The sequence below is a fragment of the Vicia villosa genome, linkage group LG1, assembly GCF_029867415.1.
Source record: "Vicia villosa cultivar HV-30 ecotype Madison, WI linkage group LG1, Vvil1.0, whole genome shotgun sequence".
Lineage (NCBI taxonomy): Eukaryota > Viridiplantae > Streptophyta > Magnoliopsida > Fabales > Fabaceae > Vicia > Vicia villosa.
The window spans coordinates 5,155,479-5,227,567 of record NC_081180.1 but is presented as its reverse complement, the minus strand read 5'-3'; the positions used below and the strand labels follow the sequence as shown (position 1 = coordinate 5,227,567).

Here is a 72,089-nt window from a genome sequence, read left to right as displayed (position 1 = left end):
ATATATATATATATATCATTTAATTTCTTTTTCTTTTCTCTATAATAATATAACAATTAAAACTATTTTATAAAACTTTTTTTTTATATAATTTATTTATTTATTTATTTTATATATTTATTTCATGTTTTGTTATATATTATTTATATTAATTTTATTTTCTTAATTACATAATTATATATTTATTTTAATTACATATTTTATTTTATTTGTATTTATCTATTTATTTATTTCAATAATTCACATTTATTTCATGTTTACTATAAAAATTTCATAAAAATTATCTCTACTTTCGATTTAATTATCTTATCCCGATTTAATTAATTAGGTCGCGAGACCAATAATTAATTAAATCGTATACGTTTTCTTATTTAAATTATACCCTAATCAGGGTTTGTGATGAACATTCTAATACACTAAATATTTCTTTGTGCCTTTCATGCCTTTTCAGGGTTACCGACAGGGTTCCTCCCGACTACGCGCCATGTCAAAAACGAAGCTAAGTACCCTATTTACGTTAAAAAGTCTATTTTGTTTCCTCTTATTAGGGTTTGTCTTTTAAATTGCCTACATTCACTTTTTGCCTTTTGCCTCGCCATTTTTCAGGGTTAACCCCGAGGCTTCCCGCCAACCATATCAGATCAAATGCGAAGCTAAGTATCTATTTTTCCTTATTTATTCATTTAGCCTCACAATATTTATCCTTTTATTTTAGGGTTAGTTCTTTTGCCTTCGAACTAATAATGCACTCACTCCCTCTGTTTATTCTGTCTTTTTCAATTTTCAGGGTTCGTCGACTGCCAAAGCTACGAGTACTGGTAACCCTAAACCCTGATATTTCTTGTCTATTATTACTTATGCCAAACCCTATTAAGGGATCCGCTGGTTACAATTCCCCTCTCCTCCGCTGGTTTCATTTTCCCCTTCCCATAAATCGTTTATATACTGCGTGGTTAGTAATTTAGGGAGTGCAAATTTAAACTGGATTAGAGTCACCAATTTATAAGATAATATAACTGAATTAACCACGTGATTGTTGCACACACGCACTCTTTTGGGGTAACCTCTTTGTTGCCTTGTTGTCTGTTGCCTTGTTGCTTGCTGCCTGTTGCCTTGCTGCCTGTTGCCTTGTGTTTTTTTGCAGAATAAGCCATGTCCCTCGAATACGAGGATACCTCAGCCATGTTGCCTCGATTAAAAGGTCATGGTCCCTAATGATGCTGCCTTCGATGCACTAACATGACCTCGACCCTCGGAAGTTGCCTACGAAAAAGGCTGAGGTATCCTCTGGTTGCCTACGAAAAAAGGCTATTCTGATCCTTCCCCTTAGACTACCTGCCCCTTTATGGCATGGGTCAGTCTTTGGGCGAACGATATCTCGATGACCCTTCAACCTCCAAACGAAAGGCTTCCCGCCCTCTTATGGCAAGGATAGACCCTTTCATTCTGAAAGGCTAAAAAGAGACCTATCATCTGAGTTTAAGGTAATTGCCCCTAATTGCCTTGCAATGCTCAATTTTTTATATTCTTTCTCAAAATTCTTCAAAAAAAAACTGGCTACGCTTATTTACGAGCTAAAGTCCATTTTTCCTCTTTCATCTACATTTTCTGAAAACGAGCAAGCAAAGCAATTAAGAGCCCATGGCAAACCATGGATGCAAAGGGTGCTTTACACCTTCCCTTTGCATAAATTACCCCCCGAACTTAGATTTCTTTAAAAGGTTTTTTTTCTGTTTCTTTTTGCCTTTCTGATTTAGTTTGGATAAAATAAAAGTCGGTGGCGACTCATGCTTAACCGCGACATTTCGATCGATAAAAAGTCAGTTCACCGTATTACAGAACTGGCGACTCTGCTGGGGATTTTTCGATAAAAGAGGGGTTACCTTAAAAGTTTAGGAATCACTTAATTATTTTCTATTGTTTGCTTTGCTTGTTTTATTTTTCAGGGCTGTTTTGGGAAAATTGAAGGACGAATCCTATTCCCGGATTCAAGAACACTTAAGATTAGGAGTGACATAGTCATGGCGACCTCTTTCACATATGTGGGAGATGAGTCAATATGAAGTTCACGCTTGAGTTAGGACTCCATAGCATATGCACACCTTTCTCAAATGAGGGGGGTCTATGTATGTGTCTGTGGGTGCGCCGGAGCTCAAGGACCTTTAGTTACCCTTAACCCATCCTTGCCTTTAGGAACGTAGTGGGGGGACTACTCTTGACAAATGTTAAGAACTAGTCGCTACCCGATGCTACAATTCAGATAGGCTCTTTCTCAAAGTATCATTGCATGGTGCGAATGCATCATGTCCGAGGGTGCTTTAGAAGGGCTGACAATTCTGGATAACTTGTAGAACCCGCTGCTGAAATCTCCTTATCCATAGAATTACCCTTGGGAAGGACACCTGATCAGACTCCATGCATGCCTTAAGCCAAAAATTGTGTGACTTGTGTGACTTACCTGCGTGTGCTACTAACCTTCGTTTTCTTGCAGGTTTTGTTGAAATGACTTGTTTGTCCTTACTATCTCACACTACGCCTAATGCCCTGCATTCACATGACATCATGACATCATAAGCATAACATGATTTAACTAACCCTTTCAAGGATCTTAGGAATTTAGGGCGCACAATTTCAGGTGCCCTTATCAAAGGTTGATTTCCTAATCAAGGGGCAAGAGGATTTATTTTTCTCTGGCTACATACCTTCCAATTCAAAGACACAGTACCTAATCAAGGGGCAAGAGGATTTATTTTCCTCTAGCCATGTGCTTTCAAATTCAGAAGTATCCCGAATCAGAGGCGATGACCCACTCGATATGGTGAGCTTGATTCTCAAAGAAGAACGTCCAAAGACGAAAGCCAAAATTCTCTAGACATAGCTGTGTTTGATTCACTTTCTAATGTTGCTAACTAAAAGCCTAAAGATCCTTGAAAATATTGCATCTGCATTCATAACATTGCATAACAGGTTTCTTACAATAGGTCTCTCATCCTCCCTCGCTGTTTATTTCAGCATCATGGACCCTGAACAATCTGTCAAAAATCTCCAAGCTCAGAACAACCAATTCCAAGGGATGATCTTTAACTTGGCCAAGGGGCAAGAAGAATTAAAGGCACTTCTGATCAAAAAGGAGAAGGATCAACATAAGCATCAAGGTGGCCAAGATAATCAGAGATCCAAGCCTAAGCGGTCATTTTCCCTGTTACCCATGCCGTTGTCTCAAGTTCTGCAACAACTGCTCAATCAGAACTTGATAACTCTATTGCCTCCATATTCACTTCCTACTAACCCCGCTCCTGGGTATAAGTATCATGCGAGATGTGCTTATCATTCAAATAGTCCGGGTCATGATACAGAGGATTGTGGACCGTTGAAACACAAGATCCAAGATTTAATCGACGGCAAGATCATTGATTTCCACTCACCTAAGGAACCTCATATGGCTAATGTTGTGTACAACAGGAAGGGTCGCAATGAACACAACCAATCTGTGGGGACAATTCTGATCTCTACACCAGTTCCACAACAAAGACGCAAGGTAGCCGCACCCAAGCGTCAGTTCACAAAGATCAACATGACATTGGCTGAAGCATTACAACAGATGTTGAAGAAAGGGCTGATTACTTTGAGGGATCCTCCTGTAAAGCCCAACACTTCCGCTCCTAGCTATAAGCCCAATGCGAGGTGCGCGTATCACTCCAATAGCCCTGGTCATGATACGAATGATTGTTGGCCATTAAAGAACAAGATTCAAGACATGATCGATGCTGGTGAAATTGAATTCCCTCATCCCAAGACTCCTGTAGTGATCACTACTCCCATGCACAATCACGACAAGACTGATTAGTGTCAGAGGGGATGAACTTTAGATCATTAGATTTACTTTTATTTGCAATTTCTATTCTGTTTGTTTAAACATTCGACTTATGATAGACATTATCTGCTTTAATAATTATCATCAGTGCATTGCATATGTTTGTCTTGAATACATTATTTCGTTATCACTCAATCTAAATTGCGTATTTACTTTGCACATGTTTTATCAACTCCTGCTAAAAGCTGTACACCTTTTAAGGGAGGATGACGAAAACGATACCGCAACCTCATACAGTACGCTTTTGAGCGGACTATGCTGACGATGTACAGGCATTGTTTCAATTCCTAAACAGTGGAGATATAAGGATGTTAATCCCTCGTCAACCCCTTTGAGCCTAAGGAGTAGAAGTTTCTTTCTCACACAAATTAAACCCTTAATCTTAACATGGGGCAGGGTAGTTCTCGGTTAATTTGGCTGTGTATTCTATTTTAAGAGAATCATTCAGTACACCTTTTCATCACAAACGTTCATCCGCACACATCAAAGAAGTGTTGGAGATGTCAATCAAAAGCCAATGACGGTTCATCAATCATTAAGCAAGGCAATCAATACCTTTCAAAAAGAAAAAATGATGATACAAAGAAAAGCCTGCTAAGTCAAAAAATCAAAAGATGACTTAGGCAAAAAATCAAAGCATCCCGCTGACTGTAAACTCAAAATAAACAGTTCAGGCAAAAGTTAGGGATATCTAAAAGATGAAAAAAGAAGTCAATAAATTTTTGACCAACTCAAGTTGCGACTACCAAAAGGAAGAAGTGACTGCCATCTCAAAAGTCTTCTCTGCTTATGAACCATCAAAGGTGCAAATCCAAGAGTCTCTTGGAATCTGAATGCATAAGTTGAATTAACTGAGCTTAGGACTGAAGATCATCACGAAGAGGGGTGGGTACAATCAAAATTTGAGCCTTTATCTTTTGTTTCTTAAACCGTGAACCAAGCCACGTTACAACCCTTGAAAGTCCTAATTGAAGCATGGTTAGTTCGAAAGCATACTGGCACAACAAAGGTATCCCGACCCCTTAAGGTTTACCACTAATGCTGAGTTGATACCAAGTTTTTTTTATATCACGTTTTTACAAACATCACGCTTTTACATCTCCTGTTTTAATGTTTTTCAACAAAAATCAAGACAAACGTATGCATTGCATCTCATGAATTCATTATTAAACGTATTCTGCTACATAATTTCAAATGTTAGCATCATAAAGAACTTACACAGGGTACAACTAATGACTGAAAGTTATCCCGACAGACAAAATTACTCCGAGGAGCAATGTCTCTACGTATACAAGGGGCATGGCACGCTTTGCCCAATCAATATGGGACAATCAAGTCAAGATCCCAAGAATCTCTCAAATGCCGAACAATCAAAGACATATATCCCGAATTGGGTTCACACTATTTCCCGACCAATCTGGGGCAATCAGGTCAAGATCCCGAGGATCTCTCAAATATGCCGAAGCAATCAGGGGCATGCATCCAAGTAGATATGAAGCTACTTCCCAATCAACATGGGGCATTGCCCTGGGCCCATGACTACTAGGGGCATGTTGCCCATAGCGCACATCTCATAAAGTCCTCGCGAGGCGAATCTTTTCAAAGTCCCTACTAGCAGGGGCAAATCTATGCAAGTCTAGTTTGACATCTTGATCAACACTCAATGATGTGTCCTAATCAAATCCAAGAATGGTAGTTACTACAATACTGGGGGCAACTTCCAAGACACCCATGTCTCCCCACAGAGCCGGGTTCACAAGATCATATCCCCACAGAGCAATCCTCAAGAAGATATCTTCAAACATACTTGTCCAACAAAGACATGTCTCCCCAACATAGTTTACATCTTCAACATTGCCGGTTCCCCGACACCTTGCTTTTCTCCGACATCTCTCATCCCCAGTCAGGGTACATCAAGATCAATCATGCAAATGACTCTCATCCCCAAGCAGAAATCATAAACCCCCCAGCTGAGCATCTTCAAAACAAGGTCAGACAACAAGACCACAAGGATATATAGATTTATTTTCTCAATCAAGACAACATAAATCATAGTCATACGTCATAAGTCATAAACATATTCATACATCGCATACCTTACCTCATAATGAACTCATGCATAACATACAAAGTTTCTCATTTATTTTGAGGGACTCATTACATAACACATGCATCACGACATTATATAAATTGCTACACATATTGCAGAATACAGGTACAAACAAATGAACGAAATCTCCAACTTTCCAAGATCTAATTCATTTACCACGAACGGTAATGACACGATCATTTTCAAAGATCTAATTCAGTTACTACGAACGGTGCTGACACGGTCAACTCTCAGAGGTCTAATTCTATCATCACGAACGGTGTAGACACGATCACTGACCTTCCTAGTCTAATTCAGTTACTACGAACGGTGCTGACACGATAAGAGAATCTAATTCTATCATCACGAACGGTATAGACACGATTATCTCTCCAAGATCTAATTCGGTTACTACGAACGGTGCTGACATGATCGACTCTCAGAGATCTAATTCCATCATCACGAACGGTGTGGACACGATCAACTGTTTCTAAAGTCTAATTCAGCTACTACGAACGGTACTGACACGACAAAAGATCTAATTCATATACCACGAACGGTAATGACACGATCATCTAATTCTATCATCACGAACGGTGTAGACACGATCACTGACCTTTCCAGTCTAATTCAGCTACTACGAACGGTACTGACATGACAAAAAGATCTAATTCTATCATCACGAACGGTGTAGACACGATCATCTTCCAAAGTCTAATTCAGTTACTACGAACGGTGCTGACACGGCCAACTCTCCAAAAATCTAACTCATCTACTATACGATCAACATTCAAACAACTACTTCTCAAACACTTCAGTCTCGACATCTGGATGGCATCTTTAGGCCCATCTCCATCACACATCTTCTCGAAACACCTGGATGGCATCTTCAAGCCCATCTCCGACAAAGGTCCCTACTTCAGCAAGGGCAAATTTTTCGGTATTCTAGTGTTCAATCCTCTTCTACCTTCAGATTCCGACTGGCGCACAAACCACTCTACATCTTCAGATATAAGAAAATTGAACAGGGGCAGCTGTCACACCCCAAAATTTGCCCATACTAGTTCTCTTATACAAAGTCAAATCAGTACATAAAGCTCCAGGACACACTCTCCTATGCAAGGCTCTGAAACTAGGGTTTGGCTTATTAAAAGAAAAAACAGTGAATCAATGGCTCCAAGGCATCTCATATGGCTCAATATATCCTATATTACCTCCATGACAAGTATCAAGGCCTATCTCAAAGTTCTGGCCACTCAAAAGTTCAGAAAGTCAATAGTCGACTGGTTGACCTAAAAGGTCAGCTGTGGTCAAAGCAAAGTCAAAACTCCTGATTTTTTGTCAAGACCCTCATATTGAAGTATCATTCACCATTTGATCAAGAATTGATCATGGTTCATCAAGGAAAGATCAAAAATCAACAAATCAAAAAGCTTCTAAATTAGGGTTTTGTATAGGAAAAGTCAACTAAACTTTGACCAGCCATAACTTTCATATGGAACATCCAAAATTTTCCATCCAAAGCTCATCTTGAAGGAAATTTGACTCTCTACAATTTTGTCTCTCACATGCCAAGTCTAAAAGTGCTCCATTTGAGAGATATGGACCAAAACATTATAGGTCCTTTTCAAAAGTCAACAAAAAGTCACTTTTTTCAAAAGTACACACAAGGAGCATGGAAAATAATTTTGACATGAGACCAAAGAAATTGGTTAGAGGACTCTCTAAGGTTTCTAAAAAGTCTTAGAACACTTCCATACCTCAAAAATTGAGAGAGATAGGCCTTATTAAAGTTGGGTCATCTTGGAGGGAAAAATGTGAAGAAACTTGGAACTTTTTGCAAATGGGCCCAAATTATTTTGCTTCAATCTTGGTCCCCAAGTATTCAAGAGCCCAAAATTTCTTTGCCACGAAAATATATGATTAACTTGATTTATTTTGATTTTTTATTCTAATTAAAAAGAATTAAAATCATATAAATTAGAAGAAAATCAAATATTTTATAAAAGATATGATTTGGACCTATTTTCATTATCAAATATATCATATAATCATTACAAATTCGTGCAAATAATATTTGGAGAGATTAGATTGAAATTGAGCAAATTAAGAAAGTTTTCATGAGAGATTTTCAATCAAATTTCCAAAACTTTCAATTCAAGATTCAAAAGGATTTCCTTCAGTTTTATCAACCCTAATCAATCTCATATATATACTGATCAAAGCCAGATGCTAGGGAACACGAATTGCTGCTCTGAAGAACCCTAGTTTCATCCTTCAAAGTTCAAGAAAAAACCAAATTCGGTTTCTGGTTTGCAAGCCAATTCAAAGTGCTTTGTTGTTTCCAACACGTTCCTGAAGGCATTCTGAATCGATCCAGATCGTTGCACGCATTCAACAACCCCAGAAACACCTCCGATTTAGCAAGGTAAGTCAAAACTTTCTTTGACTCGATTACATGGATTCATACATCATTCTTGAAAATTAATGGCATATTATTGATCCTGATCATGTTATGGTGCTATCTGGAAATTTATTTGCATTTATATGGTATTATGAGTGTACGGCCATTATTAGGTTTAGGACCTTCAAAAGGGGTTTTGTGTTCTAAGTACAATTAGGGTTAATAATGAGGGCCATTATGCTCGTGAGGATGAGACGATCACTATGGTGTGGTCGCGAAGGATTTTCTGTGGTGTTTGCGTGTATTCGTTGATATGCAGGTCTACGGCAACGGCTGTTAAAACCATAGGTAAAACACAAAGGACCTAAGGCGACGGTCCAAGGTTGGGGATGATGGCGTGGCAGCCCATCATTGGTCCAATTCAAAGGGATTCTGGCGCGCAGAATTTCCAAAGGGGCTATTAAATCCAGCGCGCTCTTGTCCACACGCATGCCATGGATCCTCTCATATCTAACCGTCAGATCTTAGCCTTCTTCAATCCAACGCAAAGCAGACTGCAGGTCCATCACACTTCTCCCACGCGTGCCACACCTGATAAAAGCTAAGTTTTTTTCCAATTTTTAACATATTTAATTATATATATATATATATATATATATATATATATATATATATATATATATATATATCATTTAATTTCTTTTTCTTTTCTCTATAATAATATAACAATTAAAACTATTTTATAAAACTTTTTTTTTATATAATTTATTTATTTATTTTATATATTTATTTCATGTTTTGTTATATATTATTTATATTAATTTTATTTTCTTAATTACATAATTATATATTTATTTTAATTACATATTTTATTTTATTTGTATTTATCTATTTATTTATTTCAATAATTCACATTTATTTCATGTTTACTATAAAAATTTCATAAAAATTATCTCTACTTTCGATTTAATTATCTTATCCCGATTTAATTAATTAGGTCGCGAGACCAATAATTAATTAAATCGTATACGTTTTCTTATTTAAATTATACCCTAATCAGGGTTTGTGATGAACATTCTAATACACTAAATATTTCTTTGTGCCTTTCATGCCTTTTCAGGGTTACCGACAGGGTTCCTCCCGACTACGCGCCATGTCAAAAACGAAGCTAAGTACCCTATTTACGTTAAAAAGTCTATTTTGTTTCCTCTTATTAGGGTTTGTCTTTTAAATTGCCTACATTCACTTTTTGCCTTTTGCCTCGCCATTTTTCAGGGTTAACCCCGAGGCTTCCCGCCAACCATATCAGATCAAATGCGAAGCTAAGTATCTATTTTTCCTTATTTATTCATTTAGCCTCACAATATTTATCCTTTTATTTTAGGGTTAGTTCTTTTGCCTTCGAACTAATAATGCACTCACTCCCTCTGTTTATTCTGTCTTTTTCAATTTTCAGGGTTCGTCGACTGCCAAAGCTACGAGTACTGGTAACCCTAAACCCTGATATTTCTTGTCTATTATTACTTATGCCAAACCCTATTAAGGGATCCGCTGGTTACAATTCCCCTCTCCTCCGCTGGTTTCATTTTCCCCTTCCCATAAATCGTTTATATACTGCGTGGTTAGTAATTTAGGGAGTGCAAATTTAAACTGGATTAGAGTCACCAATTTATAAGATAATATAACTGAATTAACCACGTGATTGTTGCACACACGCACTCTTTTGGGGTAACCTCTTTGTTGCCTTGTTGTCTGTTGCCTTGTTGCTTGCTGCCTGTTGCCTTGCTGCCTGTTGCCTTGTGTTTTTTTGCAGAATAAGCCATGTCCCTCGAATACGAGGATACCTCAGCCATGTTGCCTCGATTAAAAGGTCATGGTCCCTAATGATGCTGCCTTCGATGCACTAACATGACCTCGACCCTCGGAAGTTGCCTACGAAAAAGGCTGAGGTATCCTCTGGTTGCCTACGAAAAAAGGCTATTCTGATCCTTCCCCTTAGACTACCTGCCCCTTTATGGCATGGGTCAGTCTTTGGGCGAACGATATCTCGATGACCCTTCAACCTCCAAACGAAAGGCTTCCCGCCCTCTTATGGCAAGGATAGACCCTTTCATTCTGAAAGGCTAAAAAGAGACCTATCATCTGAGTTTAAGGTAATTGCCCCTAATTGCCTTGCAATGCTCAATTTTTTATATTCTTTCTCAAAATTCTTCAAAAAAAAACTGGCTACGCTTATTTACGAGCTAAAGTCCATTTTTCCTCTTTCATCTACATTTTCTGAAAACGAGCAAGCAAAGCAATTAAGAGCCCATGGCAAACCATGGATGCAAAGGGTGCTTTACACCTTCCCTTTGCATAAATTACCCCCCGAACTTAGATTTCTTTAAAAGGTTTTTTTTCTGTTTCTTTTTGCCTTTCTGATTTAGTTTGGATAAAATAAAAGTCGGTGGCGACTCATGCTTAACCGCGACATTTCGATCGATAAAAAGTCAGTTCATCGTATTACATCGACGCATAGAACTTTGAGGTTATCTCGGGTATGCGCACACTGACCCTTCAGGTCGACGCATCAGCTTTTGAACCTCAAATTGCGTCGACGCATGGATGGAGCAGGTCGACGCACAAGACTTTGGGGAACTCACGGGAATGCGCACGCCGACCCTTCAGGTCGACGCAAGTGTCACACATCCCTCTTTTTCAGGTGCAACAAACTCAATAGGTCGACCTATGCAGAGAGCAGGTCGACCTGTCGCTTATTAATCTGGTTTTTCTGCTGTGTTCAAATTGGTTTATGCATCAAGTGTGGTATAAATACTCAAGTGATCATTCAATAGCAAAACAACAAGAAACATGAAATATAGACTCAGCTTCTTCTCATCTTCAACCTTTCGCTTATTGATTGAGAATCACACATAATCATCTTTCTCGATCGAAGTAAGGAACGTGTGTTGATAAGGTTCGACGGTAGAGTTTGTCTTGTTCGAGATTCGACGGTAGACATTCATCTTGTTCGAGTGAAGATTTTTTAGGGTGTTGCTTGTATAAAACCTTAGGGTTTTTCCTTCTGTTAGAACAAGATTTGTTCTGATCAATATTCTTAGTTTTGATGATAACAAGGATATGAATTTTGTGTGAGATAATGTGGTACTCTAATACACTGCAATTTCCCTTTCAGGAAATATATATAAAGAGTATGCACAAATCAGCGCTCAGAAGCTTTGACTCAGAAGGTTCAGCATGCAACATCAGAACATGGTCTGGCAAGACACCAGAAGATGGTCAAGCAGAATCAGAACATGGGTCTATGGAAGCATCAGAAGAACTTGAGATCAAAAGCAGAAGCACTGAAGTTCTCATGGTATCACGCTCAGAAGCACTTCAAGGTCAGAAGACAAGAAGATGCTTTGCACCAAGCTGTTTGACTTTGATGAAATTCAAACGTCGTATACACAAACATCAAATCAGAAGCAAGTACAAGATGGCAGGCTACGCTGACTGACAAAAGGAACGTTAGAAGCTATTAAAGGCAACGTCAGTAGATACAGCGTAAACAAGGTTCGAGGTAGTTGACAAAAGAGTGAAACATTAAATGCAATGCTGTACGGAATACGCAAAGCATTAAATGCTCCCAACGGTCATCTTCTCAAGTGCCTATAAATATGAAGTTCTGATGAGAAGCAAGGTTACCGAATCTATTGATAATTAACTTGGTGAAACGCTGTTCAAATCAAAGCTCTCAAACTTCATCTTCATCAAAGCTCACTACATTGTTGTTGTAATATATTAGTGAGATTAAGCTTAAACTTTAAGAGAAATATCACTGTTGTGATTATAGCTTTTCAGAAGCATTGTAATACTCTTAGAATTTGATTACATTAATTTGTAAGTAACTAGAGTGATCAAGTGTGATCAGAATACTCTAGGAAGTCTTAGCTTGTGTCTAAGCAGTTGTAACTAGAGTGATCACGTGGTGGTCAGGATACTCTAGAAAGTCTTAGCTTGTGTCTAAGCAATTGTTCCTGGAGTGATCAGGTTGTGATCAGGATACTCTAGAAGACTTAGTCGCGGACTAAGTGGAAAACCATTGTAATCTGTTGAGATTAGTGGATTAAATCCTCAGGTGAGGTAAATCACTCCAAGGGGGTGGACTGGAGTAGTTTAGTTAACAATGAACCAGGATAAAAATAACTGTGCAATTTGTTTTTATCGTTCAAGTTTTTAAACTACACTTATTCAAACCCCCCCTTTCTAAGTGTTTTTCTATCCTTCAATTGGTATCAAAGCGCCGGTTCTAAGGTGCAAGCACTTAACCGTGTTTAGAAAAGATTCAGGAAGAGAAAAACGCTTCCGTAAAAGATGGCTGGTGAAATTCCAACAGATCCACCTGCATCTACATCTGGCTCTGCTGAGCAATACAATGGTAACAATGGTTATACTAGACCATCAGTATTTGATGGTGAAAACTTTGAATACTGGAAAGATAAATTGGAAAGTTACTTTCTTGGTCTAGATGGTGAACTATGGGATCTTCTGATGGATGGTTACAAACATCCAGTGAAAGCTAGTGGCGTAAGGCTTACAAGGCAAGAAATGAATGATGATCAGAAGAAGCTTTTCAAGAATCATCATAAATGTAGAACTGTTTTGCTGAATGCTATCTCTCATGCTGAGTATGAGAAGATATCTAACAGGGAAACGGCCTATGATATATATGAGTCATTGAAAATGACCCATGAGGGAAATGCTCAAGTCAAGGAGACTAAAGCTCTTGCTCTAATCCAGAGATATGAAGCCTTCAAGATGGAGGATGATGAAAACATTGAGAAGATGTTCTCAAGATTTCAAACGCTAACTGCTGGATTAAGAGTTCTGGATAAAGGCTACACCAAGGCTGATCATGTAAAGAAGATTATCAGAAGCTTACCCAGAATATGGGGTCCAATGGTAACAGCATTCAAGATTGCAAAGAATCTGAATGAAGTTTCTTTGGAAGAGCTTATCAGTGCCTTGAGAAGCCATGAAATAGAGCTGGACGCAAACGAGCCTCAAAAGAAAGGTAAGTCTATTGCATTAAAATCTAATGTTAAAAAATGCACTAATGCTTTTCAGGCTAAAGAAGAAGATTCTGAAGAATCAGAATCAGAAGAAGAAGATGAACTGTCCATGATCTCCAGAAGGGTAAACCAACTCTGGAAGAGCAAGCAAAGGAAGTTCAGAGGCTTCAGAAGTTCAAAGAGATTTGAACGAGGAGAATCATCTGGTGACAGAAGATCTGACAAGAAGAAGGTTGTCTGCTATGAGTGCAATGAGCCTGGACACTTCAAGAATGAATGTCCAAAACTTCAGAAGGAGAATCCCAAGAATAAGTTTCATAAGAAGAAAGGTCTTATGGCAACATGGGATGATTCTGAATCAGAATCAGAATCAGACTCTGAAGGAGAGCAAGCCAACTTCGCGCTGATGGCTACAGAAGATGATGGATCAGAATCTACATCAGAATCAGATTCTGAAGAGGTATTTTTTGAACTATCTAGAGAAGAGTTAGTTTCCAGTTTAACAGAACTTCTGGAACTCAAGGCTCATCTTAGTATCAAATACAAAAAGCTGAAGAAGCAGTTTGAATTTGAGACTAAGAAGCTGGAAGTGGAAAATTCTGAACTGAAGGAAAAAGTTTTAAATTTATCCAAAGATAGTGGATCTCCTTCTGAAACAGAAAAATCCATTCCGAGTCTCAATCATATTCTGAAAGAATATGACTCGAGCTTCAGAAAGTTCTTATCTAGAAGTATTGGCAGAAGTCATCTTGCTTCTATGATATATGGAGTTTCTGGAAACAAAAGGTTTGGTTTTGGCTATGAGGGTGATACGTCACATAAATTTGAACCTATTGATGATCTGAAGATCACATATAAGCCATTGTATGATCAGTTCAAATATGGCCATGCACATGATATTAGGCTCACTTCACATGCACAGAGTTTTAACACTGTTCACACCAAGAAGCATGTGACACATCCTAAGAAATATCATGATGACAAACCTAAAGAATATCATGTTGTTCCTCCTGTTAAATATTATGCTAAACCCAAGTTCAATCAGAACTTGAGGAAAAATAACAAGAAAGGACCCAAGAAATTGTGGGTACCTAAGGAAAAGATTATTCCTATTGCAGATATCCTTGGCTGCAAAGAAGACAAAGCACAACATCTCATGGTACCTGGACTCTGGATGCTCGCGACACATGACAGGAAGAACGTCTACATTCCAAGACCTGGTGCTTAAACCAGGTGGAGAAGTCAAGTTTGGAGGAGATCAGAAGGGCAAAATCATTGGCTCTGGAACCATAAGTCTTGGTAACTCTCCTTCCATAACTAATGTACTTCTTGTAGAAGGATTAACGCATAGCTTATTGTCCATAAGTCAATTAAGTGACAATGGTTATGATATATTCTTCAATCAAAAGTCCTGCAAGGCTGTAAGTCAGAAGGATGGCTCAATCCTATTTACAGGCAAGAGAAAGAACAACATTTATAAGATTGATCTTTCAGATCTTGAGAAGCAGAAGGTGACATGCCTTATGTCTGTTTCTGAGGAGCAATGGGTCTGGCACAGAAGATTAGGAGATGCTAGTTTGAGAAAGATTTCTCAGATTAACAAACTAAATCTGGTCAGAGGACTCCCAAATCTGAAATACAAATCAGATGCTCTTTGTGAAGCATGTCAGAAGGGCAAGTTCTCCAAACCTGGTCAAGTCTAAGAATGTTGTGTCTACCTCAAGGCCGTTAGAACTCTTGCACATTGATCTGTTTGGCCCAGTCAAAACAGCATCTGTCAGAGGAAAGAAATATGGATTAGTCATTGTTGATGATTATAGTCGCTGGACATGGGTAAAGTTCTTAAAACACAAGGATGAGTCTCATTCAGTGTTCTTTGAATTCTGCACTCAGATCCAATCTGAGAAGGAGTGCAAAATCATAAAGGTTAGAAGTGATCATGGTGGTGAATTTGAGAACAAATTCTTTGAGGAGTTCTTCAAAGAAAATGGCATTGCCCATGATTTCTCTTGTCCTAGAACTCCACAGCAAAATGGAGTTGTAGAGCGAAAGAATAGGACTCTACGAGAAATGGCCAGAACCATGATCAATGAAACCAATATGGCTAAGCATTTCTGGGCAGAAGCAATAAACACTGCGTGTTATATTCAGAATAGAATCTCTATAAGACCTATTCTAAATAAGACTCCTTATGAATTGTGGAAGAACAGAAAGCCCAACATTTCATATTTCCATCCTTTTGGATGTGTATGTTTTATTCTGAATACTAAAGATCATCTTGGTAAGTTTGATTCTAAAGCACAAAAATGTTTCCTTCTTGGATATTCTGAACGCTCTAAAGGCTACATAGTATACAATACAGAAACATTGATTGTAGAAGAATCAATCAATATCAGGTTTGATGATAAGCTTGGTCTTGAAAAACCAAAGCAGTTTGAGAATTTTGCAGATTTTGATATTGATATATCAGAAGCAGTAGAACCAAGAAGCAAAGCTGCAGAAGCTGATAGTCTCAGAAGCAATGGATCAGAAGATCAAGTTGCTGCATCTTTAGAGAATCTCAGGATTTCTGAAGAGCAAACAGTCAGAAGATCACCCAGACTTGCATCAGCTCATTCAGAAGATGTGATCCTTGGGAAGAAAGACGATCCCATCAGAACAAGGGCATTCCTTAAGAACAATGCAGACTGTCAATTAGGTCTTGTTTCTTTGATCGAGCCAACTTCTGTTGATCAAGCTCTAGAAGATCCAGATTGGATAATTGCCATGCAAGAAGAACTCAATCAGTTTACAAGGAATGATGTATGGGACTTGGTTCCTAGACCAAAAGGATTTAACATCATCGGCACTAAGTGGTAAAAAACAAAGCCAGACTGGTTGCTCAGGGCTATAGTCAGCAAGAAGGGATTGACTACACAGAAACCTTTGCACCAGTGGCCAGGTTAGAATCTATTCGTCTATTAATTTCTTTTGCCACTCAACACAACATCACTCTTTATCATATGGATGTCAAGAGTGTCTTCTTAAATGGTTATGTAAATGAAGAAGTTTATGTCCATCAACCTCCTAGTTTTGAAGACTCCATGTCTCCAAATCATGTTTTTAAATTAAAGAAATCATTATACGGATTGAAGCAAGCTCCGAGAGCTTGGTATGAACGTTTAAGTTCTTTCCTTCTGGAAAATGGTTTCACTAGAGGAAAAGTGGACACTACTCTCTTTTGTAAAACCTTTAAAAAGGATATTTTAATATGTCAAATATATGTTGATGATATCATCTTTGGAACATCTAATGCTACACTTGGAAAAGAGTTTGCTGAGTCTATGCAGGCTGAATTTAAAATGAGCATGATGGGAGAACTCAAGTATTTCCTTGGGATTCAAATCAACCAAACTTCTGATGGAACCTATGTTCATCAAACGAAGTATGTGAAAGAACTTCTGAAGAAGTTTAATCTTTCTGAAAGTAAAGAAGCCAAAACTCCTATGCATCCAACATGTGTCCTAGGTAAGGATGAGGTAAGTAAGAAGGTAGATCAGAAGTTGTACAGAGGTATGATTGGTTGTCTTCTATACCTAACTGCTTCTAGACCTGACATTCTCTTCAGTGTTTGCTTGTGTGCTAGATTCCAATCAGATCCGAGAGAATCTCATTTAACTGCTGTTAAGAGAATTCTGAGGTATCTAAAAGGTACTACTAATGTTGGTTTAGTCTACAGAAGATCCAAAGAATACAACTTAGTAGGATTTTGTGATGCTGACTATGCTGGAGATAGAATTGAAAGAAAGAGCACTTCTGGAAGTTGTCAATTTCTTGGAAGTCATCTGATCTCATGGTACAGCAAGAAGCAAGCTACTATTGCCCTCTCAACAACAGAAGCAGAATATGTTGCTGCTGCTGGTTGTAGCACACAAATGCTCTGGATGAGAAGTCAGCTAGAAGATTATCAGATATATGAGAGTAACATTCCTATCTTCTGTGATAATACTTCTGCTATATGTTTATCAAAGAATCCTATCTTACATTCAAAAGCTAAACATATTGAGATTAAACATCATTTCATAAGGGACTATGTTCAGAAGGGCGTTATATCTTTAAACTTTGTGGATACAGACCATCAATGGGCTGATATCTTTACAAAACCCCTTGCTGAAGATAGGTTTAAGTTCATTCTGAAGAATATCAGTATGGACTTGTGCCCAGAATGAGAAGATGAGAAGATCTTTGTATGAGTACCTTCTGAAATGTGGTAAGACTAGGCAGCCATAAGAAGTTCTGAGTTTAATCAATTAGAAGTAATGATCCTGTTATTACTAACGTTTCATTGTCTAAGTTGATTCAGAAGCTCTTTTAAAGCAAAACAGCTGTCACCAGTCTCTCCAGAAAATGAACACGTATTCACTATCTCTGGAAAAGCATGCGTGCAGTTGAGGGCACGCCTACTTAGGTAACTGTGATAATCACTTCATTTGTCATAAGTCTCTCTCCTCATGTCACGTAACATTAAATGCCATTTATCATTTCAGTTTATTTTTTTTTCTTTTTATACTCTTCAAACGTTTCATTTCCCTCTTATATTTCTCTCTCTTGCATTCTGTTTCTTTTTCTCTCTCATTATCTGCATTTCGCATAAACCCTAGTTTATTCATCTTCAACCTAGCAGTCACCATGAATCCTTCGTCAAGCTCATCAAATCAAGAAACTGACCGTAAACAAAAGAGAAAGGCAACCGAAGAATCTGAAAACAAACCAAAAAGGATAAGGATCACCTACGATCCTGTCAAGGTGAATCCTTTTGAAGCTATGATGTCTGGAAACTACTCTAGACGTGTGTTTAAACCCCTTGAAGATATACCTCAATCACCTTCCTCTTCACAGACTTCCACCACCTCTTCCTCTTCATTCACCTCTCTGCAACCACCATCATCACCGTCTGATATCCCTTCCCCCTCAACCCATCTCACAGATATCTCCTCACCTCTTTCACACCCTTTTCTCACCAGAACACCTAACCCCTACAGCTGTGTGTATCCTGATTCCAGATTCACAGTCAACCCTCCAACACCCACCACTCATACCTATCTAGAGCTTTTACACTCAGATGTAAATAGCTGGTTGGAGATTCTGGGTGCTGCACACCTTAACCATCTGGATGAGTCTGCTACCTGCAACCTCTGGGAAGCCTTTCGCCAGGATTTTCTGGTTAGGGCTAGGGATGTCCAGAGAAGGATCATGACTGAAGCACCTGGTGCTCGTGGTCTTCTTTTGGAAGTTGGTGAAAGCAGCTATCACCATCTCATCAGGAACAGAAGAGTTCTTGAAGAGAGGATACCTGCAGATGAGATGGAAGAAGGAAATCCCTGCAGAGACATCGTGGTATGGATACCATGGTATCCAGTGCTGACTGGAGACTTTCAATGGTTGTTTAATTGGTTCAGAATGAACCCTTCTGAAAGCGCTCCTCACATGGTCTTTCCAGAAGTGGTTTATCCTGCAGAAGTTGCTGGTCCAACTCCTCCAACAAACCTTGCAGCTATTCTTCAGGCGTTGGAAGTTGGAGCCTCTGAGTTGCCTGAACCAGAATATGCTGAGGCTGCCTCTGAGTCTGACTCAGATGTTGAGATGGAAGGTGCAGAAGCTGAAGACCTTCCAGAAGATCGCCCTGCTGAGATTGCTGTCCCTGTTGGCAGAAGTTCTGGCGCTTCTTCTTCTGGTGAACCCTCAGCTCTGATGAACACTTTGGAAGCTCTACATCAGAATCAAGCCATGCTAGCTTCTCGTTTGAACATGCAAGAAGCAACCAATGCTGAGTTTCGCTCATTCATGGCAAGGCAAACTGCAAGCTCTGACGAGATTCATGACATACTGGCGCAGATTTTGTCTAGGCTATGGTCTTAGTCTTTGGTCATTGTAGTTTTCTTTCTTTGTTGCATCTGCTTGTTCTGCAATTTTTTTTTGTACTTTCTCTTTCAAATCAATGAAAAGTTTTTCTGTTTGTCGTTTTCTACATCTGAATCTTTTATGTTTTTGATGTTATGACAAAAAGGGGGAGAAAATGTGATAAATGATCTGATTAATATTATCAGTTACCGGGTAAAAAGGCCCCACATTTCTAACAGAACTTGCAAAGTTCTATGCTTTAAGTTTTGTTATTGCAGGAATTGAAGATCTCTTCAAGGAGAATCAATTCTAAAGAATCAAGCTCCTCAGCTATGAAGCTTCAGAATCAGAAGCAAGAAGCAAGAAGGAAGAATGTTCAGATATTCTGATGATAGAATATGCTCTGAAACATTATGTCCATTTGTTCTGATACATGTTATGTGGCTCTGATACATATTATATGTTCTAACTCATTCATGCTGACTTTTGTTGTTTAGCGTTGTTCTGTAACATTTCAGGATGTAAAGATGCTCTGATGATGCTCTGGTACATTCAATAATGTTCTGATACAATCTAGCATGAAGTGATGTAAGAAGAAATTCAAGTTCTGAAGCTGTCCGATGGAAGCAAGAATCAGAAGCTGTGAATGTTCTAAAGATCAAAGAAATTCACGTTCTGAAGCTGTCCGATGGAAGCAAGAATCAGAAGCTGTGAATGTTCTGAAGATCAAAGAAATTCAAGTTCTGAAGCTGTCCAATGGAAGCAAGAATCAGAAGCTGTGAATGTTCTGAAGATCAAAGAAACTCAAGTTCTGAAGCTGTCCTATGGAAGCAAGAATCAGAAGTCATGAATGTTCTGAAGATCAAGCACTGTGAACGTCTCTACTGAAATACTCAGGGAAGTCTTTTTAAAATTCTTCTAGTATTAATTTCAGGGGGAGATTATTCATCTCAGGGGGAGATTGTAAATATCAGGGGGAGACATATTCACATGCTTATGCTTTAGCTGTGTAATTGTCTTTAGCCGTCTGCTCTTTCTGATCGCAAATTCATATCATTTATATATGTTTTTGTCATCATCAAAAAGGGGGAGATTGTTAGAACAAGATTTGTTCTGATCAATATTCTTAGTTTTGATGATAACAAGGATATGATTTTTGTGTGAGATAATGTGGTACTCTAATACACTGCAATTTCCCTTTCAGGAAATATATATAAAGAGTATGCACAAATCAGCGCTCAGAAGCTTTGACTCAGAAGGTTCAGCATGCAACATCAAAACATGGTCTGGCAAGACACCAGAAGATGGTCAAGCAGAATCAGAACATGGGTCTATGGAAGCATCAGAAGAACTTGAGATCAGAAGCAGAAGCACTGAAGTTCTCATGGTATCACGCTCAGAAGCACTTCAAGGTCAGAAGACAAGAAGATGTTTTGCACCAAGCTGTTTGACTTTGATGATATTCAAACGTCGTATACACAAACATCAGATCAGAAGCAAGTACAAGATGGCAGGCTACGCTGACTGACAAAAGGAACGTTAGAAGCTATTAAAGGCAACGTCAGTAGATACAGCGTAAACAAGGCTCGAGGTAGTTGACAAAAGAGTGAAACATTAAATGCAATGCTGTACGGAATACGCAAAGCATTAAATGCTCCCAACGGTCATCTTCTCAAGTGCCTATAAATATGAAGTTCTGATGAGAAGCAAGGTTACCGAATCTGCTGATAATTAACTTGCTGAAACGCTGTTCAAATCAAAGCTCTCAAACTTCATCTTCATCAAAGCTCACTACATTGCTGTTGTAATATATTAGTGAGATTAAGCTTAAACTTTAAGAGAAATATCACTGTTGTGATTATAGCTTTTCAGAAGCATTGTAATACTCTTAGAATTTGATTACATTAATTTGTAAGTAACTAGAGTGATCAAGTGTGATCAGAATACTCTAGGAAGTCTTAGCTTGTGTCTAAGCAGTTGTAACTAGAGTGATCACATGGTGGTCAGGATACTCTAGAAAGTCTTAGCTTGTGTCTAAGCAATTGTTCCTGGAGTGATCAGGTTGTGATCAGGATACTCTAGAAGACTTAGTCGCGGACTAAGTGGAAAACCATTGTAATCTGTTGAGATTAGTGGATTAAATCCTCAGGTGAGGTAAATCACTCCAAGGGGGTGGACTGGAGTAGTTTAGTTAACAACGAACCAGGATAAAAATAACTGTGCAATTTGTTTTTATCGTTCAAGTTTTTAAACTACACTTATTCAACCCCCCCCCCTTTCTAAGTGTTTTTCTATACTTCACCTTCCTCATCAAAGATTTTGTTCCAAGGTTTTTGACGATCGATTCGCTTTGGTAATCAATTCAGCCGTGCATAAGGGTTTGAGAGATTGAAGATCTACTCAACAAACTTGCTACAACCGGAGGATTGAGAAAGGAACGATCGGGGTCTTGATCGTGAAGATCTTAGACATTGACTTGATTCGACTTGAATCAAGGGGAGGATCGAAGTGTATTTCAATTTTACTGCATTATTGTAGTTGGTGATTGGTAGTTTCTATCCTTGTTAAACATTTTGCAATCAAATAAAAACTTTCCTAATTTCATTTGAAATTAGGGGAAGACGTACTCCTGCGAGGACGATAGAGGAACTGCCTAAACAAATATCGTGTTCCTTATCGCTTTTACTTTATCGCATTTTCACTTGTTTTCGTTTATTTCCATTATTGAACAAAAACTAAGGTTAGGTAAAATATCGATCACCAAGTGTTCGATAAAATTACTCAATCAAATTTTTGTTCATATTTTAGTGAAAACGTTCATTGTGAGTAATATACCATATAGTGTGTAATTGAGACAATCGAGATATTCGTTAAAACGTAATTCATCACTTGTCATTCTCATCCGTTCGGTTTATTGCACATATCCGGTCCCCGATAACATAATCATCTTAGACGATTAAGTGATTCAGGGAAGTCACGTTTCAAATAGCTAAAATTTTCTTAGGTCGAAAAAGGTGGTTTATTCACCCCCCTCTAGACCAGTCCTATCGTCTATCAAGTGGTATCACGAGCTCCGGTTCATTCCAGTGCTTGATATAACTTTTTAGAAAATGGAGAACGGTCAAAAAGGGGCGTATACTAAAGCGTCTGTTTTCACTGGAGAAAACTATAGTTATTGGAAAGACTGTATGTGCATTCATATCAACTCCGTTGATAGAAAAATTTGGGATGTCATCGTCAATGGTCCTATGGCTATCACCATAACCAACGATGCTGGCATCACAAGACCTAAACCTCAAGCACAATGGGATGAAAAAGATGAAAAGAATTACGGGTATGATTGGAAAGCTAGAAACATGATTATAGCTTCCTTAGGGGTCGATGAGTACTTTCGTGTGTCGCATTGCCAATCGGCTAAGGCAATGTGGGATGCATTACAAGTCGCCCATGAAGGAACTAATGATGCTAAGCTAGCTAGAATCAATACCTTAACGCAAAATTTGATCTCTTTCATATGAAGCATGGTGAAACCATTGCGGATATACAAAAGAGATTTTCTCACATTATAAATCGATTACACACATTGGGACATATTACTCCCAATGCCGTAGCTACTAACAAAGTTTTGAGATGTCTTAGTAGGGAATGGCAACCGAAGGTCACGGCAATCAAAGAAGCCAATGATCTCACTACATTGGATCTCACAGCCTTATTCGGAAAGCTTGAAGAACATGAGCAAGACCTCATGAACCTAAACAAGCACGAAAAGAAAGAAAAGAAAGAAAAGTCAAAGGACACGGAAAAGAAGTCTATCGCTTTAAAGGCTTCAAGTTCTAAGTCATCCACCAAAGATACATGTGATAGTGAGTCTAGTGATGAAGATGAAAGTCCGGATGAAGATATGGGATTATTTGTAAGAAGGTACAACAAATATCTTCGAAAGAATGAAATTAAGCACTTGGACAACAATCTAGTTTATTATAGACGTCAATCAAAGTCTAACAAGCAAGATGAGTACAAGAAGACTAAACCTAGAGGATCTTGTTACAACTGTGGAAAACCCGGTCACTACAAACCGGATTGCCCTTCACTAAAGAAAGATAAGACCAAAAGTAAACCTCAAAAGAAGCAACCAAAAGGAAGAAGAGCCTACATCGCTTGGGAAAGTGATAGTGACTCATCTAGCAAAGAAAGCTCAAGCGATAAAGAGGAAACCGTCAACCTATGTCTCATGGCACATCAAAAAAAGAAAAAGATTGTAAGTCATGATAAATATAATAATGTTGATGCTATGTCTTATTTTGAATTAAAGCATGCCTTTGATACTTTGCATCATGAAGCTAAGGAAGCATTTCAACGCTTAGCTTCAAATAAAAGAATTTTTAAATACCTTGAGAAGAAAGTTTCCGATTCCGAAAAGGAATTAGAAACTCTCAAGGAATCTATGATCAAAAGTATCAAAGACACAAGCGTTGTTGACAAAGGTCCTTGGTTTAAGTGGGGAGGATGTGAAACTTGTCACATTTGGCAAAAAGAAGTTAGAACTATTAAAGCCAAATTAGACAAGGCCTCACAACCAAAAATCACATATGCTATTGATCGATCACACTTCAAAAACAGTATGATAAATCCGTATCAACGATACACTTATGTGATAAAAGATCAATCTAGTAAATGTGATGACTACTCAAACTCACGATGTCTATATTGTTGCAAAAGGGGACATACCATTAAAAAATGTCGCTTTAGGAGATTCTTGGTTCCCAAAGGCATTTTCAAATGGACTCCCAAGAGCAACCTTTGTTTCACTCACACACAAGGACCCAATGAAAATTGGGTACCTATTTCCCTTGTTTAAATTTGTAGGTGGAATGTCTTGAGCCATCCGAAAGAAGATGGTTTCTAGATAGCGGATGCTCAAGACATATGACGGGTGACTTATCTTTATTCTATGACTTTGTGGCTAAGAAGAAAGGATTTGTGACCTATGGTGATAACAACAAGGGAGCAATACTCGATAAAGGTAGTGTAGGTAATCCCTCTTCTACTACTATCTCTGACGTCCTTCTAGTTGAGGGCCTTAAACACAATCTTATTAGCATCAGTCAATTATGCGACAAAGGATACTCAGTATAATTTTCTAAAGAAAGTTGCATAATTCGAAATGATGACAAGAAAGATGATATGTTCAAAGGCCTGAGGGTAAATAATGTATACATGCTTGATCTAAATGATGTATCCTCGATTGAAGCAAAATGTCTAGCAACTATGAGTGAAGACTCATGGCTTTGGCACAGACGTTTGGCTCACGTCAACTTTGATTTGCTTAATAAAATCGTCTCAAAAGATTTAGTGTCCGACCTACCTAAAATAAAGTTTTCCAAAGATCACTTATGTGATGCGTGCCAAATGGGGAAGCAAACGAGGATCTCTTTTAAATCTAAAAACATTGTTTCAACTACAAGACCTCTTGAACTTCTCCATATGGACCTCTTTGGACCATCTAGAATAAAAAGTCTAGGCGGAAACTATTAGGTATGTCATAGTTGATGACTTTTCTAGATATTGTTGGACGATTTTCTTAGCAAATAAAAGTGACACCTTCTCCGCATTTGAGAAATTTGCCAAGTTAATTCAAAATAAATTAAACACTAACATAGTATCCATCCGAAGTGATCATGGAGGTGAGTTTGAAAACCATCTCTTTGAAGAGTTTTGTGGCAATCATGGCATTAATCATAATTTCTCCGCACCACGAACTCCCCAACAAAATGGAGTTGTGGAACGTAAAAATCGTGTGTTGGAAGAACTTGGGAGAACTATGATTAATGAACATGGGCTTCCAAAATATTTTTGGGCCGATGCCATTAATATGGCTTGTTATGTTCTGAATAGGATCCTAATACGTCCTATTCTAAACAAAACACCGTATGAACTCTTAAAAGGGAGAAAACCGAACATTTCTCACCTTCATGTATTTGGATGTAAATGCTTTGTTCTAAACAATGGAAAGGAAAGTCTTGGCAAGTTTGATGCAAAAGCGGATGAGGGTATCTTTCTAGGATACGCTCAATATAGTAAAGCATATAGAGTATACAACAAAAGGTTACATATTGTTGAAGAGTCCGTACATGTCTATTTTGATGAGTCTTGTCCGAAAGTTGTCGGAAAAGGTAGTGTTCTTAATGGTGCAGGTGTCTCAACTGAGAGTTTACTTAATGATCCGGATGCCAAGCTTGAGAAAGATAAAGAATCCCTCTTACCCGAGAATAATGAAGAGGAAGTGGATCAAACGCCTAAAGAGAAAGAAGAAGATCAACCAAGCGAGAAGAGTGATCTTCCTCTTGCATGGAAATCTTCTAAGGACCATCCTATGGAGAACATTCTATGAGACATATCAAAAGGGGTGACAACACGGTCAAGGATAAGTAACTTTTGTTTTTATTATTCTTTTGTCTCTCAAATTGAACCTAAAAACTCAAAAGATGCATTAGTTGATGAGCATTGGTATTTAGCTATGCAAGAAGAGCTAAACCAAATTAAGAGAAATGAGGTTTGGGACCTTGTCCCTCCTCCGCGAGACCATCGAGTAATTGGCACTAAATGGGTGTTTAGGAAAAAACTAGACGAAAACGGTATCATCACTCGCAACAAGGCCCGTCTTGTTGCTCAAGGGTATAGCCAAGAGGAAGGGATCGACTATGAGGAGACCTATGCTCCAGTCGCCCGACTTGAAGCAATTCGCTTGTTAATTGCATTTGCATGTTCACAAAACTTTAAGCTTTATCAAATGGATGTTAAGAGTGCTTTTCTAAATGGGTTTATTAATGAAGAGGTTTATGTATCTCAACCTCCCGGATTTGAAAACGTTGATTATCCTGATTATGTTTATAAACTTAAGCGTGCCTTGTATGGTTTAAAACAAGCTCCTAGAGCTTGGTACGAGCGGCTTAGTAGTTTTCTAACTAATCAAGGTTTTTCAAGAGGGAAAGTTGATACTACCCTATTCATTAAGAGACATGAAAAGCATTCAATATTAGTTCAAGTGTATGTGGATGATATTATCTTTGGTTCTACTAACATGACTCTTGTAAAGGAGTTTTCTAAGCTTATGCAGGGAGAATTTGAAATGAGCATGATGGGTGAACTAAACTACTTCCTTGGACTTCAAATAAAACAACTAAAAGAAGGAACGTTTGTGAGTCAAACCAAGTATTGTCAAGAACTCATCAAACGGTTTGATATGGCAAAGTCCAAGGCCATTGACACTCCTATGCCTACCGCAGTAAATATTGATCGGGATGAACATGGTAAGCCGATTGATGTAAAAAGGTATAGAGGTATGATCGGTTCCCTACTTTACCTTACCGCTTCTCGTCCCGATATTATGTTTAGTGTATGCATGTGTGCAAGATATCAATCATGTCCCAAGGAGTCTCACTTAAAAGCCGTTAAGCGCATACTTAGGTATCTTGTAGGTACAACTAAGCATGGCTTATGATTCTCCAAAGGTAGTGATTGCTCTTTGGTTGGATATTCCGATTCCGACTTTGCCGGGTGCAAATTGGATAGGAAAAGCACTAGTGGAACATGTCACTTCTTTTCAAATTCCTTGGTTAGTTGGCATAGCAAGAAACAAGTGTGAGTTGCTTTGTCAACCGCCAAGGCGGAATATGTCGCGACTGGTAATTGTTGTGCTCAAATACTTTGGCTCAAGCAACAATTACTTGACTTCAATGTCAAGCTTGATCATACTCCTATCTTTTGTGATAACACAAGTGCTATCAATCTAACCAAAAATCCTGTCTTACACTCTCGCACTAAACACATAGAAATACGACACCATTTCCTTAGGGATCATGTTGAGAAGGGTGATGTAGTGTTTGAGCATGTTGATAGCAAAAATCAACTTGCCGACATCTTTACAAAACCACTAGCTACCGAGCACTTCTTTCACATCCGTAGGGAACTCGGCGTCCTTGATATATCGGATAGGTTGCAACTATAAGTAGTTGCATATGCTTTATTTACTATTATTATCTATGCTCTCACAATGTTTGAAGTGTTCATTAAAAGATATGTGAGGGCTTATTTCTCATCTCCCTTGTGTAAAGGTAATATCGTTTCAACCTTAAAACTCAATTCATGGTAATGTATCACTATGGTAAAGTTGAAATATGTTCATCAATATGTTTAATCTATGCAAGATTTGGTCATAACATGCATACATTCATTGCATAATGCCAAATTTTGAAATTTGCAAACCTTAGGTCGACCTACTCTTTATGTGAGTCGACCTACTCAAAAATAAAATTTAAAAATTTAAGGCTAATGCGTTGACGCATCCACTACATAGGTCGACGCATCGTTCGCAAAATTTCAAAATCAGGTTATTCTTTTTAAAGGGAACACAAAGCTCTTTCATTATCTTCCTTCTCCTCTTGCGCCGACCCTTTCCCAAAAACCCTAAGAATCACTCATCTCCTCTCTCTCACTCATCCATGGCTTCCCACAAATCACTGAGAAAGAGAGCAAGCAGAGAAGACTCTTCCTCTCAACAACAACCTGAAGTAGAGGATGCCTTATCTCTCATTCCGGATGCTCTTATGGAATCCTACTCTTCCCACTTCAGAAACCGAAAAGTCATCAAACAATTCATGTTGTTCACCGGAACTCTACGAAGACTTCATCTTCAACAGGTAATGGAACTAATTGAATTTCAACAATTGGGTACTTTTCTTGAATTAAGCCATGAGTACAATGAGGATCTGGTAAGGGTTTTCTATAATGGTATGCAAGGACACTTCCAAGGGAGTTCCTTTAACTTTCAGATGGGTACAACCACATACGCCATCACCGACAACACTTGGAGGCAATTGGGTCTATTTCCACTCCGTGAGAATGCCGTCACAGTAACTGATACAAATGTGATGACCCAATTTGACTATAATGTTGCTCTGAACAACATGTTGCGACGCCCTCATGCTGACCATATAGTCCAAAGCAATTTGTTTCCTCGGTCCGCTACTACAGGTCTCTTAAACATTGTTGACAGAATTCTATAATGGATTGTGGCACGTATCATCCGACCTAAACAAGGTGGATACTCTCGTGTTGACCTACAAGAAATGTACTTAGTTTGGTTGATTAAGAGGCAAATTCCGGTCAATTGGCCTCATTTTATTGTGAAGCGTAAGTTTGAATTAAAGGAATCAGGTAGAGGAACAGCTATTGGATATGCATCTCTCATCCAGTGGGTGCTTAACAAAGTCAACATTCCATCTCAGCGGCTTCCAAAGAAGACCATATCCATTGACCAAGAATTCACCAAGAAGACACTGAATATGATGGGATTTTTCTACAATCGCGCCACGGGTGCCTACGGTGCTGTTCTACGAGGCAACAATCCGGATCTCAATAGAGAAGATGAGGACGAAATGAACATTGATGAAGAGGAAGACATTGCAGGTGAAGATGAAGATGAAGATGTGGGTGCTGAAACTGGCGGCTCGAATATTACACAATTGATGGAGGCTATGCGTCTCCAACAAATTGAAAATCAAAATTTGATGAATGAGCGCCTAACCACTCTAACTGCTCGTGTCACTGAGCAAGGTGCTTAGTTTACCGCCTACTCGACACTTCAAGAGCAAAGGTACAACACGCTCTATGGCATGTTGGACGCCCAGAGCAACCAAATCTCCTCCTTCACAAGTGCCTTCATGCAACACTACCCATTTCCTCCAGTTCATTCGTCTCAACCACCACCATCGGCTCAAGAAGGAGATGATGATGCAAATGCCTAGTGTTTTCTTTAATTTTCTTTGCATTCAACATTTCCATATTGTCATGAACATTTTATTTGTATTTTGTGACTTAATTTTATCTTCTGCTAGACATAATTCTACCGTACTTTGTGTTTGTGTAAGGATTTGAATTGAGCTATGTGCTCATTATCGTTTAGCTATTTATGTTATATTGTCGTTTATTTTATCATTCAGCATTGTTTTATGTGAATGAATGCTTTATGATTATGATTGCAAAAGGGCTTAGAAATGATCAAAACTGAACTATGTTATTCCACCATATATGTATAATACTGCCTGTCTCTTTTTGATGTTGTCAAAGGGGGAGAAAACGGAGTGAATCAGCAAGCAATGGAAAACACATGCACCAAGATAGGGGGAGCATACAGAAAGGGGGAGCAAGAACCTCGGTTAAGCAATGCCTCGATACAAAGATTCACAATTTTTGTCATCATCAAAAAGGGGGAGTATGTGAGGGCAAGGTGTTGTTTTCATGACGTCAAAACATTGTGAATCAACTGCAACTAAAATAGAATCTCAAAAACCAAGCTAGTGCAATCAACACAGGTAGTTTTGGCCACAAGACATTAATAGGTCGACTCATGGAAGCAATAGGTCGACCTATTACAAGGTGACTCTGAAAGATTCTAAGTAAAGAGTGAATGCGTCGACGCATTACATGCATAGGTCGACGCATAGAACTTTGAGGTTATCTCGGGTATGCGCACACTGACCCTTCAGGTCGACGCATCAGCTTTTGAACCTCAAATTGCGTCGACGCATGGATGGAGCAGGTCGACGCACAAGACTTTGGGGAACTCACGGGAATGCGCACGCCGACCCTTCAGGTCGACGCAAGTGTCACACATCCCTCTTTTTCAGGTGCAACAAACTCAATAGGTCGACCTATGCAGAGAGCAGGTCGACCTGTCGCTTATTAATCTGGTTTTTCTGCTGTGTTCAAATTGGTTTATGCATCAAGTGTGGTATAAATACTTAAGTGATCATTCAATAGCAAAACAACAAGAAACGTGAAATATAGACTCAGCTTCTTCTCATCTTCAACCTTTCGCTTATTGATCGAGAATCACACATAATCATCTTTCTCGATCGAAGTAAGGAACGTGTGTTGATAAGGTTCGACGGTAGAGTTTGTCTTGTTCGAGATTCGACGGTAGACATTCATCTTGTTCAAGTGAAGATTGTTGAGGGTGTTTCTTGTATAAAACCTTAGGGTTTTTCCTTCCTCATCAAAGATTTTGTTCGAAGGTTTTTGACGATCGATTCGCTTTGGTAATCAATTCAGTCGTGCATAAGGGTTTGAGAGATTGAAGATTTACTCAACAAACTTGCTACAACCGGAGGATTAAGAAAGGAACGATCGGGGTCTTGATCGTGAAGATCTTAGACATTGACTTGATTCGACTTGAATCAAGGGGAGGATCGAAGTGTATTTCAATTTTACTGCATTATTGTAGTTGGTGATTGGTACTTTCTATCCTTGTTAAACATTTTGCAATCAAATAAAAACTTTCCTAATTTCATTTGAAATTAGGGGCAGACGTACTCCTGCGAGGACGATAGAGGAACTGCCTAAACAAATATCGTGTTCCTTATCGCTTTTACTTTATCGCATTTTCACTTGTTTTCGTTTATTTCCATTATTGAACAAAAACTAAGGTTAGGTAAAATATCGATCACCAAGTGTTCGATAAAATTACTCAATCAAATTTTTGTTCATATTTTAGTGAAAACGTTCATTGTGAGTAATATACCATATAGTGTGTAATTGAGACAATCGAGATATTCGTTAAAACGTAATTCATCACTTGTCATTCTCATCCGTTCGGTTTATTGCACATATCCGGTCCCCGATAACATAATCATCTTAGACGATTAAGTGATTCAGGGAAGTCACGTTTCAAATAGCTAAAATTTTCTTAGGTCGAAAAAGGTGGTCTATTCACCCCCCTCTAGACCAGTCCTATCGTCTAACAAAAATAAGGTTCCACAAATCCATCATATAAAATCAAAAAATTTGAAAGTTTCATGACATGTTGAAGAAGAGACATGAAAGATAAATTATAAATGGAGGAAATTTGAAACTTGAAAATGCTTGACCTAGGGTTTTGATACCAAGATGTATGGAATGCAACCTCTTTAATTGCTAGATGGGAATTGATTTGAAAGGGGAATAGTAGCATTGGATAGTTGTTGTACTTGTTTGATTTGAAATAGGGGAAAAATTGAAAATTGAAATCAAAGATGAAATTGAAGTTTAGATAGGAGTGAATCAATTGCGTTTAAATCAAATTCAAATTCATTTAATTGAAAAACAATGTTTGAATCAATTATGAGATTATTGTTGCGATAGTTGCAATATACTAAGTCATTTTTTATTGAAAATTATCATCAATGTGCTGGTCTATTTGTGAAGATAGAGACAATGGTGAATTTCTTGAATGACCTACATGTAGGGGTGGAAATAGGTTGGGCCAAGCTAGGCTTTACCAAGCCTAAGTCTGACCTATCAAAAAAACTGAAGTCTAAGTCTGACCTATAGTCTGTCGTAGGATTATTTTAAGGCTTGAGTCTGACCTTTTCGAAGGCCTGGTTAGCCTGTTAGCCTACATAAAAGCCTATTTGTTTTAGACATATGTAAATAAACAATTAAAATAATGTTTTAAATAGACTAACTAACTAAATGACCAAGAGAATAAAAATTTGTTTGCATTGACTTATTTTAACTTACCTATTAGCATAAGTTCTGTGAAACTATTTGTTTAAGAGAACTTATGAAAATAATGTTCATCAGGTGTTTTCATCTTATTTTCACAAGTTCTTCCAAATAACCAAATTTTATTTATGTATTTTAATTCAAAGTACAAAACATAACATAATGATAATAAAAAATTATTCATATTTATTTAAATAGTTTGGTCTGATAGACTTAAATGACTTTTTTTGGGGCCTAAGGCCTATCATTTTTAACTAAATAGGCTTATAAAAAAGCCTAAGCCTTTTCTATTTAAAAAAAAATGTGTGGCCTGACATGAGTCTGTGTAAGCTAGCCTTTAGGTCCTTGTTATCGACCTGATCTATTTTCACCCTTACCTATAAGAGAGGAGATCGACACTTAGGCCAAATGATGTTCTGGTGTACGAATGAGTAGGAGAGAAACAAGCATGTGTAGATTTGTCTTAGACACTTTTGTTTTTTACCACTAGAAGCAATGAATCTTTTATAAATAATGCAAAAATTCATGCATAATAATGTTGTGTCTTCTAGGACAATAAAAATAATTTTTACGATGCTTGATTTTACAATCTAAAAAGAAATAGCAATGCATCTTTCTCGGTATGTTATTTTTGTACAATCTTAATTATCTATAATAAAATATATGTAAATAATTTTAACAATTAATGATGTAAACATACTTTTTTTTTGACAGAAAATAAATGATATTCATTCATTCAAATCGATAGAGTACATCGTTGCAATACAAATTCAAAATCGCATCTGCGAACAAATCCACAACATCCATTTTAATAGCATAAAACGGCAAATTGCATATGCCTACAAATATTAATGTATTGACAGTATTGAGATGTCCGAAATATTCATGCTTCCGGATCTGTAGCGTTGACGGCACCAAAGTCATTGATTGAATCTGCACTAGATCGAAACTAATCTTTCAACCTGAAACAAATGAACACCGCACAAAAACGGAAAAACAAAATACCCGCACAAAGACGAGAAATCAAAATACACCACAGAAATATGGGAAATCAAAACAATGACCCACGAAATCACAAAAAAAACAAAAATAAAAGGTGTGAAAATCAGTAATAGATAAACAAAAACGATTTGGAGGGGTGATTTTGGATCAAAATTGATACTAAATCACCCCTCTTTGAGAGAGAGGAAGGAAAAAGAAGAAAAGCGACGGCTAGGGGTGACGTAAACATACTTGTATACATATTTACTCATTCAAGTACCATTAAATTCATATTTTACTACTACTAAAATATTCATGGGTACAATTTTTCTTTTCCTTTTTAATGGCAACAATGAATGAAATATTTGAGATATTTACTACCATTAATTTTTTTTTATATTAGATACGTTTATAAAAACAAAAAAAATTCCGAAATGGTGAACGTTGGAATATCGGCATTGAATTCATTTTCTTGATTTACCCGCTCTCCTCACCCTACTTGAAATTCGAAATTCAAAACTCTCAAGCAATAGCGAAAGTTGATTCTTCTTCATCATTTCTTTCTCTTCCGTTAACACCATTAACAGTGTGTATTCAACAATAGCTTCGAACAACAATGGAAGAAGGTAATAGCGACCTTCCTTGTCCATCACCCTCACCCTTTCGATCTTCTTCCCTCCTCAAAGACATTTCAAACTTCAAAACCCCTTTCAAAACCCCTAAACGTTCCTCTTTCTCTCTCAACACCCAATCTCCATCATCTCAATACTTCACCGCTTCCAAATCCAAACAAACCACACTCCTCCGTCGCCCTAACAAATCCTCAGCAGCTGCTTCTAGAAAACTCAAAGCATTCCAACTCGAACAGTCTCACTCTTCACGAAACGCACAGATAAAAAAAGAACAATCGCTCAAATCCCTAGCAAAATCCCTAACCGTTTGGCTCAATTTCCTTCTCGAATCACCTGCTTCTTGCGGTTGCGACCTTTCAGTTGCTGGTGTTCAGATCGGAGATGCTTCTCCGGTGGTGACCAAGGGGAAACGTGATAATGTATCGAGGAATTCGGTTGGAGTTGATTCTTTGTGGAGAACTCCCAAACGACAGAGGAAGAATGCTGCATGTTCGTTGCGAGTTGGTAAGGAAATTGTGAATGCTGCGGATTCACAGAGTTCTTCGTTTTTGAGATTAAAGGATTCTCTGAAGGATGTGTGTAGTTTCGATGATTTCAAGCAGAGAATGAGTATTTATTTGAGTCTTGGAACTTGTGAAGATATCTTCCTGGTCATGAATCAAGTTACCAAGGTTTGTTTAATCTCTTTCACGCTTTGATTGAAATTTGAATTATCATGATTCAATATGAAACTCATTTAGCTTTGATTGAAATTTGAATTGTCATGGTTCAATATGAAACAATGTTGTTAAATATGCGGTATAGCGCCGGCATACCGGTATTGCGTATCGGAGTTTTGGCTATCCAAAGCCGGTACTGCATTTCGACTTTGCTACGCTCAGAATGACCCTTTATAATTATTATTTTTATAGTAAGTGGTAGAAAAGGAGAATAGTTATATCTTTTATCACTAGCTAGACTTAGAATTACCAATTATTAGTTGTTTTGAAGTTTGAACGGCTTAACTTTTGAATTTTAAGTAATTTTCAGTTTTTCTTTTTAGTTTTTTGTTGCAATGTTTAGTTGTTTGAACTTCAGCTTTTCAATTTAATATCAAGCTTAGCCAATTTTTTAAGTATTTGTTGATGTAGCTTTTATTTGTGTGTAACATGTTTTATTTTATATATGAATTGCTTTGCGGCTTCCTCTATTTGCCAGCTATGCTATGAAATTATGAAACTCATTTTATGATGTAATCAATGAATTGCTGAATATATGTTCATTTTGATTGTTTTAATTATCAGACTATTGATGAAGGAAGGCTAAATATGAAGGCACATTGCCCAATAGTAACAGATTTTGGGTTGAAGGAAAAAGCAGTAAAAGTCCTTATGTGTTATAATCCAAGCTGGTTGCGAATTGGACTATATATAATATTTGGCGGGGACTCTTTAGTGTCTAATGGGGATGGAGAGTCTAATCAAGATGCTGTATTTCTAAAAATGGTCCTTGACAAACTATTTTTTACACATGAGGATTTAGCAAAAGCATATGCTTATAACAAGATGGTTGAAGGAGTTTATAGGTCTGGTTACTATGAGAGTTTGGGGAATGTGATTTTGAAGAGAATATTGTTACTTGTGCTTATCCTTGATAAAGCTAAATGTCAATGTTGCCTTCCTATTGAGTATGGTATTGATGGATTGGATGGTGGTTCACCTTTATTATTCAAGGCAGAGTTTTGGATTAAATCAAGTAGTCAAGTGATTCAGGGTAATGATGTGTATGATTCAGTGTTGTTTTCTGTTAGTATTTTGTGACAACTGTTTCTACCTTGTAAGTTGACTTTTCTCTCCCTTTTTCATTGGAAATTAGAATTTCTGTCATCTGATGTAATGCGCGGAGAAGGCAATCTTCTAACACACTTGGTTATTTTAGGTTACAAAGTGTCTCACCAACAGGTTAGTTTATCTTCTTGGTGTTGTGCTCATTTACTTGTGAGGTTGTCTATTAGCGGGAGAACATATAAGCTAGCATACGTATGTCTATTAATTTATGACAATTGTAGATGATCCACTCTAATGTTAGCACTCATTAATTTGTAAAGAAAGGCATCTTATCAAGTTCTAGATATGTTTTATGATAAGATTTAATCTGACTGTTTTATGATTTTGCAGGGGCCTCTTGTTGAATACGATTTCCAGGTCAGAGATTTATTCATAGATCTCCAAGACGGACTAAAACTATGTAGAGCTATTCATCTCTTGCAAAACAATTCTTCTATACTCAAGGTATTATTTTCAACCTCAATGTTAATATATTTCTGGATTCTCCATTTATTTTAGAATTTTGATTCACCGTCATTGTGTGGACAGAAAATTGTAGTTCCTTCTGACACCCGTAAGAAAAATTTGGTAAACTGTGGTGTTGCCCTACAATATCTTAGACTAGCTGGGGTCTCATTACTTGATGAAGACGACACAACAATTGCAACAGAAGATATTATTAACGGGGATAAAGAACTTACAATTTCTTTGCTCTGGAACATGTTTGTTCGTTTGCAGGTTTGAGTTATATTTTACCTTAATATTTTTAAGTTCACCTTTGGATTTTTATTACTAACAGTCTCCTGTGTCATTGGATTTCCAGCTGCCTTTGCTGGTTGATAAAACAAGTTTAGTTGGGGAAATTTCTAAAATCCGCGGACTTGGCATGGTATTTTCCATGTTGTCTTTTGATTTAGTTATTACTGATTATAAAAGGAATATATGCACTTCTTGTTTTCTTTCTTTTTCTTTAAGCTCATATCTTGCTTTTATACTTGAATTTTGATTTTCTTCACTACCTTACAGAATCTCGCAAGTGATGCAAATTCTAGTTCTCTGGATTTGCTTTTGAAATGGATTCAGGTAAAATAGTATATCCTTATATCTACCCTGTAGACGATTTCCTTCAGAAATAGACACTGCTTTGAATTGTTCATAATATATAACTCAAATTATGCTTTCTAATCTTCTTAGTACCCAAACACAGTTAACTCTACTGCCGATATCTTATGGTATGATATGAAAATTAGTAAAGGGTGATTATTGAATGCATAGTAATTTTCCTAGATGTTTTTCTTGTTTTACAAGAGGTTCATCAGTAATATTCTTTATGCCAGATTATTTGAGCATGATGTTTCATTTAGTTTTATCTTTTGGTTGCACATATTGTTTTATTCTAAATTGTTACTGACTTCCTGTTGTTCAACCATACTTGTTATTGTGTTACTATTGGTTTCATCTATCGTTACAACAAATATTTCCTTATCTTTTCTGCAATTCATGTTTGCCACTTATTTTTGGCAGACTGTTTGTGACAATTACAACTGTACAGTTGACAGTTTTCATTCCCTTGTTGATGGCAAAGCAATCTGGTGCTTACTTGATTATTATTTCCAGAAGGAACTGCACAGTGTCTGTTCATTAAAGGTCTTCAATTTCTTTAGATTTCTTTTGAGTGCTGATAATAATTTTTTGTTTGTTGGTAAGATTTATTTCTCAATTCTTTTACAGGAAGTTTATGAAAAAGGTGGCAAGACGTCAATCATGTCAGTTAATGAATATTCAGATGCACTGTACAATTTCATATTATCCCAGAAATTGACCATGTTGCTGGGGAATTTTCCTGAGGTAAATACCATAATTTGTGCAAATTCCAACTTGCATACATATGATGGAATTATTGTCAAGACTTGATTCACAACACATATATTGGTAGTACTGATAGAAACACATTACTACTGATGTAGTGTCTAACTGATGTACTCTATAAGTAAATAAATACTAATTCTGTTTGGAACCAATTATTAAGGTAGAAAGTTCGTCTGTTCTCGAGTAATAAAGATTATTTTTTATATCTATGGGGATTGAACCTTGACAGAATCACAAGCCACATAAAGTCTGTTAGAAAAAAAATAAAATTTGACTAAAATGAATTTTGTGATATCTGCATAAGTTATTTTGCCCGCCTAAATGCTCAGGCCACTGGACATGTCCAATTAAGCTATAGACCGTGTCTGGGTTTTGATCTCACCACTTCTGCCCAGGCAGATTCAACTTCTGTCATGTTTGGTTATAAATCTCTTATAGACACCTCTTAAATATACTATACTACACTTATTTATTATTTATGCAGTGCATTAATACTTGCATGAGAATTGCATATTGCATATGTTCATCATCGAACCCTTTTCAAGGTTGGAATAGAACTCTTATATTAGTGAAATAAATTCTGCTGGCATTCAAAATTGCATCAAAATGCTTAATCATTATGGTTGTATTGTATATAATCTATAACCTATAACCTATAACCCACCGTAAGTGTCAAATTAAATCCCCTTGCAAAGTTCACATTTCACAAAGAATGCAATACAAGTTCGGCAGATTTTAAGTTATGACACTATCAATCATCATTTATTTGTAGATGATTGAATTTGGGTATATTATTCTATAGGTACTTCAGATTAGTGATCTACTTCAGCATAATGGCGCTTGCAGTGATCGAAGTGTGGTGATATTGGTTGTTTTCCTGGCAAGCCAATTATTTGTCAAGAAAAAAATGGTAAGCAGAACAAAAATTACACTAATGGTGCTGTCATATTTTGGAAATTATGTAAAATTCCCACTTGCTTTATTCCAGGAACACTTAAATTTTCATAAGCTATTGGGTTATGATTGCGAAAACACAAATCGTAGGAATTTGAGGACTGTACAATGCCATTCAAGTTCTGATTCAGCTCAAAAGCCTTATGCTTCAAATGTGCGTGATGATGAAGGTTTGTTGTTGACTCTTTAGTGGTGTGAAATTTAATTATTTATTACTCCTGTCATTTGTTTGTATTTCTTGTGTGCTAGGCAATATTCTTAATGACTTTGTTTTTGTCAATGAAGAACATCTTAGATTAATTATAAGAAACTAATATTTGGTTTTGGTAATTCATTTTGTATATTTTTTTTTAATTTTAACCTGAATTTTGTTATTTATTAAGATAGATGCCGCAAGAAAATTCAAGGCCATCCAAACTTGGTGGCAAGATATGGCTAATCAAAACAATATTATGCAGCCAGCTGTCTCTATTTTGCAGACATCTAGGGCAACCCAAAGCAACATTGATGTTAGAAGAGGTAAAAGTATTGTGGCTTTCTTACTATTTTTTTGCCAGTGTGTCACCATACATACATTTACCACGATTGACAAAAGCATGATTTATGTTTTACCATATTACAACTTATGGTCACCCATTGTAACTTTAAGCTATACTTTTTGTGTAAATGTTTTTGTTTTCATGTTGACAATTGTAGATTTGTTTTCAGAAGATGCTGCAAGAAAAATACAAGCACATATCAGAGGACTGGTTGTACGGCGCAAGTTTATCAAAATGGTAGATGCTGTTATCCTTTTGCAGACTGTTTTCCGAGCTAGGAAGAAAGTAAGGCTGGAGCCGATTTGCATGATATTCACTGCTGGTCCAATCTGTGATTTCTCATATGGTATTAGTTTACTATTTAATAACATGAATATATTGGCATTATGTTTTATTACTTATTGGCACATTTTTATTTTACACAGAAACATTGAAGCAATCCGAAGTATTTGAGAGGTATGCCACGCTTTTCTATCATAGGCATTATTTTTTGAGGTTGAAAAGGTCAGCACAGCTTATCCAGCAAGCAGTGAGGAGTTGGCTCTATTGGAGGTCTGAACAAGGATGTAGATTAAGTCCTGACCCCATGATTACAGACACAGTGACTGCTGCCACTACTGTTCAGAAATTTGTCCGTGGTTGGATGGCACGATCTAGATATATTTGTGAGCTAGATCAAAAAGAAAAAGATTTAATTTTTTCTGAACAGAAACTTATCTCTGATCTTAAAACAAAGGCAGCTGTTACCATTCAGCTTGCTTGGAAAAACTACATAAGCTGCAAGTCTACAAGGAAAGAGCACTTGTTTGCGACTAAAATTCAATCTAATTTCCGTAGGTGGTTAATGAGAAAACAATTTTTAAATCAGATTCATGCTGTCATAAAAATTCAATCATATTTTCGAATGTGGAAATGTGTGAATGCTATTCAGAACTTCAAAGCCTTGTTTAAGGCGGCTATTGTCATTCAATCTTTTTTTCGTGGATGGATTGCTCGGAAGCATGCTTGTGCTCGTAAGAATCAGATTATTGAGATTCAAGTAAGACGTTTGCTTTTGTTCTTTTCTTCATAGTCTTGTTTCTTTGCATATACTTTGTAATACTTTCTCGCTAAACACAAAAATTCATGAGTTATTGTGGTGTTTGTTGTATGGAATAATACTGTAGCCACCTATGTTAAGTATACATATATATATATATATATATATATATATATATATATATATATATATATATATATATATATATATATATATATATATATATATATATATATATATATATATATATGTTAGAATGCATACATGTCAACTAAAGGAATCCCAAATCAGCTTAGTTGTACTGTCTTCATATACGTCTGTTCCGTGAAATTACTAATTCAATTGTTATTCTAGTCTGGTTTTCTTAAGTTAGAGAAATGCCTTGCAAATTTCTGAGATTTTACTTTTATAATATTATGTAATTTGCAACTTGAATTATTCCAGAGGCATTGCCGCGGTTGGCTTATGAAACGGGATTTCATGTTTCAAAGAGATGCTATAATAAAAATCCAGAGTGTCATTAGAAGTTTGAACTGCCAGAAGTCACTCAATTGTCAGAAAGATGCTGCATTGGAGATCCAGCGCTCCATCAGGGGGCATTTAACACGAAATTGGCTATTAGGTAATTGTTTGATTGTTTAGTTACTGCAGAGCTAATTTTTCTCTAGTTGTGGTTTCATATTATCGTGCGAAGTTATCATCTCGAGTCTGTTGTATAGGTAGTGCTTCCAAGTCACGTGCAGCTGTTACTGGTAGTTGCATTTCAAGACCTGTTGGCTTACGTAGTTTTCAACTTGAAGCATTCATGTGTGCAGTAGTGAAATTGCAAAGGTGGTGGAAGGGTCTCTTGTTGCTTAAACTAATGAATAGATCAGCCGTCACAATCCAGTCTTGTACACGTGGGTGGATAGCCAGACGAAAGGCCACAGTTGAGAAACACCATACTAATGTCATGGAAGTATGATATTCTATTTTTATCATTACTTTTTTGTCACAAAAATCATGATACACTACGCTGCCGCTCATTTGTTTTTCTGTTTATAAGCTCATAGTAATTTGACTGAGCTATTATACTTATAACTTATATATTAATATATTGATTTAAAGATGTGGCAATAACTATAAATGTGGAAAACTATATTATATTACTAAATTTCGCAATTTTTTACAAATTTTTTTCACAATTTTAACTTGAGTAGATATGACCTCTCTATATGATATTCTATGGTTTGTAACTATAAAAGTGATATATATGCATATAGGGCATTGCATGTTGGATCAATCAAATCACTTATGGTGTTACTGCTACTGCTTGTAACTGTTGCCTGATTTCTATGATTTTAATTTGCTTTATCACTAGATTTTTGTTTTCCTTTTTACTATTTGTTTGTTCCTATTTATTACCAAAGTCTCTTAATTGCCAGGAAAATGCCGCAGTGGAGCTCCAACGCTATATTAGGGGACATTTAACTCGAAATTTGATATTAGGTATTATGTTTCCATCTTTTCATCATTTTATATTTTATCTCATTGAGCTTGTAATTGAGTGATTTCGTTGTGTTTTTCATATTTACTATTTATATTGTATACTTTTATTTTGTCTTATTGTGATGTAGGTAGTGCTTCTAAGCTGCGTGCAGTTGCGGCTGGATGCATTTCAAAACCAACTTGCTGTTCTAGTTTTCAGTTGAAACTATTCTTGTTTCAAGTAGTGAAATTGCAACGATGGTGGAAGCATCTCTTCTTACATAAATTGAGGATAAGGTCTGTAATCATTATACAGTCTCAAACTCGTGGGTGGCTAACCAGGCGAAGGGCCAATGTTTATAGACATCATATTATTGTCATACAGGTATTGTATTTTACTAACTCTGTTTTTTATTGTCAGTCGTTTTGCATCTTTGTTACATAAATTAAGGACAAGGTCTGTAATTAATATGCAGTCTCAAATTCGTGGATGGGTAACCAGACGAAGGGCCAACTTTTACCGGCATCATATTATTGTCATACAGGTATTGTATTTTACTACCTTTTTAATATAAGTCATTTTGCCACTTTCATAGATATTAAAAAATGTAATTATTGTTGTATGAAAAAGTGAAATTAAGAAGATTTTTACAAAATTAGCACCTCATTAAGGGTACGAGAAAGATAAACTAAAAGAATTGAAAGAAGAGAATATAATAGAAAAAGTAGAATTAATAATTCATTGATATTGTAAAACGATATATAATTTGGTATAAATTTTTTTTCTAAAATGACATAATAAAAAACAGAGGGAGTAATAGTTATCAACTCATCATCATATACCCCAACGTAGTTCTCATGTATTCTGTTTGACTGCGAGTTTCTGAACCAGCTCTATTGATTACTTCATACTTTTGTGGAAAATTTTGGCAGTAGATGACATAACAATGAGCTCGTCCTTTCCTAAAATCTTCCACCGGTTTTATTGCATCAAGTTGCCTTTCCTAAAACTTCTCTGAAACATATTTTTCATTTCTCCCTTAGAGAAGTGAAGGAAGTAGCAATGGTGTGAGTTACTGTCATGTGAGTTGTAACTTATTGTCATAGGTCCCTATCTAATACAAAGGTTTCATATAACTCCACAATGAGCTCGTCCTTTCTTAAATTCTTCCACCGGTTTTATTGCATCAAGTTGCTTTTTTTTTTTTGGGAAAAATGAAAATTGTGTTATGGGGTTGACTAACTAGTACATAATCTTACCCATTTTTTGCTCCACTTGATTTTTAGTTTATCCTAAAATGTCTTACTATTAACAAGTGCATATTTTTGTATGATGCCAGTGGCTCTTAATCTTATTTTAACTGGAGCCTGAATTTGTAGTCTCTTTGCTAATTTGCCTTCTGTTTTTTGTTATAAATTTTTGTAGTCCCACTGGAAAGGTTACATTGCTCGTAAGCAGTCAACAAAACAGCTAATGGATTTGCGCTTGAGACTGCAAGAGTCTTCCAAAAATGTGGATGATAGCAAACGTCTCATAAATAGACTCTTGGCAGCGCTTTCAAAGCTACTAAATATGAAGAGTCTCAGTGACATCCTTCATACTTGTTCAACATTGAGTGAGGACTAAATCTTATTAAATTTTTAAGTAGATGGTTCCGGAGCATTCAGCTTAGTTTCTTTAGATTTATGCTCTAATTCTATTTCTAATTAGCGAAGAATATAAAACTGATTGGATTTTGCAGATTTGGCGACAGAGCATTCTCAGAGATGCTGTGAAGAACTTGTGGCTGCTGGGGCCATTGAGACCTTGCTACGGCTTATTGGATCACTCAGCCGGAGTATCCCTGATCAAGAGGTTTTAAAGCATGTTTTATCAACTCTCCGAAATCTTGCTCGCTGTCCCCATCTACTGGAAGTGTTGATACAAACACATGGTTCTATACAAACAATCGTCTTGGAGTTAACAAGGTTTCAAATATCAATATTTATTAGTAGTTAGCAGTTGAAAGTTGATATAGAATTCTTGTCTTTTTCTTATAAACTGTAACTTTTAAAACCTGTATCAGGAATAATGAGGAGAGCTTCTTCATTGCTTCTGGGCTTTTGAAGAAAATATGCTCAACTCACCAAGGCGTCAACGCCATAATTAACTCCCCTGCCTTACTAAGGAGACTGCGCAGTCTTGTTGAGAAGCTTGCTAGGAAGGTCACTTATAACCCAAAAAGGTTGCACTCTAGGTCCTTGGAAAATGTGTTTGTTCTAATTAAGATGAAATTTGATTGATGCGGTAAATCTAACTGTTTTTCAAAAATGCAGTAATGTTCGGGGTCCTACTCCTAGTCCAGTTGTTACTGCTAAAGAAAACCCAGATAGAAGATTGAAGGAGGCTACTGAAATTCTAAAGCTTCTAACACACGGTTGAAGTCTTTTCTATTAAGTACTGCTACTTGCAAATCTTGGCATGCATCCTTTCCTCATCTCGTGGATTTTGGAGGGAATTTACTTTACACCGGATTTAAACCTCACATGCACATTACCTATTTTCTGTACTAACAGTAACACCCTAATCCAAGTTCTTAGGTGATTAAGCGTTTGTATAACTGCTTACACATTATATGTTCAATTTAACTAGTAAGAGACCCGTGCTGCCGCACGGGTATTCGAATATTTGATGTATTATATTTTGAATAATATGCATAAATGCTACTCTGAACAATTTTATTAATGATCATGTAAATTATTTATACATGAAAAAATATCAATTTTGAAATAATGATAACTTCATAATATTATAAGAAGCTAACAAATATGTATGATCCATGATAATGAAGACACACGGCACAACAACATTAAGATAATGACCCGTGAGATAAATTAAAATAATGATTAATTAAAAAATATAGTAACAATTTGGAGAAATGAGTAAATTAAAAATTATAGTAACATTTTAATGTATAATATATATTAATTAAAAAATAGATAAACAAATGAGTAAATTTTTAATAATAAAAAACAAACATATAGTAAATTCTTAATATTAAAAAAACAAACATATAGTATAATGTAAGTAACAAAAATAAATTATTTTTGTTAACAGGTAGTATTAAGCATAGTTAAAGATTGTAACAAACTCAATCAATTAATATATGTCATCATAACATTTATAAATATACTCATTCATATTATTTACTACCTTATTGAAAATCACATATCAAATATTCGTAAGAATCTGAAAAGTAAGTCTGAGTAGCCATATTCCCAACCATCATTATCACTCTTTGTACTTCTTTGTTGAAGCAAAGTTAGTAAATTGAAATATGCTTTTACTTCACATTTCTTATTCATTTTTCTACTTCTGATCCATGCATTGTAAAATAGTTTACATGTAGAGAGAAGAATAACACCTACAAACAATCAGAAGAAAAATTAAAAAATAATAATATTACACAGAAAATGAAAATTTGTGGTGGAGATTCAGCAATCTTGAAATTAACTTCTCATCCGATGCCCATTTGTAGTGATGAGATTCAGCAATCTTGAAATTAACTTCTCTCTCTCACAAAATATTGCAATGTTAGTTAGTATCTACAATGTGAGTCAAACAATTTCATTCATGATAAAAGAAAAAGTAATTATGAAAAATTGATTCACAAATACATCCTTAAATGTTTGTTTTTCAAGAAAGGTTAGTCTAAAAACCTATATGATAATCATGAAGAAAATAAAGTAAAATGCATTCAAAGAATATAAAAACATAGGAAAGTGACAGGCTGAATTGTTTTCTCATCTAGCCATTAAAGACCACTACTTTAAACATATAACTCATACACTAATGGAAACAATGCACCAATTGATACAATTTCTGTTGAACAAAAACACAGTTTTAAAAGTTCCATTCTTAAAATAAATAGAAGAGGACTTAGATTTCAAGTTATGTAATCATAAATAGAAGAGAACTTAGATATATTTTGTGAAAACACTATTAAGAGCATATTTTTCTAATAGACCAAGTCTGCCAAAATAATAACATTGGTATGTATCAAATAGATTTGCAGGAGCTAAATTATGAACAATTTAACTATGGTAGTGATTTGCAAACAACCAAACTATGAACAATCTAAATATCTAAATGAAATTTATTGTCCAACTTTAAGAAATAAAATAATAGCATATTCCTTAATTTAACCATGTCTCATTACTCAGACAAAAATGACATGATAGTAACTCCTCCGCCCAAATTTGAAACCTTGGATATACCTACTAAATCATTTGTCTTGTTTAAGAAAATCATTTACCTGCATTATGATACATCTCTATTAAACAAAAATGCAGTCTAGTAGAGTTATCATAAACAAATCAAATAGTAGTATAGATTGATCACTAATTCGTGAAAGAACCAGAAACAATTCATCCACAATACTACATATTATGTTAAGCAAAAATTATAGGAGAAATATAGCACCTGCACACAAATCTTTAATCTGCAATCACTTCCAAATGCTTGTGTAAGGAAAAATTATAGGAGAAATATATCACCTGCATATATTGAGATTTCATTAACGTAACATCACTAAGTGCTTGTGTAATAAATAATAGTAGTCAATTATAGTATTCATCATAGGTTTCAAAAGCATTAGATGCAACAAAACAAAAACTAATGTTAAAATTCATAATCTTCTCAGTTAAAATCAATAGAAACCCGTAAAGATCCATATGATTACCACACACTGTTTAGAATTACAACAGAAGAAAAGTGGTAAAAAACTTAAGATTAGAAGCTGTGAATTCATCAAGAGTAAATATACAAAAACAACCCAGTGAATTCATCAAGTATAATGGTAAGGTTCAAAAAATTCATCAAAAATAAAAGTTGAGACTTTAAACTTACTTATGAAAATCTTGAGGAAGAACATACCTTGAGTTTGATGTTGAATGAGGAAAAATTAAATCTTTGCAAGAAAAAAAGTAACTGTGTTGAAGACAAAACAGAGAAATATTAGAAAAATCAAAACCCTAAAATTGAAATTCAGAAAAAATCTAAAACCAACAAAATCAACATAAACAACAACAACAAAAATACAGAACCAACCAAGTTTTTCTATTGAATCTTTTTCTCACCAAAAATAACCATGATAGCTATGAATCTACCTTTGTTTCTCTTCCATTGAGCAAGAAGCTTGAGTTCTTCAATTTCCTCTTTATATGCCTGTAAAAAGAAAAAGCAAGCAATAGCAAAAAAAACTCAGAAAGGTTGATTCTTTAGTGAAAATACCACATACCTAACTTTCTCATGTTAATAGGAATATAAACAGGTTGGAGAAGGAGAAATGATGGTCGTTCTTAACGAACCCGTCGGAGATGGAGTAACATGGTCGACATCGAGGTTGTTCGAAATAAAATTTCAATCGGTTCATTAGAAAGACCGTGGGATGAGGAGTACGAAAATGGCTTAGATTTTTTTATTGGAGGTGGTGGTCGTAGATAAGGTGAAGAAAGGGGACAGCGGCGGCGGCGGACTTAGGGTTTAAAGAGAAAAGAGAGAGCAAATTAAAAATAGGAAAGAGAATAGGGGAGGAGAGAAAGAGAGAAACGTGAGAAATGGGGGAAAAGATTTTAGGAAAGTACAAAAAGTGGGTGGCAAGTACAGATATTTGTGAAGCCTGGCCAATGAGAACCACACATTTGGCAATTTGTATTTTAGAATTTGTTAATTACGGGAACATCCTTTTGTAAGGGAAAGAAAATTTTGTTAGAAGGATAAAATGGTCACTTTGGTCAATTTATTAGTATTGAGTAGATAGTAGATATGAAGATATACTATTCTTGATTTACTCATTGGTGGGTGTAATTTATCTTTGGAGGGAGTATTGTGAAAAAAAATAGCCAATTAATGTTTCATCCATATCCACGAAAATATTGTTTATTGAATAAAGGACCGAAGACACCGGCTTTGGGAAAATGAACTAAAGTCACCAAAGTTGCACATCAGTAAAATCACTGAATCCTTTCTCCTTAGGATTAACAAACTTTGAGAATGATGTTAGGAATAAACAAGGAATGTTTGGATAAATATTGAGGTCAATTTTCTTTTAGACGTATTAGTTGTTATATTAGTATTTGTATTTTCAGTTTGAACTATGATTATTTAACTCATACAATTTCATGTTATCATGTAATTTTGGTTCTTTGTAAAATTGGTTCATCATTTTTTAAATGGACTGATTTAAACTAGGAAAAATGTTTTAAATCATATGAATAGTGCTACTTAACTCTAATTTTGGTGATAGTAAGGGTGATATCGGTAGTGATTGGGATGATGTAAACCAAATGCTTCAAAATTAACATTCAGAAATGTAAACCACTTTTGGTCTACACAATGGTGCAAGAACATAGATTCAAATACAACATTCTCTATTTACAATTGTTAGATACGTATCTCGGTCGACATTGAATTTCATCTCACGAAGCGAAGCAGGCTGAATAGACAGATACGAATTCGACAAAGTGTGGATGCATAGTTAGGAAGATATTAGGTCTTCCATGTGCTTGTCTCATTGCAAAAAATATAAAGATTACTTCTCCGATACGTATGGATGAAGTGTACATTCACTGGAAAAGACACTGGTTTGATGATGATGGTGTGATGAAGGATGGTAAAGTCAGTATAAGCATCCAGAGCGAGTGAGAAATAATCCAAGATAGACTTGCGAAGGCATATGACACCATGAAGTTGCACATCAAAGAGCAGTTGAGGAATATTGCATATTCGAAAACCGCATATTTGAAACCTCCTTCACAACTGGTTAAAACCAAAGGTGTCCTGAAAAAAGGTAAAACTGACTCACGATGACCATTCAACAAAGTAGTCTCCATCGTACTTTGAACATGTTGATTCATATTTCTCGGATTCTCCAACTCCAAAATCTAAAAAAAGTGTTCAAAAGGGTGCTCGCATTAGCAAACCACATCCACCACCACTGATGCTCGGGATTGAAGTCATTGATGAAATGTCGTTTTTTATGCACAAACACATTGAGCCGATTGTGAATATTAGGGATGATGGTAAATGTGGTTATTAGACTGTATCTTAATTGCTTGGTAAATCAGAGGAGGATCACCCACTTGTCCGGGTCGCAATTTTGAAAGAGTTGACGACGCATAGGGAATTTTGCACGAGGTTATACGGTTCCAAAAAAATTGATTCAATTCAAAGTGCACTTGTTCCTTGTTGTAGTGGTGAGGTACCGTTTTCAAAATGGATGCGCTTCCCTGAAATGGGTCACTTGATAGCAAGTGCATATGACAGAGTGTGTATCAATCTAACAAGACATAAGTTATCTTAGGCATTTTTTCCATTACGCAGTGGTCCACCTAAAAACAATGTCGGATGCATCATGTGCATAGGATTTCTTCCAAAGGGTCTACATTTTGTTCAGGTTTATTTGAAACTTGGGTGTCCAATTCCAACTACATCGATCGAATGGACGGCACATTCAACAATTGAGGCAGAAACTTGGTCGGATCAATTACGCAGAGGATGATAAAATTCACCAAGTTGATGAAGCTTGAAAGAGAATCAAATAAGGAAATGTCGAAACCAGAACCAGCTGTAGATGTCTTCGTTACAAAATCTTTTGATGCACTTTAGATTGAAATTTGATATATTTTTTTGTACATATTAATTTCAATACGATTTAATACATATTAATTTTATGGTTTGCTTTTGATTTACGATGCATGTGCATGTTTATAAAGTTTCTTGTTTTTGTATGGTTCAATGAAGTTTTCGAAAATGTGACTCGAAAGTTACCTTTTTTATAACTAAACGCGTGGTTTATTCGGATATGTGACTCCGAACTCACCCTTTTTGTAATAAAACGTCTTGTTTATTCAGATAGCATTTTTTTAATTTTTACTAATACATGATAAAGATTTTGTGGTCCAAAGTTACCCAATACTTGTATAAATAGGGTGTGTCTCAACCCTTATTTGCTACACCAAAACACTAAAACCAAAAAGAATGACTTCATAACCGCTTCCGTTTAGAGTCATCGAGGAAACGTCCCTCACAGATATGATATTCAAATTGAATACTCTGTTGCGCTATTTAGAAAATCGCAGAGCTGTCAAGCTCGAGTATCGCTCACCCTCATTTGACAGCGAAGGAAATGTCCATTTCACTGACCTTAAACTGAAGACGAATGAAGATCTAAAGGTTATGTGGAGTATTTTTCTCCGTTATGAATCATAGGGTCCGATTGAATGGATGCGAAGATTCCAAGACCCATCCAGGATATAATTATTATTAGGGGTGTAATTGGATCGGTTTGGACCCGTTTTGGTAAAAAAAAAGGTCCAAACCGATGATATCTCTATCGGTTTGGTTTGGGTTGATTTTTAACATTTTTTAAAAATAGAACCAAACCAAACTAACCAGTTTGGTTTGGTTCGGTTGATCGGTTTACAATGTTTTTTTCAAACATTATATGCATCAATGTATTCTCCATTATTGTGTTTTTTCAGTGTATTTTATGCTATTATTTTTTTTAAATAATACATTTTATGTAATTTATTTTATGCTCTATTTTTTCAAACCGAATACAAGTTGCTCTTAATCCACACGAAACATGGATAAGATTTTCATTGCATCATAAAATATGTTCACTATCAAATATAAAAGTTGACACTTGACATTAGAAATTTGGGAAGGGATTTGAAAACTTAACAAATAGAACACAACAAAATCCACATCAAAATATTTTGTAACAAGACTAGAAGGAATTTTTTGAAGAAGAAACAAAAAAGATAAAAACAAAATATAAAAATTAATGAAGAAAACATGAACACGAAGAAGGCAACCATAACATACCATAACGACAATATAGAGAGCAACAATTATGGTGGGCAACGATAGTGTATTTTAGTGAAAGCAAGTTTTATTGACTTATGGTTTCTATTTTCTATGTTTTCGAGCTTGGTTCTAGATGCGTGTTTTGCTGAAACGCAGGAAGTGTAAATAAATATGGAGAATGATTGGACTCATACAAAATTTTGGCTTAATGATGGTTGGAATAAAAGATTTAGAGCGTAATTATATCTATTGGTTCGGTTCATCGATTTGGTGGTTCCTAAAAACTAAAACCGAGAACCGAATCAAACCACATCGGTTTTTATTGGTTTGGTCTGGTTTTTGAACTGAACTAGAAATAATCGATTGTATTTCGGTTTGGTTTGGTTTGGTTTGGATTGTCCGTTTAATTGGTTTTTTTTATCCTCTTACATTATGTTGCAACATCCCAATGAAATGGTTATTTACTATTGAATTTTATTTCGTGACTATCTATGTAATGAATGTTTTTATTTAATGAAATGTTGATGTTTTTGTTGGTGTTGGAATGTTTTTTATTTTGCTGACATGTTTCCATTCATGCTGGTTTGGTTGAGTTTTAGAAGTAGGTCTATTTCGGAGATGCATCTCCGAACATACCCTTAAAATTACTTTGGAGACGTATCTCCGAATTTTGTTGTAAAAAATTTGGTTTTTGGTGCGTCTGGAGATGCATCTTGAAAAATAAGGGGCATTTTGAGAATTTCGCGCAGAATTTGGGAGAATGTATAAGAGTGGAATGAAAAATTGCAGATAAAATCCATTCAATCCATCTATTAACATTGTAATGCCCCAAATAACTTATTTAGTATTTTAATCGGTCGTTCGTGATATGATTATGTGATAATTGATAGATTATGTGCATATTATTTATTATTTTAATCAATCATCCGTGATATTATTTTAATCTTAATAATACTATCCCCATATCTGGTTGGTGACACAAACTCTCCAAATTATTTCTTTACTATCATTTGTCTTCTCCTCAATAATATTATCCCCATAATCATGATTAGAGTGAGGATATCATTTGAGGAGAAGAGAAATGATAGTAAAGAAATAATTCATAGAGTTTCTGTCACCAGCAGATATGGGGATAGTATTATTGAGATTCGAAAGTGAAAATATAGGGAACCTCAATGTGGTGAGATTTAAGGAAAACTAATGGTTTATGAATGTTGTTAAAATCCTCTAGATGAGTAAAGATTTCCTTTGGGACAAAATGATTTGTAATGAAGTTGGTATGTTAGCATTTCCTGAGTTGGAGGATACTTAACAATTGTGTGGTACTAAGTGGTGTAAAGGGCTATGTAATCGGGTAGTGGTGTCTCATCGATGAGATCGAATGATAAGTAAATTATGGGAGCAAATGTGAATCTCATAGGACATTATTGGACCAAGGTGCTTAAGGTGACTTGGAGCACAAGTTCTAAATAAACGTTATTATAGTTTAGATACGATGGTTTATGCCTCACCATGATTGTCGGCTATCTGTTGACAAATTGAGGAACTGATTGTTGGTAGTAGACGGGATGGTGTTGGATGGGATATACTTGTCTGACTAACTTGATGGTGTGTAATTGTTTGGCGTTCTATCGAGAGGATAATTGTTCACCATTTCGTGAGAACCTAATGTAAAAGTGGCTAGATTATTGAACAGTTCGGAGACTTGAATTTGTATGTGAGCTAACGCCACGAAGAGGAAGCTTGAGGGTATCAAAGGTGAATAATGATTTTCTGGTAGATAGTAAAGAGAGTCAGAAGCTAGATGTGAAACTTGTAGATCCGATAGTTGATAGAAATCAAAATGAGGATATTTACTTGAGGTAGATGCTCAGAGTGACGCAACAGAAGTGTGATGTGGCATAGTTTGTTATGTGGTGTGACTTGTTAGGAGGCAAAGGTTAAACATTAGAAGCCTACGTGACTGGTGCAAACCATTGGACATTCCAAAATGAAAGTGATAGGTCAAAGATATTAGATATTAGTCTTGTTGCTACCATGTCAATAGATATAGTGATTTGCATGTTCGATTGGTAGATTGTTGATATCATGATGTTATATTATTGTAAGTTCATGTGGTGTGATATCTAACTCTAAACGTGTTCGTTGTGAATTGTTGTGATGACATAATATGTGTTGATTTTGAATTGATGTTATGTGATGTTATAATGGTGTGGTTGCTGCTATTGTTATGTTGTTGTTGGTTGGTTATTGATTGTTGGGAATAATGAGTAATGTTATGGGTCACGACGAAGTTTGGTTATGTTGTTATGTTAATGTCACTATAAATATGACATGACAATGTAAATGGTGTTGTTTTTGCTTTGTTGATGATTAGACATACATAGATATGAGAGTACCATTGTGTATGTGTTTTTGTTGTTGTTAATGTTGTTATGATGATAAGGTGATGATTTATCAATGATGTTGCATGTCCAAGTATAAACGCGCTATGTTGATGATTATTATGTGTTGAGAACACACTTGACTCGCTGAGGACGAATCTATGTATGTTGTTGTTGTTGCTAAGTTGAAATGTTGTTACGTTGAAATGTTGTTAAATGGTTACTCTGTTTGTTAGTTGTTATGTCGCGAAGATGTTGAATGATTATCACATGTATTTGGGTGAATCTTGTTGTGTTATCTCTATATCTAAATGAATGGTAATCGAAGTGTTACCAAATATGACTTGGGGGTCAGAGAATAATATATATATATATATATATATATATATATATATATATATATATATATATATATATATATATATATATATATATATATATATAACATTTCATCACGATTAGAATAGATAATCGTTGTGGAAAGTACCCAGAGCTTATTATATAATATGTAGGTTGCTTGTTTTTTCATACACGTCTCTAAAGAAATGCAACCATTTAAATTGAAGAAGAAGTATATAATCTAATAATTAAACTATTCTTGGAAAACAACTTAAACAAACCACTATTTTTGAAGTGCATACATGTCACAACTCATATCTTGCTCTTTAACATTTAGAATATGATTCAATGGTATAAGTCCTTCATGTCATCGATTCCTTGGCTTCTAGTTTAATTTGAATAACAATAATTTATTGGCCAAGTCTACCTCATCGTTCATGATGATTGTGACGAAGACTTATCTTCATAACAATCATGATGATAAGTGACGATGATAAGGTAGACTTCACAAATAAATTTATGTTATTCAAATTAAACTATAAGAGAAGATATCGATGTAATGAAGGAATTAGGTCATTGAATCACATTCTATAGGTTAAAGAGCGTGATGTGAGTTATGAGACGAATGCAATTCGTAAAAACAGATTAATATAAGTAGATTTTCAAATACAACTTAATGTTTCAGATTATAAGTTTCTATGTAAATTTAAATGAATATATTTTCAGTGAAGGGTTAGTGAAACAAACAATCTACATACAATATAATAAACTCAACTTGATATTCTATCAATCTGCCAGAAAATTTAAATAACAAAACATTACTAAGTCACAAGAAAGCCTCTTTCTTGTGACTTAGCAATGTTTTGTTTTTGTTTTAAGAACATTAATCAACAACAATAACATACATTAAAATTTATCAATAACACAACAATAACATGCAACAACATTAAAAATCATACCTTTTATAAACAAAACACTAACAACATACAACAATACAAGATATAATAAAATGTTTCAAGAATAAATCTTTTATTGAAAACAATCATAAAACTGAAATTAATGATGAAGTTCATCTAGTTTATTATGCTATGAAAAAGAAATACAAGGTGGATGAAGTTTACACAATAGCTTTATACTTCTTGTATTGTTTTTCATAGCAATATAAACCATATGTACCATAACAAAAGTATGTGATTTGTTAAGGTGGTTTTCTTTATTCACTTTTCCTATAAATAAAAAAAATTAACACCACAACATTAACAACATTACATGGAACATTCACCAAATGAAAATACGAGAAACCATTTTTAGCAAGAAATGTAAATGAAATCAGAGCATAAGTTTAATGAACGAACCTGAAGGTAGCGATTGGTGAAGACGAAAATGAATGTTGTAGTATGTGTGATGAGTGACATGGATGTTAAGGTTTTTTTTAGAGAGAGAAGAGTCATATGTGTTATGTTTTTTTTAGAGAAACGACTCTTATGTACCGAGTGAGAGATACTTTCGCTTATATACTAATAAAATATCACTTGTCATTGGGTTGACATGATGAATCATGATAAAATGATTGGACATTACACCACAGTTGACTAATTTAACTGTGGTGATATACAAGGACATTAACTTTTTGTGACGATAAAATGGTATGTTGAAGGAGCAGAGATTCGAACCCTGTAACTCCTAGTACATTTTACTACGAATTTCAACATTCACCGTAGTGAAATATCTTTTCGTAAAAATCCAAAAAAGCGTAAAAAAAACGAGATTCCACAACGATTAACGAAATGTCGTTGTAATATTGTTTGACAAAAGGTGTTTTCCGTAATAGTGAAAGATGATGTTTCTTTATGCCATTTCTCAACAAATGTTGCCTGCATGCCATGAATGACGATGCTGTACCCGGAAAAACACAGATCGAAAAAGCCGGAGTACCGAAAAACAATTAGGAACCACTCTTCCTTAGGATGAGTAAGCTTGTAAATCTTTATGGCATGGTTAATAGATTCTAAACACTCGCGTTCACGTTAAAAAGAAAATATAACATTCTCAATCAAATTGAATTATGTTAAAATATAAAAATAATAACTATTAAGAAATATACCTCTCCGGCCCAAACATGCGGAGTTACATGATCTCTGACATATATTAGTAATGACTTGTTAGTGGGCCCTCATGGATAAGAGTCTGCAAGTGGAGGGAGATCATCACGTGCAGCTGAAGCCTCCTCCTCCTTGTGCACACGAGTATGGAACGACCCCTGTGATAGTCGGCTCCTAGAAGCTGATGCTTCCCCGTCGTGAGGCCTAGGGATGGCTCCTTCTTAGCTCTAGCATGCTCGTGTTGAAGAGCCCTCTCGTGGCGAGCGAGCGCGGTTAGAGTTTCATGGTCGAGTCTCATTCTGTTGTTGTTTGCAATCATTCTCCTTGAAAAAAAAGAGACATTAGTGTATCAGGAAGGAAAAATTCAAAGATGCATCTCCAAATACCAGAAAGGATCCATTTCGAAGATGCATCTCCGAAAAAGCTTCATTTTTTATTTCAATGGCAGAAACATCTTTTACACTTGCCCTAACCAACCAAAAATCATCCAAATCAAAGAAACATCTCTTACACATTACCTATTTTGAATGCTAATAATACTTAATGCATTAAAAATAATATATTTTACCTAATAAATTAATCAGAACTCAAAATAAGTTAAATGAGAAACTTACTTAAAACAGTGTTGATAAGGATGCAATATGTTAAATGTAGTTGGTAGAAAAAGTTGGGATTGGTAAGATAGAAGTATAAGTTCTTATGTTGCTTGAAAAGTTGACTTGAACAATGTTGCTCACGAGCTCCATCAACAAAGCCCTAATTCACATTTGAGGTGCTCACCTCGATATACATAATACCCAGATGAAAAAAGACATTAGTTTATTCCAAAATTATTCCTGCAAAGTAACCCAACTAGGGGTGGGTGGCTCGACCCGTCTAATGCCCGCAAAAAAAGAGCGGGGGCGGGTAAGTCCGCCAAGTGAAAATGGACATAAAAGTCTATTTAAATATGACAAATAAAGGAGAATAGTTAGATATAGTTCCTTAAGTGTGATTTGTAGTATTTTCCAATGAAAATATGACAAACGTATAATTTTCTCATATTTGAATTTTTTTTTTATTTTCACTTTTTAAATGATTTTAAAGTAAATCACATCTAAAAAAAAATTAAAATACACTTGTCATATTTTCATTGACAAATAACATAAATTTAAGTTTTCTACTAAATTAAAATCTAATTACCATAAAAAATAATCTACTAAAATAAAATCTAATTACTATAAAAAAAATAATCTAATTCTTATATAGAACATAAATAAAATAAAATCTTTATAAAATAAAATAAAATCTAATCCAGTAAGATGCTAATATTGACACGCATCCTGGTTAGGGTTTGAGTCTCCACCACTCTTTAAAAAGCGCACACAACACCCACACATCACTTCCTTCTTTCCCTCCGTTCCCTCTTCTTTCTTCTCTCTCTCAAATTTTCAGATTCAATCAAACCAAAACCAGAGAAGATGATGCAACCCGGCGGCCCTGGCATGGCTCCACCCACCATCCCCCAACAACACCAACAATACCAACAGCAACACCAACAACAACCCTACATGATGATGCCTCCACAGCATCAGCCTCAAACCCAGCCTCCTCAGATGTGGGGCCCCTCTCCTCAGGCTCCTCCTCAATCTGCGCCGCCTCAACAACAGGCTCAGCCGGCTAGCGCTGATGAGGTTCGGACTCTTTGGATCGGTGATTTGCAGTACTGGATGGACGAGAATTATCTCTACCAATGTTTCTCACACACCGGCGAGGTATAACCGTTTTTTTTTCTTCATCTTTTTCAAATCTCGTTTAATATTTTTCAAGCCTTTTGTTCTGTTTTATATTTTGAAAATTTGATTTGAATTGTTATAATATAGTTTTAGATCTATAGAACATGATTCGGAGAAATCGATTGTACTCTCTTTTGTTAGGGTTTGTATTTTAGTTGAAGCTAGAAATTCATGTGAATAGGAACGCACGATTTAACTGTTATTTTAATATACGTTTTTATTTTAAATCTCCTTTAATATTCAATCCTTTTATTTTGTTATATATGCTTTTGAAATTTAGATTTGAATTCTTATGATATGGTTTTAGATCTATATAACACGATTCAGATAAATTGATTGTACTTTCTCTTATTAGGGTTTGTATATTAGTTGTAATCGATTCAGCGAAATCGGTTGTACCCTCTCTTGTTAGGGTTTGTATATTAGTTGAACACGGTTTGGCGAAATCGGTTGTACCATCTCTTGTTAGGGTTTGTATATTAGTTGAACACGGTTTGGCGAAATCGGTTGTACCATCTCTTGTTAGGGTTTGTATATTATTTTAACACCATTCGGATAAATCGATTGTACTGTCTCTTGTTAGGGTTTATATTTTAGTTGAAGCACAAAATTTATGTGAACGGGGATGAATGAATTAGATGTTATCATTTAGATTTTAGTGCCTTTTCATGTTCTATGTTTCCAAGACATTAGTGTTATCATTTAGATTTTATTCTGTCCTTATAAATTGGATTGCTTTGTTTACAAGATTTGTTCTGTCTGTAGAAATTGGGTTGCTTTGTTTACATTATCTGTTCTGTTTAGTAGAAATTGGGTTGCTCTGTTCTTAGTATTATGCTTATAATTGAACTATTAATTATTCTCGGCAATTGTTATTATTATACTTGTAATTTTTGCTATGTTGACTGTGAAACTGATATGTAGACCTAGATTGGTTAGTTAGTCTCTGGTGGTGGTTTGAGGTCATTCTGTTTATTATTGAAAGAATTTGTGTTGTTTGTTTGCAGGTTGGATCTGTTAAAGTTATTCGCAATAAGCAGACTAATCAATCCGAAGGCTATGGATTTCTTGAGTTTACTAGCCGTTCTGGTGCTGAGAGAGTACTTCAATCCTTTAATGGCACCATTATGCCAAATGGTGGGCAGAATTTCAGATTGAACTGGGCAACTTTTAGTTCCGGTGAGAAGCGTCACGATGATTCTCCTGATCATACCATATTTGTTGGAGACTTGGCTGCTGATGTTACTGATTATCATCTGACGGAAGTATTTAGAACTCGGTATAACTCAGTTAAGGGGGCCAAAGTTGTAATTGATAGGCTCACTGGCAGGACAAAAGGTTATGGTTTTGTCAGGTTTGCAGATGAGAGTGAACAGATGAGGGCTATGACTGAAATGCAAGGGGTTCTTTGTTCGACAAGACCCATGCGTATTGGACCAGCTTCTAACAAAAACGTTAACACACAGACGTCAAAAGGTTTGTCTTTTTATTGGTCATTATATGTTGACCTTCATCAAGAAAAATTTGAGTTGTTATCCCTAAGGATGCCAATACTTGTTTATGAATATATAGTGTTTGGTTTTTATGCTTTATGCTCATGTTATCTTATTGTGTGTATCCTAGATAGATATTATCCTTTATTAGATGATAAGTTTCAGTCAGGCTCTTGAAGATATGCTGTCCAAACTCAATTCTTATTCGTAATTTCGTTTCAAAATTTGGGCTAAGTAAATGATATAGAATAATAAAATCTTATCGAACTCCTGTTGTCTCAAAGCAGGGTGTCAAGAGGCTCTGTCATCTCGGAGCCTGGAACTGATTTCAGATGAAATGGTTACCATTTTAGTGCATGGCCTTGTGTAGGTCAGTAATCCGTTTATGTCTCGCCCATTATTTTTTGGTGGCATTTTCTTTTCCGCCTATATTCCGCACCTTTTCTGTTTACTTCTCTTTTCCATTCTTTTTGTTGGCGCTGGCTTTTCAGCCTAATTACATACCGCAGCTTTTTAATTTTTCAGCCCACCGTTCTTTGTTTCAGCTCTTAATTTTTATTCTTTTGAGCTTACTTCGTTTGGTATTTAAGTTTTACCGAATTCTTAGTTCTTGCTTTAGAACTAGTGATTATTATTTTTTTTTGCAAGATTTATCTTTTCTACAGCAAATCTCTTTTTACTTTTCATTAATTTTGCTTCATCTATCTGATGCTTTAAAAATTTAAGTTTCCAATCTCAAATGCACAAGGGGGAATATAGTGGAATCCTAGTCTTTAGTGCTTTAATTTTGTAGAATCTGTACTATGCAGACTTGGTCTTTAGTGCTTTTGTTTTGTAGAATCTGTATTGTGCAGATTAGTTGTTTGCTGTCCGGTTATTTAATTTTTGTCATTATGCTATGGCTATTTCGCTATCATATTTTGGCAAGTTTCTCTGCACTGTTCAGGGTATTTAATTTGTTATTTATCATACAATGCTCAGTCCAATGTATAGTCTAGTCACTCAGAATTTCAACTTGATGCCTTATTTGTTGCATCTAAAACCCGTCTTATGTGCATGCTTTTGGAATTAGTAGTGTGCAGCTGAAATTGAATATCCAAAATATCTACATAGATGGTTTGACCGATTATACAAATTATGCTCAGAAATATAAGTTGTGCATTTTATATTATTGATTTCCCCCTCTGAAGTGGTTACTTCCAAGTTTTATGTCAATTATCTTTTTCTTTTATTTGACTTTGAAGATGAACACTGTGCTCTCATTTCAACATTGGCGGTTTGTGTAAGGCACTGACTGACCTAATTATTGCTCCTCAACCTTTTGTGCTTCCCTTCTGTTTTATTTTTTTTAATGTTATTCATCCTACCCTTCACATAGTGAATTGAATGCGTTTTTTATTTATACAGACTACATTTCTATTTATTAAATTTCCAGTTATTTCTTGCTTCTGAATTCCCTATTCATGTATGCATGCTTTTGGAATGAATCATCAGTGGCTGAAATTGATTGTTCAAAGCATCAGTATAGCTATTTTTACCGAATATATGAACAGATTATTCTTGAAAATTCCGTCTCCAGGAATATAAGTTGTGCATTTTATATATGCAATAAATGTTTATTTTCTTGTTTTTTTCGTAATGAACTGGTTCATTCCATGTTTTATTTCATTCATCTTTTATGTGGTTTTACTTTTAAAATGCAGCTTCATCATATCAGAGTCCCCAAGGAGGAGGGGCACAGAACGAGAATGATCCAAATAATACAACTGTGCGTACTTCTTTGTTACATAGAAACTATTCTCCTATGTACCTGTTTGTAACCCGATTTCTTTTCATTGCAGATTTTTGTTGGCAATTTGGATCCTAATGTCACAGATGATCATTTGAAACAAGTCTTTGGGCAATATGGAGAACTTGTTCATGTGAAGATTCCGTCAGGCAAGAGATGTGGGTTTGTCCAATTTGCAGACAGGTAAACTAATCATTTAGAATTTTGATATTTATCTTGTGATGGAATTACTTCCCGTGTCTATTTAGTGTGCTGATTGTGCCACCATATTTCATATATCAGGAGCTCTGCAGAGGAGGCACTGCGAGTTTTAAATGGGACCCTTCTAGGTGGACAAAATGTTCGACTTTCATGGGGCCGAAGCCCAGCAAACAAACAGGTAATAATTTTGAAACTATAATGTAAATCTGACCTGCATTTTTTTGCAACTTTTTAGCTGATTTTGATCTAATGGATTTGTATTTCATTCCTGATTTTCAGACTCAACAGGATCCAAACCAGTGGAATGGAAGCAGTGGATACTTTGGATATCCCCAGGGTTATGAAAATTATGGTTATGCCCCTGCTGCCGGACAGGACCCCAATATGTATGGCAGTTACCCTGCAGGGTATGCTAACTACCAACCTCCTCAGCAGCAACAACAATTAGGATATAGCTAAAAAGTTCTGCTCCAAATTTTCCGTTCTGTACTTTCTATGATACTTAATTTTGTTTGCTTCTCTTTTTGTGTCTTGTGGGATTTGAAATCCAACTTGCTCTTTGTTTTTGTTTAACTTCATCCCTCCTATGATTGCTAAGAACATTGATATTTTATGCGGTCCTTATGTAACATTAAAATATTGTTTGCTGAATGCTTTTATCTATATTTTATGATTTGCTCCATTTTCAAACTCTATCTATGGTACATGATTTAGATTTTTAATTTCTTTAAGCGCTTCAATTAAAATTTTCTTGTTAAATGTTTTGTTATTTATGTATGTTTAGAATGGAGATACTTTTATTGTATTGGTAACTTAGTATTGCTATTTTTTGCCCTCGACCTTGGTTTGAATAGTCTGACAGAGTAGTCTATTCAGGTTGCTTATACGGTTTTTATTCACCGTACAGAATACTATACACATTAGTTCTTAGTTAACCGACGGCGATGGTTATCATGCATTTGAATGTGGTTGACAAAATTCCTTGGAATGTTTATAAATTATATTTAGTTTAAATATTTAAAATAAAAAATAAAGAAATTAAATAAATAAAAGTAGAAGTTATTGGAGGTTACATCTTATTCTCATAGGAATATAAGATTTCATAGAAAATGAAAAAAATCAAGTGTAAATTAAGTTCCATGTAAAAAATTAATGTGAGATCCTCGGGAATAAATTAAGAATCTAGAAAACAAACACACCTAAAGCTTTGTGGGATATTTTTCTTAACCTTATGTTTGGTAAATAGTTTAAATTTCTTTATAAATTATATTTAGTTTAAATATTTAAAATAAAAAATAAAGAAATTAAATAAATAAAAATAAAAGTTATTGGAGGTTACATCTTATTCTCATGGGAATATAAAATTTCATAGAAAATGATTTTTGATAGAAAATAAAAAAAATCAAGTGTAAATTAAGTTTCATGTAAAAAAAATTAATGTGAGATCCTCGGGAATAGGGGTGGAAATAGGCCAGGCCGATAACAGGGGCCTACAGGCTAGCCTATATAGGCTCAGGCCAGGCCACATATTATTTTTAAATAGAAAAGGCCTAGACTTTTTTATAAGCCTATTTAGTTAAAAAGGCTAGGCCTCAGGCTCTAAAAGAAGCCTTTTAAACCTATCAGGCCGGCCTATTTAAATAAATATGAATATTTTTTATTATCATTATGATATGTTTTATACTTTGAATTAAAATACATAAATAAAATTTGGTTATCTTGAAGAACTACTGAAAATAAGATGAAAACATCTCATGAACATTGTTTTCATAAGTTCTCTTAAACAAATAGTCTCCTAAACTTATGCTAAGAGGTAAGTTAAAACAAGTCAATGCAAATAAATTTTTAGTCTGTTGGTCTTTTAGTTATTTAGTATATTTAAACATTATTTTAATTGCTTATATACATATGTCTAAAACAAATAGGCTTTTATATAGGCTAACATGCTAACCAGGCCTTCGAAAAGGCCAGGCTCAGGCCTAAAAAATAAGCCTATGACAGGCCACAGGCCAGGCTTAGGCTTCATATTTTTTGACAGGCCAGGCTTAGGCTTGACAAAGCCTAGCTCGGCCCAGCCTATTTCCACCCCTACTCGGGAATAAATTAAGAATCTAGCTTTGTGGGATATTTGACAATTGAACATTATTGTTATAGAAAAAACGCTTCTCTGCACAAGAGCTGATCATTGTTATATGAGATATAATATGTGATGTGAGGTGTGACTCATTTTAAAGTTTTTTTATATTTTATATGGATATATATAAAATACAGATGAGTTATTTAAATAATTGGGTAGTATAAAATAATATAAAAAATTTAGTAGGTTTATTTAAAGAATTCAAATGAGTATAATACTATGCTCTTACAGATAAAGCACTCCGGATTGGGCGCTTCAAACTTTTTGAAAAGCCAAACAATTTTTCTCAGAAATTGAGATTTAACACAATTGATCTCTTCATCTATACAATTAAACTCAAGAAGTATAGATAATGTAGTTTAATATATCTCTTTTCATTGTTATCCTATGTCTAATTGCAATAAAATTTTTAAAAGGATAATGGGCATGTTTTAGTTTTGTAAAAATGTTTTAGTTTTTAAAATTTGAAAACAATAAAATTTGTTTGGTTGTTTAATTTTACAAAATTATATTTGAAAATTATTCTTTATTTTAGAGTTTTAACAACAAAAAAAATTAGAATAAGTTTTAGAAGTTTTGGTTTTTTATTTTTAGTTTTAAAAATTAAGAATAAAAAAATAAGGGAAAAATAATACACTTCCTATTAATGAAAAATTTACAAAATTACACGGCTTAATTTTTAAAAAACTTTTTTAAAACGAATTTACAATTTTAAGAACTAAAAATTAAAATTAATTCAAACCAGCCCTAAACTATTAATCATGTAATTTTCCCTTCAGTGGGATCTTTTCCAAACTAAATACTTATTGTTTTTAACTATTTTAAATACACATGACAATTACATAGGGTATCAAATGTCCAGGTGCCCGATGTTGCCATGGTGTTGTTAAATTGGTTATTGATGAAGTGGATGTTTGTAAATAGGTTATCAATGTTGCCAAACTGAATGTTGGTGATCATGTTGTTAAATTTTTTTTACCAAACTGATGAAGTAGATGTTTGTAAATATGTTATCGGTGAACATATGTTTATCTTAAAAAATGATATAATTAATAGGTTCATGGTGAAGCATATGCTTAATGGGTACGTGGTGAAGCAGTTATGTTACATATTACCATAGTAATCGAGAGGTATGATTCAGGTTTTAATAGAATAATGTTTTTATTGTGTTAGATTATGAATGAGGTGATCAATGTAAAAACAAATGGAGGGATGAAAATATAGATGTTTATTCTGGTTATTCGTTACCATCTGTCTTTAGATGTTTGGAATCTTTCAATGGTTTATGTAGTACACAACCATGATTTGGATTGCAAGTTAAAAAGTAATTTTTTTTTTTTTTACTTATTTAAATGTTGAAGAGAAGAAGTTTGTTTCTGAATGAACACAATTCTTCTAAATAACATTATGAAGACTTTGAAAAGAAAGGGGGTTCAAATGTGTGTCTAATATTAAGTAAGTTTATGACATTTAACATAGAAATAACAAAATTATAACACGTTAAAAATTGAAAGGTAACACTTGTTAATTTTTTTTGGATGAACATCAATATCTATGTATGAAATGTTTGGTGATTCAAAAATCGTCAAGTTGTTCAATTTTTTTTATAACTATATTGCTTTATGGATTCAACGTACACGACTAATAAATACAAATTAGATTCAACCTCCAAGTGACTAACATCTAACTCTTGGCGCCGTCTAAGGTGAGCAACGTGGATAGGTCTCTCACCGTGAGAGACCATTTTTTCCTTTTTTTTTTTTTCAAATGAACAAGAGCCGTTAGATTAGCTGTCCCTAATGGTCACTCACTTCACTAACACACACCATATCACCACCATCCCTTACACCTTTTGCAAACGTACAACACACCTTTCTTCACCGTCCTTCTTCCACTGTGTCCTTCTTCCATTGTCCTTCTTCATTTCTTTTTCTGCATCCATTACTCTTCTGCGTTTTATTTTTCTGAAACCATTTTCTTCTTCATTTTCTTTTGTGCTCCCTTCTGATTTCTTCTTTTTGCGCTCCCTTCTGATTTCTTCTTTTGCGCTCCCTTCTGATTTCTTCTTCATTTCTTCCATTTTCGATCCTCTTCCATTAACGATTTGTGTCTGAAGCAAGTTTTTGTGCTTAGTAAAAGTAACAGATATTGAGTTAAAGATGGATGGTGGTGACGTTATTGGCCATGGAGTAATGCAAGTTAACTCTGTAAGTCAATTTTCAAATAATCTTATCTTGTGGTTGTAAGTTGTAACCCTAATTGATGGTTGATTTACTATTTAGTTATTTATATTTTTTTAGGAAGCACACGATGGGATTTTTCATGAGAATGGTCGTGTTAACGATGACGGTGAACTGGATTTTGTTAGTGATGGATGCTTGGATAATGTTGAATATGACAACAGAGTTGTTGATGAAGATTCTGAGTTTGAAGAAGTTGAATACTATGATGAAGATGCGGAAGAAGATAATGAATTTTACGGATGTGAATACGATGATGAAGATGGAGATGATGATGGCGAATTAGATGGTGATGATTATGATGACGAGATAGGTTCCGGTTATGTTAGTGGACACGAATATTGGAATACAGATTCAAACGGCGGTGGAATTTCTGGGGAAGGATCGGAATGGGGTTCAGACAGATTGAATGAATCGATATCTTCAGATCAACTTCCAGACGAATCATTTGTTGTTGACGAGTTTGACGACATTGCAAATATGGACATGTTTAACTTGCAATGTGATAATGTTTCGAAGCTGCAATTTGGAAGTCTGGAAATAGCTTACACATGGTACTGTTGGTTTGCAAAGATGAACGGTTTTGCAGTCCGTAAAGGTCAAGTTATTAAAAAAAAGAGTGGAGATGTTACTCAACAAACATTTCTTTGTAACCTTGCAGAATTTAGGCAAAACAAAGTAGATAATCGCAAACGTGGTCCGAGGCACGAAACCCGGTGTGGATGTGAAGCAAAATTTCGGGTTCATATTGATATAATTTCACACCGTTGGTATGTCACAGTTTTTACCTTTGAGCACAATCATGGAATGTTAAAGGAGAAGCACTGCAGGCTGTTGGCAGGTAATAGGAAGCTTAGTAAGTCAGATAAGATGCAAATTAAGAATTTTGGGAATGCCGGAATCAAAGTAACTCAAATGATTGGTTCATTCGCTAATGCTGCCGGGGGGTATGATAAGGTAGGATTTTTGAAGAAGGATGTACATAATCAAATTGCAAGACAAAGGAAAGAGATGTCTTCTGATGCTAAAGGTGTTGTCAGGTATCTTATTGATCTTCGTGTAATAGATCCATTGATGCTTGTTGCACACACGGTGGGTGCGGATGGAACGTTGCAAAACCTATTTTGGAGCGACGGTGAGAGTCAAAAGAATTATGAACTGTTTGGTGATGTGCTTGCTTTTGATGCTACCTACAAGAAAAATAAGTACAGGTGCCCATTTGTTGTTTTTTCTGGTGTTAATCACCATAACCAGACGATTATATTTGCTACTGCCATAGTTTCAAATGAGGTTGAAGGGACATATGTATGGTTGCTGGAGCAGTTTTTGGTTGCAATGAAAGGTAAGACACCTTTATCTGTAATAACGGACGGTGATGTTGCTATGAGAAATGCAATCAGGAAAGTCTTTCCCAACAGTTACCACAGGTTATGTGCATGGCATCTCCTACGAAATGCAATTTCCAACATTAGCAATCCCAATTTCATCCCTGTTTTCAAAAAATTAATGCTTGGTGATCACGATGTTTGGAAATTTGAGAGTCTGTGGAATGAAATGTTAGATAGGTTTGGGTTAGAAGATAATAATTGGATCAATGAATTGTACCAGAAAAGGAAGATGTGGGCAACAGCTCATATTAGGGGAAATTTCTTTGCAGGAATAAGAACGACATCGCGGTGCGAAGCATTTCATAGTCATATGGGACAGTTTGTACACTCGAGGATGAATATGACTGATTTTGTTAAGCAGTTCCATAGGTGTGTGGCATATTTTCGATTTAGAGAGGTTCAAGCTGATTTTGAATCCCAATATGGACAGGCAGTGTTGCATACCAATCTTAGGGCGCTTGAGAGGTCAGCATCAAAGCACTGGACAAAAGAGATATTTGAAATGGTACGATCTGTTATGAAAAAGGTAACCTTAACATCTGTATTAGATATTCAAGATATGGCATCAGTTACCATTTATGCGGTGACAAAATACAGAGACGAAGGGCATGGATGGCGTGTTTCCCACTGTCCATCGAATAACGATTTCAGATGCTCGTGTCTTAGAATGGAATCCATTGGGATTCCTTGTGAGCACATTGTTGCTGTGATGGTTTATCTTAATATTGTAGAATTTCCTGAGAATCTTGTGCTGAATCGTTGGTCATTATATGCGAAGGAGTCTATTAGTGGAAGTTATGAAGATGGTTCCCACTACTGGGATTCACATTTGGTTGCTAGACACGCTACTTTGGTGAATCTTAGTAAGGAGGTCGCTGACTTGTCATATATGGATGTTGATGATTACAAAAAATATTTAGAATATCTGACTAATGAACTTTGTAGGCTTAAATCGAAGTACAACAATGAAGATGTTCCAGATAACATACATGTTGAAGAGGAGTTGGTGAATATACTTAACCCTTCATGTTCAAGAAGCAAGGGTTGTGGACCAGGTACTGTTGGTACATCAGAGAGACCCAGGCGGACACAGACGTGTGGGATATGCGGTGCAGCTGGTCACAACAGAAGATGCTGCCCTACTCTTGGAGCAGATGGAGAGCCTCCTGCAGATAGTTCTTTACAATCAACATCTGTAAGGTTAAGTAATGACTATGGATTTTCAGTTTGAAATTCAGTGAAGTGATGAAGCAATGCCAAAATGATGTTATGCTGCTTGTTTGGCAAGGAAGGTGTCTGTTTCTGTTAAGAATGGGTTAAGAATGGGAATGTGGTGAAGTAAGAGGTGGTATTCGTAGTTTATTGTATTGGATAATATAATTGGCAGTTATACTGATTTTGTAATTTTGGGTGCTGTGTTGCAAATGTGGGATTTGTTTTGTAATAGGCATTTGGTATGCTTATTGTAACAGACATTGTGTCTTGTTAGTTTTAATATATCCAAGGCTTGAAGTTGATGTAATTGAAGAAGTGAATTGCTGTAATTTTATCCTAAAGCACATTGAAATTCATCTATTGTTGTATTGTAATTTCCCTAATTCAACATAATATATTTCATAAATTAATCAACAATGTTCTAAATATTACTTAGATAGAGTAAATTCATACTGTATTATTTGTGATAAAAATACAATGCACAATTTTGATTATGAAACCAGCCAAATTAAATTAAAATATAACAGCACCAAAATTTCTAAAGCAGTACAAATAAATAGGATTGCTTACCTGTACTATTTCAAAACTTTGGTACCTTTGGTGCAATATGAAAATGCAAAAATAAATAGCATAATTTTTCAATTCAATGGAACATAACAATTAAAGGTGCATCAACATAATTTAAATATTCTTCATGTTACATTTCTATTTTCCAATATCAGGTGCATCAACATAGTTTCAGTGGCAGCTACTATTATATCATCACTTTCCTCTAATCAAATGCTTTGGTGCAAGCACAGAAGCCTTAGGTGCAACCATTCAAACCGCTCCTTCAACAGCATTCGCTGCAGCCTACAGTTCAATCCACTGCCAATTACTTCACATAATGCGTTGTTGTTATTTGCCATCATCAATATATCCACACCCAAGGACACAACAACTAGCACATAACAATGTAAGCAACAGAAAGCAGCAAAGGGCGGTCCAAATTACACAAAACTGCATAAAGCAGCAAGCAAATTATCCTAAAAATATATTACAGACAATCATAGTAGTAGTTTCAATCAACAAAACATGGTCCACGCAGCCATCCAAATATCCAAACAAATGGCCACCGCACATTCTCATTGTCTAAGTCGCGGTTGTCATAACTTTCCAGTATTCCTTCGACTTCCGAATGAGCTCGTTGTTGCAGTCGTTATGGTTTCCCATAAGCAAACGCATAGTTACGGCCATCCTTGTGACAATCTCATTCATCTGGAAGTGAAATGTGAAATAGTTAACAAAGATTATTTTTGGGGTTAAATGGTGATAATTTATTGTAAACACAACACATCAGAATTGCCATATAATCATACCACACCAAGAGTGTTGCTTGTGAAGTTGTTCTGCATGTTCATCCACTCTACCACCCATAGTGCAGAGCTGTCGCTGCCAATACAACACAACGGGTTCAGTTTGACCAGTTGTATATGGAAAGTGATTGTCGATTGGAAGAAATTTGATACCTGGTTCCACAGTTTGGGATCCCCCTTGCCTCCACAATATCCCAGTATTCAAAGTCCGTCATCACGTGGAGTGAGAATGAACTTTCATACACCGTTTCCACCAGCTTATTTAGCGCAGCTCCCTGATAAATTAAGAAGATATAGCTTATTATAGCTTCTTTTCTCAAACATGTGATTATAAAATTCACTTATACTCACGATGTTTCTGATGGTGGACCTTCTTTCTGCGACCACGTCCTCGGTCAGATGCGAGTCCAAATGATAGATCTTGGGATCATCTAATGAAATGACCATGAGGTACCAGTGTCCACGCTGGTCTTCTACTGGGACATAAATCTATAACGTATATCAAATTTTTGAACAAATCCGTTAATTGGCTTATGTAAAAAAGGAGGCAGTGCATACAACATCTAACGATTAGAGACAATTAAATGAAACATTCTACCAATCTCAGGTGATCAAAACGAACAGCCCAGTCATCTTTGTAAAACATGTGTAATTCCTCATGACCATTATTTTTAACAACGTCTTCCTACAACCAACAGATAGTTTAATACATTAGCATGTGATTATCACTTATTAGTAAAGACTCATGTAAAATAAGCATCATGAATAATTTGGAGTTTATGGTAATTACCGCGAACGACGGAGGCAGGCACCATAAATTTTTGCATACGTTTTGGTGTTGTGACCACATCACCTTCAACGCCATCATCAGTATAATCTGTTCCAAGGTTGGAATTCATTTACACCAGTAACCAGTTAGCCAACAAACATAATACGTAAAATGATGGGTATGTGTATAGGTTAGAAATGTACCTCACTTGAAACCAACATTCCTGGACACATACACTCAAAATCAGCTCTGGTGTACGCTGTCCTACCAACCCTGAATATTGTATCACTGAAATACAACAACGGTTGTTAGTCATTGTTAAAGAGATTTCATAATAAGGTAATAAAATTCATGTCCACGTACGATGAGTCAAAGTCTTCTTGGAAGACATACGCACACACCCTGATTTCCGTTTGATCCAGTTTCATATCAGGGGAGGTCTTAACCGCGCATCTGAAATGCTGCTTAATATAGGACTTGTTAAGAATATCATACACAATCGACATAAACATTGTTCTTTCATAAGTACTGCTTAATGAATTTTGATTACCTTCGGGACCATTAAACCAGTACTGTTTCTGAATGCATTAGTCCTCCCAATAGCAACAGCTTTTTTAGCTCTACCGCCCGGAGATTGTCGTTTGACACCGAGTGATCTGGGAGTGGTTGCAGCTTTTCTCTGCAAGTTGCCAATAGCATTACCTGTAGGCCTCGACCCCTCTCCTGGTGATGGTGTGAATGAGAGCTTTCGACCCTTGGGAGTTGTTGATGTCGTCATCAGCTCCTTGTTTATTGAAATAAATATTAGAACAAATAATTTGAATAACATGGTAAATCAAGTGTTTAAAGTTTAAACAACATTAACGTAAAACCATGCAAATATATGAGTGGAAGGCATGTCACCTTTGCATTAAACCTTCGGCTATAATCACTACTGAATGGCTTGTTGGTGTTGTCGGCAACTTCTTTCCCACCCCTGTTTGAATCGGCATCAATGTATGGAAGTTTCTCATAGCTTGTGTTTTGCCGTTTGCAAACAGTATCGGTACGTACGTAGTTGTTATGGGAGACTGTTCTTTTTTTAGCATTCATTCTTTCCTCGGAGTCGTAATCAGATATGTTTATTGTACCAAAGTTCTTCAGCTTCTCCATCCCTCTGTCCATCATCTTTTCTTTGCCCCGATCATTTCCATCATCTTCTGCATCAGGGGAATATCCAGAGCTAGCATGGACAACTTTGTCTTTGAACCTTGGGCTACGCATTTCCCCACCTACTTTTTTTAGTATCTCTTTTTGATTGAACACAAGTTTGGTCATCATGTCGTTGTGAGAAATCTCCAGAATATCTATCCTGAAACTTAGTTTCTGCATCATACACAATGGTTGAACCATATCAGTAGTTATATAACACAAAAGTTCAACATAAAACGTTTCAACACAACTCTTATATCTCTTTTTTTATAAGCAATGGATTTTATTACTCAGCACCAGTAGTGCATTTCCACATTACAGAGTTGTATGAATATTACAACTCTTATATAGTTATATACTTATATTTTAAAAGCATGTTGGTTTCAAAAATGTTTAACTCCACGGCATCCAACACATCAGCTAACGTGACTTCTTTGGAGCTTACATCAGGTTTAAATGAGTCGTGATCTACATCTTGTCCAACCCTTGGAATGGTTGATGAACAAATCCTCTCGCCCATCTTTGAGGAGTTTTTGTCACCATCCCTACATAAACACCACAACCTTTATTACTTATGTACATGAACATATAAAAATGTAACACATAAAGACATACTAATAAATATTATTAAGAAGGAAAACTTGCATTCCGTTGTCTTTTGAATGGCCAGGGATCAACACAAAGTCGTTGCATCTTGTTGGTTCCATTGATAATGAGTGCTCTCTTGCTTGTTGTTTTTTTTTTTATAGAACTTGCTTGTTGTTGATGTTTGCTAATATAAAGAAAATAAGGAGAAACGTAGAGTAAATGATGTAGAGACTAATCTCGATACCTATTCCATCAAATCACTTAATTACCATTTAATGTGGAATTGACCCAAGCTATCACAATTGCATAAAGTAAATCAGTTGATATCTTAATATAATATTAAGACCTGTTTGATATGCTACTTGCACATGAGATATTAATATTGTAATCACATACATACCATAAGGTTGAAACTAATGATACATTATATATATATATATATATATATATATATATATATATATATATATATATATATATATATATATATATATATATAATGAGGTGCACACCACTCCATCCATAATCAAATATCCCATACACATATAGGGATCAAATGAAAGGTACTACAAACGACAAACGAGTTTCATAAGATGGAACTTATACACATGCAACGCCATGCAACTAAGCTAAAAACACAACAACGATTAAGACCGTAGTCACTACATTGAGACCTGAATCAATCTAAAAAATGGAACACCGTTCCACATTGTTATTATATACATTCACTTAACATGTTCATTAGCTAAAACTTGGTTACTGAGGAGCCTGTTTTCTGCTTTCAAAGTAGCAATCTCCATGTTCAGTTCAAAGTTTGCATCCCTCGCATTTTGAAGTTCTTCCGATAGTATTTGGACGTTATAGTAGTTGTAATCACGAATCCTTCTACCTGTTGCGCAAAGCAAACGACGCATTAAACAGCACCGCAACATCTTCCTTCGCGTCATAGTCGGTCTTCGCAAAACGGCCAACTGAAACCATAGATTTGGAAAACAAAGGACTACACAAACAAGCATGACTTCGTGTAGATTGTATACCGGTACAAGGATTCTCATACGGTTGCAAACTACCTCTACCTATTTTTGTATGCTATTTTGTAGAACGATATCCTCCGGCGTCTGTCTCCTCGGCCAAGTTCGACA

The 72,089-nt window shown here is 35.7% G+C and overlaps 3 protein-coding genes across 5 annotated transcripts; all 3 read left to right on the top strand.

The window, feature by feature from the left end:
* Window positions 1-33,285: 33,285 nt before the first annotated feature.
* Window positions 33,286-43,855, top strand: LOC131627085 (uncharacterized). Of its 3 annotated transcripts, none has more exons than XM_058897924.1 (23): window positions 33,286-34,128; window positions 34,741-35,209; window positions 35,312-35,397; window positions 35,614-35,727; window positions 35,812-36,000; window positions 36,086-36,151; window positions 36,289-36,345; window positions 36,787-36,909; window positions 36,994-37,110; window positions 37,934-38,041; window positions 38,120-38,255; window positions 38,473-38,604; window positions 38,797-38,970; window positions 39,050-39,663; window positions 40,108-40,285; window positions 40,383-40,621; window positions 41,088-41,151; window positions 41,280-41,515; window positions 41,607-41,675; window positions 42,557-42,746; window positions 42,873-43,098; window positions 43,197-43,355; window positions 43,447-43,855. In XM_058897924.1, exons 1-23 carry the CDS (start codon window positions 33,442-33,444, stop codon window positions 43,550-43,552), a joined length of 4,539 nt encoding a protein of 1,512 aa, XP_058753907.1. In that variant the 5' UTR covers window positions 33,286-33,441; the 3' UTR covers window positions 43,553-43,855. The 3 variants fall into 3 exon arrangements, with proteins under 3 accessions (XP_058753907.1, XP_058753897.1, XP_058753902.1); XM_058897914.1 differs by having other exon boundaries at window positions 38,782-38,970; XM_058897919.1 differs by having other exon boundaries at window positions 33,287-34,128; window positions 38,794-38,970.
* Window positions 43,856-56,149: 12,294 nt separating this feature from the next.
* LOC131627078 (polyadenylate-binding protein RBP45-like) lies at window positions 56,150-60,746 on the top strand. Its single transcript, XM_058897906.1, has 6 exons — window positions 56,150-56,560; window positions 57,589-58,057; window positions 59,778-59,842; window positions 59,916-60,046; window positions 60,146-60,242; window positions 60,344-60,746. The coding sequence occupies exons 1-6, from the start codon at window positions 56,267-56,269 to the stop codon at window positions 60,521-60,523; spliced, it is 1,236 nt and encodes a 411-aa protein (XP_058753889.1). The 5' UTR covers window positions 56,150-56,266; the 3' UTR covers window positions 60,524-60,746.
* A 3,614-nt stretch (window positions 60,747-64,360) lies between these two features.
* On the top strand, window positions 64,361-67,060 carry LOC131651379 (protein FAR1-RELATED SEQUENCE 5-like). The gene is made up of 2 exons (XM_058921277.1): window positions 64,361-64,408; window positions 64,502-67,060. Exons 1-2 carry the CDS (start codon window positions 64,361-64,363, stop codon window positions 67,058-67,060), a joined length of 2,607 nt encoding a protein of 868 aa, XP_058777260.1.
* The last annotated feature ends 5,029 nt before the right edge of the window (window positions 67,061-72,089 follow it).

Bases quoted from the DNA above. Each gene is read 5' to 3' on its own strand.
- LOC131627085 (XM_058897914.1), top strand. From the start codon at position 33,442: ATGGAAGAAGGTAATAGCGACCTTCCTTGTCCATCACCCTCACCCTTT. The intron at 35,210-35,311 runs GTAATGATGTGT...ATTGGAAATTAG, and splicing joins AAGTAGTCAAGTGATTCAGG to AATTTCTGTCATCTGATGTA. The intron at 38,605-38,781 runs GTAAAAGTATTG...TGACAATTGTAG, and splicing joins CAACATTGATGTTAGAAGAG to ATTTGTTTTCAGAAGATGCT.
- LOC131627078 (XM_058897906.1), top strand. From the start codon at position 56,267: ATGATGCAACCCGGCGGCCCTGGCATGGCTCCACCCACCATCCCCCAA. The intron at 56,561-57,588 runs GTATAACCGTTT...GTTTGTTTGCAG, and splicing joins GTTTCTCACACACCGGCGAG to GTTGGATCTGTTAAAGTTAT. The intron at 60,243-60,343 runs GTAATAATTTTG...CCTGATTTTCAG, and splicing joins GAAGCCCAGCAAACAAACAG to ACTCAACAGGATCCAAACCA.
- LOC131651379 (XM_058921277.1), top strand. From the start codon at position 64,361: ATGGATGGTGGTGACGTTATTGGCCATGGAGTAATGCAAGTTAACTCT. The intron at 64,409-64,501 runs GTAAGTCAATTT...ATATTTTTTTAG, and splicing joins GAGTAATGCAAGTTAACTCT to GAAGCACACGATGGGATTTT.